Genomic DNA, 72,089 nt, shown 5'->3' on the forward strand with positions numbered 1-72,089 from the left:
TATACCAACAAGAATACTCAATGCCTAAGCTGGATATATAGTCTACAGCAGTCAGCTTCACTAAATGGCCCAAAGCAGCCTTTTAACACGGACATTTAATGGCGCTTTTTCACTGCATGGTACGGCTCACTATGGATGTTTGCTTCAAGTGATAAGCTAGGTGAGTGAAATTATATTTGTATTATATTACTGTATGAGTGTAATTTTCTGTCTAAAAGTGACCAAAAAGCCATTTAAAGTAGTTAGGCAAATAATAATAATAATCATCATCATCGTCATCATCAAACACGGCAGGGGGTCCCCAGACATTACAATTTAATGTGCCTCCTCTATCAGTGTAGTTCAAGCACAGTTAATTGTCTAAATGCTGCACCTTAATAGATATTTTATTATATGTTTATTTATTTGAGAGAAATTTTATTTAGATGTTATGTGACTTGTACTGTTTTATTACTGGCTGCAACAGTGTTGACAGATGTTTAATTATTTTAAAACAGAACTATATTTCCCTTTCGAATCATTTACTCGTATTGCGTTTTTGCTAGACGCAATGGGGTAACTCATTTTCTCTGAATTTTGAAGCCTTTAATTCAAAAATGCAGTGCCACTGCACAGCCATAACAGTGCAGCAATCTGAGCGTGTCTATTGGCTGGTCAGTGGGAACTGCATGAACATATGGAAAAGCAGCATGTTTGCACGAGCCAATCGCAGCGCATCTTGCCAAGAGACAGTTTCACCATAGGAATCAGATTTATTCTCCATCAGCGACGAACTGACCTAATTGATTGAGCCCCATCGAAGGACCCCAGTCGTTATCAGATTGGAGTAAGCATGGGGTTGGTCAGGTGAAGGGAGCTGTGGAGACCTCAGAGCGAGCTCAACCCACTATTTCCTCTCCGGAGGCTCCGACCACAGTCCGAGCCCCCTTTTTTTGCTGGGCATAACTTGCCCTTCCCTAGCCCTATCACCTAGGGACCCTTACCCAAGCACCCCAGGCTAAGGCTAGAACATGTCATTCTGCTCACATAGCATGTGTGATAGGATTGGTTCCCCATAGCATCTAGCAAATACGCAATACATGTAAACGGTTTGAAAACGAACGTCTCGGTTACTTACGTAACCTTGGTTCCCTAAGATAACGGGAACAAGTATTGCGTAGACGGCTGTGCTATGTCGCTACAAGACTGGCATTCGTCGCTTCAGTCGAATTAAACCTGAATCCTATGGCGAAAATGAGCTGTTATTATAGGCAGATGCCCCACCCCTTTCGATGGGCTCTGCACTCTCTCGGCGGGATGCGCCGCGGTTGGCTCGCGCGGACATGCTGCTTCGCCATAGGTTCATGTTGTTCCCATTGACCAGACAATAAGCACACTCAGATCGATGCAGTTATGCGTTAAGGCTTCAAAATTCTGAGAAAATGAGTTTCCCCCATAGCATCTAGCAAAGACGCAATACTCGTTCCCGTTATCTCAGGGAACCGAGGTTATATAAGTAATGGAAACCTTGTTCAATAAACCACTCTTTTATAAAAAAAATTACACTGTTGTACCGAAAAACATTCCAAACGGGGACTTCAAAACCGAAGTATGTACCGAACCATAATTTTCATTTCTCTAGTGCTATGGAGTTAGTAGCCTACCCAGTACCAGTAGCAGTCGTAGTAGTACTTTATTTTACCCCATAGGCATTTTTTTTTTTTCAGCGAGTTTCTTAACATGGGCATTTCTAAAATAAAAAAAATAAAAATTATAACACAAATACATGGGCATACAACACTAAACAAAAACAGCAAAAAATATATATGTATAATTATATATATATATATATATATATATATATATATATATATATATATATATATATATATATATATATATATATATATACACACATCTTCCGTTATAATTCCAATCAGTTCTCATTCAATATCTAGATCACTTGTGGCAGAAATATTTTTTTTGATCAGATGAGTGTCTGATATGGACCACATACACTCACCGGTAGGGTTGCAAGATACGGGACAATCTAAATATTTTGTACTGTATCACACAGTGTATGTCATTTCAGTGTCTGCAGTTAAGAATGCGTATAAAAGGTTCTCAGACATAAACATTTGTTTTGCTTAACCTATTTATGTATAATTTAATAAAAAAAAATATTGTAATGTTATACAAACACACAAACCATCGTTCAAAATAATAGCATTTACTGTATCTGAAAAAGACTATACACTATGGTTACACTAAGTTTGGGGTCAGTAAGACATTTTTATTTTTGGAAAGAAATTTAAGAAAGTAATAGCCTACCTTTATTCAGCAAGGATGCATTAAATTAATCAAAAGTGACAGTAAAGACATTTATAATGTTACAAAAACTTTCTATTTCAGATAAATCTCTTTTGAATTTTCTATTCATCAAAGAATCCTGATAAAAAAAAAACTATTTGGAACATTAATAATAATCAGAAATGTTTCTTGAGCAGCAAATAACAGCAGCATATTATTCCCTCAGGTAGATGCATGTTTTCTTGCGTGGCTGGATGTTGGACTCATGAACAATAGTCATGTTGTTTGCATTCGCCAAAACTGATTTGACGAAATCAAAGTGAAAGGGATTTGCCATTAGCACGAGTCCGGCTCGAACCGGGAGCAACCAGATGGCAGAGGATTCTGCAGTTTGCGAAACAGTTTTCAGATTTGTCCCCAAAAGATTGATTAATTCTCAATTTAGAGTTTGTTATTCGTATGGGCTGATGAGGGATGAGGGGGGGCTGTGACTGAATGATGACAGGTGTTGGTGATCATTCTCAAGTGTCCTGATCAGCACTGCTGCTGTTGTAGGCCTATCAATCAGTGGTTAGATCAGTGTAGCAGTCAATAAACGGGACAAGGGAGGTCACATACGGGACAAATCAATTAAGCCCAATATACGGGACGTCCCGGCTAATACGGGACAGTTGGCAACCCCACCTTGCTATTATGGCATCATGCAGCTGTTGCAGATTTGTTGGCTGCACATCCATCATGCGAATCTCCCGTTCCAACACATCCCAAAGCTGCTCTATTTGTTTGAGATCTGGTGACTGTCAACGCCATTTAATTGCAGTGAACTAATTTTCACGTTCAAGAAACCAGTTTGAAATTATTTGAGCTTTGGGACATGATGCGTTATCCTGCTGGAAGTAGCCATCAGAAGATAGGTACACTGTGGTCATAAAGGGATCGACATGGTCAGCAACAATACTCAGGTAGGCTGTGGCAATTAAAAGATGCTTTATTAGTACTAAGGGGCCCAAAGTATGCCAAGAAAAATATCCCCCATTCCATCACACCACCACCAGCACCCTGAACCATTGATCCAAAATGGATCCTTGCTTTCATGTTGTTAAACGCCAAATTCTGACCCTATCATCGGAATGCCACAGTAGAAATGAGACTCGTTAGACCAGAAAAGTTTGTTGTTCTTAGCTGATAGGAGAGGCACTCTGTGTGATCTTTTGCTGCCGTTGCCCATCTGTTTCAAGTTTCGAAGTGTTGTCTGTACAGAGATACTATTCTGCAGACCTTGGTTGAAATGAGTGGTTAGAGTCAAAGTTGCCTTTCTATCAGCTCCAACCAGTCTAGCCATTCTCCTGACATCAACAGGACATTTTAGCCCACAGATCTGCCGCTAACTGGATATTTTCTCTTTTTCTGAGCACTCTCTGTAAATCCTAGAGATAGTTGTACATGAAAATCCCAGTAGATCAGCAGTTTCTGAAATACTCAGAACAACTGGTCTAGGACCAACAACCATACCACGTTCAAAGTCACTTAAATCAGCTTTCTTTCTCATTCTGATGCATAGTTTTAATTTCAACATGCCTAAATGCACTGAGTTGCTGCCATGTGATTGGAGGATTAGAGATTTGTGTTAGCAAGTAGTAACAGATGAACCTAATATAATGGCCAGTGAGTGTATAAAGGTCATGTGAACAGTCTCACGACAAATAAACAATGAGAAGAAAATCTGATTTGGCCCACATTCATCTACGGCTTGAACGTAGCCTCAATTTCACACAGATACGCATTTTCTGGTGCCATTTTAAATTACTAAACCATTTGAAACTCTTTCCACACAAAGAACACGAATAGTGTCTCAAATCTGTGTGACTTTTCAGGTGTATCTGTAAGTGTAATGGCAAAATAATTTTATTACACTGATCACAATTCAATTTCTTTCCCCCAGAGGGAATTTGCAAATGACGTTTCATGTCTCTTTCAGAGGTGAAACTTTTCTCACGCTGAAGACGTGTGAAAGGCCTTTTTCCATTGTGAAGTCTCGTGTGAGTTTTAAGCTTTCCTTTATTTGTAAAACGCTTTCCACAGTGATTGCACATGAAAGGCTTCTCTCCAGAGTGAGTTATTACATGATTCTTAAGGCGATTCATGTCTCCGAATCTACTTTCGCACTGATGATATTTAAAACAGTTCTCTCTTGAGTGAATCCTCATGTGCTTATTAAGGTTTTGTCTTCCTACGAAACTTTTCCCACACTGACCACATGTGAACGGCTTCTCTCCAGTGTGAACTCTCATGTGGTCCTCAAGGGTCACTTTACGTGCAAAACTCTTTCCACACCTACAACATTTGAATGGCTTTTCTCCCGTGTGAATTTGCATGTGATACCTAAGGCCTAGTTCCCGTGTGAAGCTCTTCCCACAGAGTCTGCAGGTATAAGGCTTCTCTCCGGTGTGAATTCTCATGTGCTTTTTAAGGTTTCCTTTTTGAGTGAAACTCTTTCCACACTGTTGGCAGGTGAATGAGATCTCTCTAGTGTGGATTCTCATGTGAACTTTAAGGTTTCCCTTTTCACTGAAACTCTTTCCACACTGTTGGCAGTTGAAAAGGTTGTCTCCAGTGTGAATTCTCAAGTGGTTTGTAAAGTTTCCTTTTTGAGTGAAACTCTTTCCACATTGCTGGCAGGTGTAAGGCTTCTCTCCAGTGTGAACTCTCATGTGAACATTAAGGTTTCCTTTTTCATTGAAACTCTTTTTACAATGTTTGCAGGTGAAAGGTTTCTCCCCAGTGTGAATTCTCACATGGACTCTAAGGTTTCCACGTTGATCAAAACTCTTTCCGCACTGTTGGCAGGTGAAATTCTTTTTAATTCCTGTCTTTTTAGTTCTTTTCTGTGAGGTATTTTCAATCTGTGTAGATTTTTTTCCAGTCATTAAATCATGACGTTTCTCATAAGTATCTTTCTCTTCCATTTCCTTGGAACTCTGCTCTTTCAGCGCCATCAGGTCTAAGATGAAAAAAAGACAAATACAAGTTGACACCAGTTTAATGGCACACAACAAAATACATCAAAATATTTAGCATCAAAACCAACAACATTTAGGCCAGGGATGGGCAACTTCGGTCCTGGAGGGCCAATGTCCTACAGAGTTTAGCTCCAACCCTAATCAAACACACCTGAACAAGCTAATCAAGGTCCTCAGGATTACTAGAAAGTTACAGGCAGGTGATTTTTTCAGGGTTGGAGCTAAACTCTGTAGGACAGTGGCCCTCCAGGACCGAAGTTGCCCATTCCTGATTTAGGCTATATACCCCATCTTATCCCGGGTTTTCGTTGGTCAGAATGGTCTTCGGTGGTGAAGGACAAACACGGTCATTACACACAGCACAAAATAACCTGCCCATGTAAACTGCAAGTCCAGTACTGACAATAAATGTATAGTTACAGTTTGTAAAATGACCTAATCCTATTTATACAGAAAATAAAAAATATTCATTGTCAGTACAGATCATAAAACAAAGTGCTTAGAACTATTTTGTATTTAAAAAATATGTATATTTATGTGTAAAAAGTCAGTGAGTGAATGATTTGTAAGTTAGGAATAAAATTAACAACAAAGTAACATTACATAGAAAATAGGGAAACACCGAAATTTCAGCTGCCGAAAATGATCGGGTTGATCGAATTGATAGAATTATTAATCTTATGGCTGAAAGAGAAAAAAAGGCAGAAAATATGCCACCCCGCCCCCTCTGTGTTCAGCGATTAGGTTTCACTCTGACTCAGCATGTTCTGTGACTTTGCGAGCAGCTCCGCTTCCGAAAGATGCACAACTTTGAAGCATGTTTTGTGTGTGCGCTGTGCTCTACTCTCCGTGTTCATAGCGCGTTCTGCTCAATGTTCCGCTGCAGCCTCTGTGTGTGTGTTAAGCGCTCTGCTCAGTCACTCACAGCCCAAACGCATGTACCATTCGCGCTCACTCACCGGAAAGGAAAAGTCCGCAAAAACAAAACAAAAACATGCTGACATGAAATTTATCTGGTCTTTTTTCTGTTTGCAATAGCCCTACTGTGCTGTAACATGGTGTGAATAGCCATGCTGGGCAACGCTGTTCAAGTGATGCCATCCTCCATACCTGTCAACATTTGGTTTTCAAAAACCAGGAGATTTGTGAGGGGACTGTTCGCGCGATGTGGGGGAGAGATACACCTCACGTGTGTTAAGTGTATTATTTACATTGCGATAACCATAAATGAAAACATAACTTAATTTATTAATAGACTCAAGGCCCCGGCGTAGTTAGGGGGGTTTGGGGGCAAAATTATAAGAAATAGGCTAGCTTTAAAACCTTGTCATTAGATTATTTGCCAATACCTGCTCTCTCCTCATCTTCATATTTCTGTTTCTTTCAGTCTTCTTATCCTGGCCTATTTCTTCCCCTCCTAAAGCTGAACTTAGTCTTTTAATTTTCGTAGACCTGTGTCAGTGACGAAAGTAAACATAGGTTCAACTCATATTTATACGTTTTATGACTCATTACTCATTACTCAAGGCTACCAGGAAAGCTGTAGCCTAAGTCAGTATTGCCATTAGGAACCTCTGCAAGCTTTGGAATTTGAAAACGTCTGTTTTTAAATGTTAAAAGTAATTTTAAATAATGCAAATTATAGTCTACGTTTACCGCAGCTGATGACGTCCCCTTAAGCATTGTGCACTGTGGAAACGCGTCAAAGCATTCTCAGGTATAATTATGCAGCATTAATGCACGAATGATTTTGAATGAATATTTTAATCATGTCTATATACAATGGTCACACAATGTTAAAACTAATCTTGCTATTGATATCTTTGTTAGACTACCGACCCTATAGAACAAATGTCCAGCTAATATCGAACCTAAAACGAACTTTACCACGCTCAACCAGCGGGAGTGCATTTCACGAATTAGTAATCGCTGGCATTCAGCGGGGAAGGAGGAAAGTCTGCGTGAACCCGCGTAGATGCACTTTATGCAGTGAAGACTGTAAAGTGTTTGATAACTTTATTAAATTTCAGTGTATTTCCTCCTACCCGTCAGGGCCCCTTAGATGTCATGTGCCCCTGGGCAAGTGACCAGTTGCCCTAATGGTTAATCCGGCCCTGCCTTCACCTGCCACGTCTATCGGCTCGCTTTCGGGTAGGGCCCAAACTTTGCATGGCCCAAACTTTCGAGTTTGGGCCATGCAAATTACGGGAGTTTCCCGGGAGAAATAACAAACCGGGAGGGGTCCGGGAGATAGGGCTAAAAAATGGGAGAAACCCGGGAAAAATGGGAGTGTTGACAGGTATGCCATCCTCTTGATCGTCTCCCTGCTATCTGCTCACATGCTCTGATAATAATAGCTTTTTTGGACTACTTTATTTTGATAACAGGTCAAAAAATAAATCTGTTAAATCTAATTCTGCAGCATAGAACTGAATAAAGAATAATATCGTCGCTGTCGGGCGGAATCCTCGTATCTCCAAAACCATTATTTTTCAGGAAATTAAAAAAACTGCATATTTTTTGAGTTATTAAACATTGTATCGTTAAAGTTGGTATTATTCCTTATATTGCTATCATATACTGTTGTATACCAACATTAACACAACATTTCCCCAAAATCATGTTTAATCGGAGATACAAGATTTATGACTTGGGAGCAGGGAGATACGAGATTACGCTGTCATTGATAAGAGTGGAACGGACACAGACGTCGCTGCTGCCGGCAGTGTTCATCAAAGTCTGAGGTCGCGTTGAGCCTTTTGACAAGAGATAAGGCTTTAAGAGCCATTCAAATCTAATGATTGTGGTTACATACATCTTCCTAAAGTCCATTTTAAACGTTTAAGAGATATGAGTGATGCAATACCAAAATACTAGGCTGTCTAAAATAGGCGGAAATAAAATATTTCACAAAACAAGTCTACTCAAATGTATCTAACCTAACTATTTTCACTCTTTATTGTCTAAAAAACAGACAGAGTTATCCAAAGATAGGCTTAATGTTACTTGACGCCAGTAGACAGCCTTTTTTTCTCCCATAAATAAAACCTGCTACTTGGGGTATTTAACATGCACAGTGCCAACTTCGAGTCAGAAAAATAGCATTGATTTGTGAAAAAATATGAAATTGACAAAATTTGGACATACGAGGTTTCCGCCCGACAGCGACGATATATTGATATACCCTACTGATATTATTATAATGATATTTAATAATATTTTAATATAGGCCTATTTTCTGTCCAATTTTTTGTGTTACTTGAAATAAAAGTGTGGTTATTTTATTTTATTGGCTTGATTTTGTTTTTATTCAGAGTCATTAAATTATTAAATTTAATTACAAAGTTTAATAAGAATACATTTAAAATAAGACATACATTTTAGGTTTCGGTTTTCGGCCAAGTGCATCCAGAATTTTCGGTTTCAGCCAATAATTTTCATTTCAGTGCATCCCTAATAGAAAAAGCTGCAAAGTTCTGCTCTTATGTTCTTAAATGATGATTGACAAGACTGTCAAGAATGATTAGACTCAGTTAAAACAGCTCAAACATACATTTTAGTCTGGGACTAGGCTTAAGCCTCGTCTTTGGAACCAGGGGTAAAAGTGTTTTTCTCCCATTTTTGAACACAATTGTTCAATCACAATTGGCACATAATACATTTATGAACTGACTTGCTTGCCACTGTGTAAAAAAATAAAGTGATGATTCCATAACCTCCCCCCTCAACAAAACAGTGAATTACGCAGTAAATATTCATCCATGGCATTTATTATTTTTATTTATGTAGTTCTTCCATGAGAGAGAAAAAAATAAAAAAGTAAAAAATAAAAAATAAATATATATTTTGAAGGGGGTGGATTGGAATCCACTGCTGCTTCAATGTATATGTAATGAGTGACTATAATCAAGGTATTAATCAATATTTTTCCTTCTAAATATCACATGAGTTGAATGACTTCTCTGGAGATTTTATTTTGTTATTGAAGTTACCAGTGTGATAACTGAAATGTTATTTTCATGTATTCTTTTTAATGTCAGTATTTGATATTTGAATGTAGTAACAGTGCTTGCCTATTTATCCCAGCTTCCAGAAATTAAATAGGAACTGGTTTTGTGTTTGAGTTTGTCTTCAACGTTCAAACAAATAGGGGTCATTGAAGTCTATAGTTTAAGGGACCATTTGTCAGTTAAAGCCTATATTTTCCATTTAGACTAAAGTGTCCTATCCTGAGAGAAAGAACTTATCTTGATGTTTTGAGACGAGACTCCTGTTTATAGTTAGAACCTGGCCAAATCAAACCTAGGAAAAGATGTGTGTCGGGTGTGTGTTAGTCTTCTTGCTTACAGGTTAAGGAACCACTGGCATTGTTGGAGATTGACTGAGTTGTTGTTCGAGACATGCTGGCACCCAGCCACCCAAATCTGTGACCTGGAAGGTCACGACGTGCCTGACTTCAGGGTCCGAGTGTCAGCTGCATAATCTATACGTGGAACATTACTATGTATTTTACATATTTTTTACTATGTATCAATTTCTGGTTGAGTTGACACAGAATTACCCATTTATGTTTATCTGTGCATGCATTCACTATAGATGAAAAAAAATAACATTACACTGATTCATTTAGTTTGTCTTTTTATTTATATTTTTTCATTTATGTACCAGCATTGAACTGCAAAACAGAAGTTTAATTAATATTTTGATTTGAAGGTATCAGTGCATGTCAGAGCACAAACCAAGCCATGAAGTCCAATGAATTGTCTGTAGACCTCAGAGACAGGATTAAATAGAGGCACAGATCTGGAGAAGGGCACAGAAAAATTTCTGCAGCATTGAACTTCCCAGTCTCTTGAATATCCTTTACTCTACTTCCCATAAAAAGATCCCAGAGTTAAGCCGCATTTCCACAGCAGGAACTTTCCCCGGTGGGATTTCTTGTTTTATACTCTAAAGAGATTGCGAATTGGCATTGAGGGTCCCAATGAGCACAGTGGCCTCTATCATCCGTAAATGGAAGAAGTTTGGAACCACCAGGACTTTTCCTAGAGCTGGCCACCCAGCCAAACTGAGCACTCGAGGGAAAAGGGCCTTAGTCAGAGAGGTGACCAGGAACCTGATGGTCACTCTGACAGAGCTCCATCGTTTCTCTGTGTAGAGAGAAGAACCTTCCAGAAGAACCATCTCTGCAACACTCCACCTGTCTGGCCACTTAGTAAAAAGCACATAACAGCCCGTCTAGAGTTTGCCAAAAGGCACCTGAAGGACTCTCAGACCATGAGAAACTAAATTCTCTGGTCTGATGAAACAAAGATTGAACTCTTTGGCCTGAATGTCAAACGTCATGTCTGGAGGAAACCAGGCACCGCTCATGCGACAGGAACTGCTAGACGAGTCACGATTGAGGGAAAGATGAATGCAGCAATGTACAGACATCCTTGATGAAAACCTGCTCCACAGTGCTCTGGACCTCCGACTGAGGTGACGGTTCATCTTCCAACAGGACAACGACCCTAAGCACACAGCCAAGATAACAAAGGAGTGGCTAAAGGACAACTCCGTGAATGTCCTTGTGTGGCCCAGCCAGAGCCCAGACTTGAAACCGATTAAACATCTCTGGAGAGATCTGAAATGGCTGTACATCGACGCTCCTCATCCAGCCTGATGGAGCTTGATAGGTTCTGCAAAGAAGAATGGGAGAAACTGCCCAAAAATAGGTGTGCCAAGCTTGTAGCATCATACTCAAAATCCTGAGGCTGTAATTTGGTGCCAAAGATGCTTCAACAAAGTATTGAGCAAAGCCTGTGAATACTTTTGTACTCAGAATACAATATAATTTATTTCATTTTTTAGTTTTAATAAATTTGCAAAGATCTTAAACATCGGTATTGTTTGTAGAATTTTAAGGAAAATAATTAATTTAATGCATTTTGGAATAAGGCTTTAATATAAAATGAAATAAAATAAAATATAATAAAATGTGGAAAAGGGGAAGTGCTGTGAATACTTTCCGGATGCACTGTATCTGTAAGTGTAATGTACAAAAAAATATATATATATGCTTATCACAATTACATTTCTTTCCTCCAGAAGGAATTTGCAAATGACGTTTCATGTCTCTTTCAGAGGTGAAACTTTTCTCACGCTGAAGACGTGTGAAAGGCATCTTTTCAAAGTGAAGTTTCATGCGAGTTTTAAGCTTTCCTTTATTTGTAAAACTTTTTCCACAGTGATTGCACATGAAAGGCTTCTCTCCAGAGTGAGTTATTACATGATTCTTAAAGCGATTCATGTCTCTGAAACTACTTCTGCACTGGTGACATATAAAACAGTTCTATCTTGAGTGAATCCTCATGTGCTGATTAAGATTTTCTTTACATCTGAAACTCTTTCCACACTGACCACATGTGAATGGCTTCTCTCCAGTGTGAATTCTAATGTGGGTCTCAAGGGTCCCTTTACGTGTGAAACTCTTTCCACACTGACCACATGTGAATGGCTTTTTTCCAGTGTGAATGTGCATGTGATACCTAAGGCCTAGTTCCCATGTGAAACTCTTCCCACAGAGTCTGCAGGTATAAGGCTTCTCTCCGGTGTGAATTCTCATGTGCTTTTTAAGGTTTCCATTTTGAGTGAAACTCTTCCCACACTGTTGGCATGTGAATGAGCTCTCTCCAGTGTGAATTATCATGTGCTTTTTAAGGTTTCCCTTTTCACTGAAACTCTTTCCACACTGTTGGCAGTTGAAAAGGTTGTCTCCAGTGTGAATTCTCATGTGCTTTGTAAAGTTTCCTTTTTGAGTGAAACTCTTTCCACATTGTTGACAGGTGTAAGGCTTCTCTCCAGTGTGAATTCTCATGTGAACATTAAGGTTTCCTGTTTCATTAAAACCTTTCCCACATTGTTTGCAGGAGTAAGGTTTCTCTCCTTTGTGAATTCTCATATGGACTTTAAGGTTTCCACACTGATCAAAACTCTTTCCACACAGTTGGCAGGTGAAAAACTTTTTAATTCCTCTCTTTTTAGCTGTGTAGCTTTTTCGTGATGTCTTTTCAATCTGTGTAGACTTTTTTCCAGTCATGAAATCAAGTTTCTCATAATGATCTTTCTCTTCCATTTTATTCAGCACCATCAGGTCTAAGGTGAAAAAAGACAAATACAAGTTAACAACAGTTTAATGGCACAAAGCAAGATATCCAAATAGTTAAAAACATATAAAGCATCAAAACCAACATGTATGCTATTATACTAGGGCTGCCCCTAATTGTCGACTAAACGTTAGAAGACTAGAAGAGGCTAAAGGGGGTCGCACACCGGACGCTCAGCGCCGCGCAGCGCCACGTCTTTTAAATTCGAACACATTATTCTCTATGAGAGTACACACACCGGCGGCGCCTTTCGGCGTCTGTCCGCGGCGCCCAGCAACGGCTCAGGACCGTGTTCAAAATCCTGCCGTGCCACAGAGCGCTATTTACATAGTTTTATATTAAATTTACATTTATGTGTCTCAAATCGTAGTTAATGTATATACGGACTTCACCCTGTGCTGCAATATACATTTAGTTTTATATTTATTTACAGAAATCAGAAAATTGTTGATGTTATCGGATTTTCAGGTGAGAGTTGTCCTAGACGTGGCGCGGCGCGGCGCTGAGCTGCGCGTCCGGTGTGCGACCCGCTTTAGTCGACCATAAAGTTATTATTTGGTTAGTCGCAGAAAAAAAGACCTTATTGCAATGTCACACAGTTCGTGAGGGACGGGTGGTTTAAAGGCGGGTCCATGTGGTAATCACAGAAGCCATCTCATCAAACATGGAAAGTATGGAATGCCACAGGGCTCAATATTAGGCCACAAAACCACCTTGCCCACTAAGCCTTGTCGAGCAACATCACTCTGTGACGCTCCGATTTTGCTTTCCGGTCTGTTTGGCAACGCAGTAAATGCAAATCGACAGATACCAAGAGGCCAAGTGAACTAAGAAGTTAATCCTGGTTAGAGCCGGCAGCCAGCTCAACCAGCTGCAGGAGGAACAAAAAGCGAGTGTGGCTGACTGAGATCCTCCTCAAAGAGATTGAGGGGCTGGGCAGCGAATGCAAGCTCAGCCATCCAAGGTGAAGTTCGATCGAAGGACAGTAATCTCTTCTCTGACGGCAAAGAAACACCCTGACTCCCTTTGGACTGGGCCCCTGGTGGCAAACCTTTTTGTGGAGGGTCTGGCTACACCAAAACGGTGCTCTGCAACAGCTTCAAAGGGTGCTCCTGGTTATCCCGCTACCAGTGATGTTTTGGGAAGTTGAAGTACTCAGCGATTGATCCGCCCAGCTTGTTCAGGGGTTCCCTGCCTATGCGTTGTTTCAGGGCCATGAGCAGATCGATCCTATCTAAAAAATGATCCCTCTGCTAAATTAATAGTACTCATAAAGGACAGGGGGATGTGTCCAATATTATACTTGCCTTATACTCTGAGGACATACAGAATCAAGATGCTAATGCTAATTGTTTGTGACAATAAATCTAAAGGACGCCTGTTTTCACATTGAGATTCAGCCAGAGCACAGGAAGTTTCTCAGGTTCGCTTTCCTGGGTGAAGTTTAATAATATTGAGTTCTTCCTTTTGGTCAAGCCTTGTCCCGAGTTATAATGGGTATGCGCAGAGGTCTTCATTCCATTCAGGTTCAGCTCTAGGGGCTTGTTGTCTTTAAAAATCTCTAATGACAAATGCCTCTCTCAAGGTCTGGGGTGCGGCAGTTGATGGCTGCCCAGTTCAAGGTTTTTTGGAGGGGTCCTCATATCTAATGGCACATAAACTGCCCTTAGATTGAGGACAGCATATCTGGCATTGCATTACTTTCTCGACCAGTTGAGAGGCTACCATATATAACCAAGGTGATTACATCCTCTTTTCAGACAGGTACAGCAGATCCTACTCTGGACATAATACCATATTTTTCTTTTTGACAGCATTCAGGGACATCTTGGGGAAAATATCCCATCGAGGCAGGGGCTGCGTCCCATGGAATGGCAACTCCATCCACAAGTGGTGTAGTTGATGTGGCAGAGTGGAAATCAGGGCTCCCAACTTAGTTGTCAGGTTCCCAACTTAGTTGTCAACTAGGTTTGACCACTAAAATCAAATTTAACCTCTTGACGCTTATTGTACCGACCTCTCTCTTGACATCACTTTGTTTACCATGGATTACATTTACTATATAGAAAACTTTTAATAATGATAAATTCAGGCATCAAATACATAATTTGAAAGTTCTAAGGGTTTAGTCAATTTATGTTGTGTTTTACGATATAGATGCCCCAGCAACAGTAATATTGTAATTTGTGTCAGGAGTGCAAATGACAACATGCAAAATCAAAATGGTACTTCATACCTTTGTTATGAAATAGCAGGATGAATCCAATCAGTCGCACTTGGGAAAAATGTCCATGACAAGCGTCCATTGAAAAACATCCAACAGCACTTTGTCCACAAAAGCGTTAAATTCATAAAATATTCATATAATTTTCCATTGTTACGTCAGATTTCGCCTGAACGATCTGCTCTCCATCATCAGTCTTCAAGACATTATGCAATCTGATAACCGTTTATGTTGTAAAACTGTATACGATCGTATACATTAGACTCTCACAAACAAAAGAGCTCACTTTCAAAGTTTATTTTTCAAAATAGGGTGGTCGAATTATTTAAAACATCCAAGCAGCGCCGTCGGATTATGTGACGTTTTGAGAGGCATTTGGTGACGTGCCGAATGAGAGAGGTATGCCAGATCCCATAAAATATAATTAAGCCATGTGTCGGTTTATTCTGTTTTGCGATTTTCCACAAATTAAACAATAACCTATTCCATAAATTAGCCTGTTCCTCTGGACATGGAATCTCGTGTCTTTTTCCCAAATCGTCACTCACATTTCCTTTCGGAGGGATACTTTATTTTGTTCACTTTTAATCCCTGTATTCACATCCTTTACTATGCCAAAGGAGAAAAATGCCATCTCGTTAGTTTCAATCTTTATCTCACGTCCAATTAAATTTTTACACAGTTTGTGCTTGTTGGACAGGGTATAAGCAGGTCATTTATTTGTATATCAGTTTTGTTTTTTCAGCAGTGCAGCATCAGCTAGCTATTCATATATTGCTTATGTGGAAGCTAAAATTCACTATTCTGACCTTTTACAATCAGTGTTCATTGCTTTGGAACATTGAAAGAAAACAGAGATATTAGACAAGAGGGTGGTTCTGTTCTACTCGTGTCCCACAGTCTTAAAAAAGTGCACAGCGTGATATATGATGAAACATTTGTCTTTGTGGGGAAAATAATTAAACTTGGCTTACTTCCAAAATTTCATGTAATTTCTATTGCTTTCCATGTTCATGACTTTGCCCATTATTTTTTAGCTATTTGAATGCACTTTTAAAGTTTGAATCAAATTTAAAGCTTAATTTCAGCAACACTGTTGGTGGTTGGCCTTTTAACACTGCAGTAGGGTGCATCACCAAAGTGAAAAAGGGGGCCACACACCGAAAAAGTTTGAGAACCATTGATCTAGTGCATCTATGTAAACACAAACCGCAGCACAAGTGAGTGAATATTCTATTGATTCTAGTGATATTCTATTCAAAATATCAAACATTACAGGTTGATTATTTGCACTCCTGACATAAATTAAGAAATAAATGTCACTAGTGCTGGGCGGTTTGACCAAAAATCAACATCACGGTTTTTTTCTAAATTATACCGGTTTCACGGTTTTTACCGTTTTTTTTTTTTTTTTTTTGCAAGCATGATGGGTGTTAACCACATTTTCTACTGAGTGAGAGAGGAAATACTGCAGTAGATTTACTTATAATGCCCTATTTTATTGTCATGAGTGAATATTATAGAAAAAATCCACACTAATATTAATAATACAGGTTTGCAAGGCTGTTTACAAAGAGGTGCCAGCAGGACGCGCTTTAGGAGCGGCAGAAACAGTGGTTTCCCCGGTAACGGCTGTACACAAAGCAGCAACGCTCATAAACACTGCTTTATCAGGAAAGATAAAGAAAGATTCAATCGTAATAACAAAGAAACTTTTCTAAAGACCGTCAGTTCACTTCAGATACGTTAATACAGTATAAAAACACGCGCGCCGCGAGAAAAAAGACACTCTCACCCCCACACGTCTCGTGCCCATTCTAGTCAATGATTGTGTTTCAGATCGAAGCTTCCCAGAAGCGGCTCTCCGCGCCGCTTCGCTAAATATAGGCGCCTAGTCTATTTTGACGCACCGCGTGGAGGACGGAATAAAACCTTGTCGCAGCTGTAATGCGCCGCAGACGTGTGTTGTAAATGAGGGGTGAGACTGTGTCGCGCAGCGCCGCGTTCCGATTAAAGCGACATACACCGGTATTGCGGTATATTAAAAATTCATATCGTAACAAAAATAAACACCGGTATTCGGTATGAACCGGTAAACCGCCCAGCACTAAATGTCACTGCAACCCAGTTCACAAACAGTGGTCAAATATCAAAGCTGGAGTCTTTAATCTTTATCATGATACGAACAAGAAAGAGTGTGATGTTTTAAAGTGCAGTGAATGTTGAACAACAATAATCTGGGGCCATCTGCGATCTTTGAACAAAGGGGTTAAGATCGATTAGGGTCGATAGGGTCGATTGGATCGATCGGGTCGATTGGATCACAAGTAGACGAGGAAGACACATACTTGTTTTACACCTGGTGTCTTAATTCATCTCTTTTGTCCACTTTCAACCACTTCTGTCGGAATTTCTTCAAGGGGAGGGTCTATGTATGTTTTTTTTTTTCAGATTTTTCGATCTAATGGACAAAATAAGTTTGCACAATTTACATATAAACATGCCAAGAGACGACGGAAAAACATACAGAGAGCATCAGCTTTCAATTCTGCTCTGATAGCCACAAGACCACGGCAAACACTGTGACTGCGTGTTAGAAATCAGGAATGGTATGAGAACATTGTGCTTGGTTTGTTTGTTGGGTCTTCAGACGTCAAAGTTTAAATCTTGTCTGGTTAGCCCGTTTCTCACAATGTTTATGCATTAGGTCAGTAGGCGGAGAGAATGTGTTATTTTGTGGCTGTTTGTACGCTTATGATATGAGCGTCTAGACAATGAAAGCAATCCGGTCTAATTTGTTTTCAACTACCTCTGGAAGTGGTCAAAAGTGGACAAGCTCAAAACATTTTAGACCCTGTTTACACCTGTTTATCGCCGTCCACTTGTGATCTGATCGACCAAAATGCATCTTAATACCAGGTGGAAACAGAGCCTTACAACCCCCTATAAACACCTTGGCAATAGAATCGCCATTGGTTAGTAACTAATAAATAAAATAATAATAATAAATAAAAATGTATTTTTATATATATATATATATATACACACAGGTGCTGGTCATATAATTAGAATATCATCAAAAAGTTGATTTCAATTATTCCATTCAAAAAGTGAAACTTGTATATTATATAGACTCATTACATGCAAAGTGAGATATCTCAAGCCTTTAATTGTTATAATTTTGATGATTATGGCTTACAGCTTGTGAAAACCACAAAATCAAAATCTCAGAAAATTAGAATATTACATGAAATCACACAGTAATTACACAGTGATACCATGGTCATTGAACCAGGTTTTGGTTATTTTGGCAGTGTGGGCAGGTGCAAATCCTGCTGGAAAATGAAGTCAGCATCTCCATAAAGCTTGTCTGCTGAAGGAAGCATGAAGTGCTCTGGAAATGTCCTGGTGGACGGCTGCGTTGAGTGGACAGCACAGTGGACCAACACCAGCCGATGACATGGCTCCCCAAACCAACACAGACTGTGGAAACTTCACACTGGACTTCAAGCATCTTGGATTGTGTGCCTCTCCATTCTTCCTCCAGACTCTGGGACCTTGGTTTCCAAATGAGATGCAAAATTTGCTCTCATCAGAAAAGAGGACTTTGGTCCACTGTGCTTTATTAAATCCAGAGTCAACGCAGCTGTCTACCTGGACATTTCCAGAGCACTTCATGCTTCCTTCATTTTCCAGCAGGATTTGCACCTGCCCACACTACCAAAAGAACCAAAACATGGTTCAATGACCATGGGATTACTGTGTAATTACTGTGTGATTTCATGTAATAGGCCTTTTGTGTACATAGTTCAGCTCATGAAAAATGGGGGCAAAAACAAAAGTGTTGCATTTATAATTTTGTATATATATTAGTGCTGTCAATCGATAAAAAAAAAATTACTCGATTAATCCTTTTTTTTCTGATTAATCGCAATTAAAAACACTTACTTTTTATAGGTTTATATTAAGTTTATTTCACATTTAAGTTTAATTTTATTTCACATTTAATCTCCAAATTAATGTAGAGAAAACAAAGACTGTATTTTAAATACTTTTACGTCTAATGGCATCTTTTTTATGAATGAAGGCCAGTATCTCTGATACTAATACAGCTATTGATGTCAAGATAAAAACAGTTCTGTCGTTGGCTGCATAGAACACTATGATACATTAAAAAAGTTCCCTGAGGTCTTTATAAGACAACTGTGACAGTGTCAACTTGTGTTAAAAGTTAAACATGATGGTACATGCAAGTCGATGACATGAATCAATGTAACTCCACAACAACTACATAAATGTATCCACTAACCATTCAGAAACGTCCAGTTTCAGTCTAAAATTTGCAACCTCTTCCTGAGTCTCTCTGTAAGGCTGCACTCCACTACTGGTTATTTCTGAGATTTTAGATGAGTGAAATTTGTATTTGTTATTGCTGGAGTATCCGAAGCTCATGTAAAGGATTGACTAGGGCTGTCACTTTTGTGAAAAAATCCTGTTCGATTTTTGAGACATAAGTGTTTATTGAATCGATTGTAAAATCGATTTTCCATGTCTAAAGACGTTTCCATTTTAAAGGCCAAATATGGGCAAATCCACGGACAACTAACAGGTATTAGGACGAACGTAAAGAGGGCGCTTGAGACGCGCACAAGTCAGCAATATTCCTGTTGATTTATTGGCGTGAAGTTTCGTGCACAATGACAAACAGGAGTGCAACATTCTCGAAAAGCAATAAGCAGAGTGGACTGCCATAACATCAATGAAAAACATTACTGCAGTCTTCAACATGCCTGTGTTTACGATTAGAAAAGTCAAACAAATGTTGCCTACGTAGGCGATTAATGACCGTAGCCCGAATCTGTATCTGTATGCATGAGACTGTCTGAATACCGGCAGAATTCACATTTTTGTAGTAAAAATAGAAACAGTATGCAGAAGTATAATGTGTGTTTGTCAGAGTTGCTGTGTGACGCGCGTTCGCTGCGGGCGTATCGTGACGAGCTGGACGCGTTCCGGGAAAAGGCCGTTAAAATCGATTCCCTATTTTCGTTTTCGAAACTTGTGTTGGTTGGTCCGATCGATTGTGCAATCGATTTTCGAACGTAAAGTGACAGCCCTAGGATCGACCATCTTCTAAACAAGGGCGGGAAAGAACAGCTCATTTGCATTTAAAGGGACACACAAAACAGCAATTTTCTGTATCATTTCTTATTAACTGTTATATTTTATGAGATGAAGGGGGGGAAAAGGAAAATCGGCCAAACAAATCGGCATCATAAATTGGCCATCGGCTGCCTCGATTTCTAAATATCAGCATTGGCCAGAGAAAAACCCATATCGGTTGACCTCTAGATAGAACTTTAATAATTAGAACAAAAACTTGAAAGCATGTATGAATGCATATTTGTCATTTAAACTGAACTTAAACTAAACTGGTTCTTAAGATATTGTTGGTCATTCTATTATGAATCTAATAGTAATCATTATTAAAAGATACTACGACAAATTTTTCTACCACTAACGATATACAGCACACTAAGGATTGATAAGCTGCTGGGTTCATGAATATTAATCACGTTGTCAGCATTCGCTCAAACTGATTCGCTGAAATCAAAACTGGGATGAGCTCCAGACAATGAGATTGCCATTTGCGCATTAGTTCCCCCGACTCCCAGAGAAACCTGCATATCTTCTGCTTGTACTTAAAAGCAGAATGATTTCAAATGAACTTATTTTGACAGGAAAATCCAACAACGAATATCATTTGCATGTAGTGTGCCGATTCTACGTGGAATGCAAGACTCTTGATCTCTCTCTTTGCGTGTGTGTGTTAGAGAAAAGCGAGGAGTCTTCACACCAGACTTTACGGTACGTCAAATACCCTGTGCAGCCATTGAGCTGAACTGAAATAGTACAGATCGCATGACGGAGAGTTAAACCCTGAAGCGCTCAGTCAGAGTTCAGTGAGTGAAAATATGTCTATGCTTATACTTGCCATCTAACACACACACTGGCGAGTAAAATCTAAGAATTTATTAGACAATGGGTAATGATAGACATTATTAAGTTGCCCAGAGTGAAAATTTAGTCGCATATGCGAGCGATTTACTTGCATTGTAGAGAGTTGCCTTAGATATTGAAAGAACTCTTCGTTTATTGCTTGTAATGTTTTTTTGTTCCTCTTTATTATTTACTTGCTTGTATGTCATGTTTGCTTGCATGTTTTGAAGCTATATTGTTAGCTGAAAATTCTTACACAATTTGATTAAAACTTAATTAAATTATCTTAAAAAGTAGGCCCATTTATAGGGGTGTAACGATATTCAAACCGAACCGAAAAACCACGATACACCACCCATGATATGTATTGCGATACTCTCATGGCGTACCGAGGACGCCCCGCCCCCTGCTGCCCCGGCCCAGCCCCGGCTCAATGGACCTCATGTCTTATGTGTACACAACGAATACAGCGTTATAGCCTAACCACCATTAACACCCTATAATAGCAAGCTCCATATTTTGGTGTAGGTGTAATCTTTCAAATTCTGTCTATTTCATCACGAAATTCAAACAATAAATGCCGTTTTGGCACTCTTTGATGTGGCGTGACAGATCACTGTACTAGCTCCTCATTTAAAGCGGCAATGCGGAGCGCGAGTAAACGCGATTCTCTTCCTCAGTTACAGAATAAACATGAATGGACACCTGAAGGTTAGGGCTGTCACTTTTGTGAAAAAATCCTGTTCGATTTTTGAAACATAAGTGTTCATTGAATCGATTGTAAAATCGATTTTCCATGTCTAAAGACGTTTCCATTTTAAACGCCAAATATGGGCAAATCCACAGACAACTTACAGGCATTAGGACGAACGTAAAGAGTGCGCTTGAGACGCGCACAAGTCAGCAAATATTCCTGATGATTTACTGGCGTGAAGTTTCGTGCACAATCACAAACAGGAGTGCAACATTCTCGAAAAACAATAAGCCATAACGCTTCAACATGGCTGTGTTTACGAATAGAAATGTCAAACAAATTTCGCCTACGCAGGCGATTGTAGACGCGTAACCCGAATCTGTATGCATGAGACAGTCTGAATACCGGCAGAATTCACAGTTTTGTTGTAAAAAGAGACACATTATGCAGAAGTATAATTTGCTGTTATTTGTGTTTGTCAGAGCCTGCAGTTGCTGTGTGACGCGCGTTCGCTGCGGGCGTATCGTGACGAGCTGGACGCGCTCCGAGAAAAGACCGTTAAAATCGATTCCCTATTTTCGTTTTCGAAACTTGCGTTGGTTGGTCCGATCGATTGTGCAATCGATTTTCGAACGTAAAGTGACAGCCCGACTGAAGGTATGTTAAAAGATACAGTATACTTACTGAAAGGCATCATAACTTGTGTAATGAATTGATCAGTGTTTCAGCAACGGAAAGACGCCAATAAAACGTCTTAGTTTGTCACATAGCCTTATATTTATCTCAGGCAAGTCATTCAGTGCCCACAGCTTGTTGGTTCCTAAATGAACTCTTGCACTAAATAAATGCACTATATTAGCCTATATAATATATTTTACTTAACATGTTAATGATTGATATCTTGATTATTTAATGTAGCCTATGATTTAAATATCTGTCATGAAAATGACAGCAACTGTGTAAATATTTAGATTTCAATAACAAATTAGAGTAGAAAACATAAGTTAATGAGAAAACTGCCTTATGTGCAGTTTACATGTTTTCATACAATGTGTTGTTGAGTGTTGATTATTATATCTAAAAATAATTAGTATCTGAAATTAGGATAAAAGTCTAGGCTCTATTGTTAACCTTTAAGGTTATAGTAATGTGTGGGCTCCCTATATAGCCTAGTTTACAGAATTAGCAGATCTTTTTTTTTATATCCTTGTGAAAAGTTTAATTGTAATTGAATTAATTTAAAGACAAAGACAGAAATTGTTCATTAAACCACTGTAAAAAAAAGAACCCCCACCCCACCGAACCGAACCGAGAACCGTGGGGCGTACCGAACCGTCAGTTTTGTGTATCGTTACACCCCTACCCATTTATAATTAGACAAGTAATTAAATTGTCACTAAAATTATTATGTACAAATAATTGTTATTTAAAAAAAAAGTACAAATAAATTTAAGATTTAAAGTCGGTAACCTAATCAATAATAAAAAATATGTAGATCAAGAATCATTTTGGAATCAGATCATGACTCACTGAATCGAATCGGATTGTGAGGTTATTAAAGAAAGATTCACCCTAACGTCACAGTCAGAAAAGAAGAAATCCTGTATAGAAAAAAAATATGTATCAATAATCATTTTATCATCGCACCATTCTGAATCGTAATCGAATCCTGAAGTGCCAAGAGATTCCCACCCCTACTGCCCAAGAGCGACCCACTACACGTCAAATAAAACTGCTTTAAATAGGACATTCTTTGAAAAATATCATTCATTTCTGTAGACATCGACATTTTAAATTACTGAGTTCAGTTTTGAGAATGAAACCAACCTATTTGCTCCTCAGTATCTTCTTGTTTCAAACTGAATACTTCTTCAATCTTCATTTCTTCACTCTCCTCTTTAATTAACGCCATCTTGTGTCACGTGGATCTCCGTTGCTTCACCGGGAGTTTTTCTGTGTGTTTGGACACTCTGTCCTGTTAAAGATAATAGAATAATGAGGATAATTAACAAAAAAAAATGAATCCAAACTAAATCTCTGGGTGCGTCTGCACTGGTAAGGGAGTGTCAGAGTGAGAGTTAAAGTTAGGGTAAGCAATTTTTTCAATAAACACTTACTTGTTATTATGATTGAAACTCTCTTCACATCCTAATAGCAATCAATAAATTTTGATTGTGTAAATTTTAAAACATGTACATCTTCAGTTAAAGTCTAATGTTAAGTGCTTTGAGACACTAAGCCGCGTTCACACCACCAGCGACACGAGAGACAGTGACTGTTGGCATCAGAATGTGGGTGTGTCAAGTGATGCGAAATACGCGACAAAAGTTCAGACATTTAAACTTTAAGCAAATGAGAAGCGAATTTCACTAGATATTCACGATGCCAGCACAACATCATGATGTCTGTCAGCCATCGCGATGGACAATGGTATCGTCTATCGGCCCAACCCTAATGTCAAGTTAGCAATGCTAGAACGTGTGCGCGTGTGAGGCGTCGGTGCGATCACAGGAATTGTTATCCTTCTAAGGAACCTGTTACTCCATAATTTATGGTCATATGGATAGAAGCTAAAAATGATAAAAAAAACTGTAAAGCTTTTGTAAAAAACAGAAATCAAGCACGATGCGGTTTTCTGCCGTCTCGGTTTACTTTCCGTGAACTTTGGACCCCGTCGCATGAACCGAGGTCAGCTAAATTTTTTAGGGCTGTACTCAACCAAAGAAAATCTTGGTCGACTGAAGTCCTGAAATTTTCGACTAAAAATCGACTAAAAATGACGTTAGAAAAAAAAAACGTTAAATTAATTAGATGTGCACTGTGCGCAGGACTTGGTAGCCTTGTTGTCCGCCTAAATGAATTATAAATAAACAAACAACTAGTAGGCTATTTGCAGTATATTAAATCCTTTTTGACCTAATTATTTTGCACTGAAATGAGTCTGACACTCGAGTTTGTCAGCTCTGACAGCGCTGCATCACGTGCACCTGCGCAATATCATAGATAGCTTATGATTTCCGAAAATAGTACTGTTGTCAACTAGTGATATCATCACAAGAACTGTTGAGGAATATGCAACATAATTTAGACAATTATTTTTGTCATAAGTTATAATAATAAGTTAACTGTCAGACACTATCATTTCACCGTGCATGTCCTCGCACCGAGCGAGGCTGAACATGAGCTCAGCTTCGCAGCTGAGACACGAATAGACTATTAACTTAAAGCTTTTACTCTTAATAAACACAAAAGGCACGTCCACTTTAATAAAAAAAATAATATTTATTAAACCAGATCAAGAGCAGAAACGAAATAAAGTGCATAACTGAAAAATAAAGCATCCTAGGCTCAAAACTAAAGCCTGTTTTATACTTCTGCGTCGAACTAACGCCGTAGCTACGTCGTAGGCTCTGTGTAGCGCGTGTACCCTTTGGCGTACCCTGACGTGCACCTCTCCAAAAATGTAACAACGCGTCAATTCTACGCGGACACAAGCGCGGTGATTGGTCTGACAGAACCCCTCCCTCGGGGTTTCACATGCTCCCTCTGCGCGCGTCAACGCGGACAACGACGCAGAAGTATAAATGAAAACCCACGCGTTGCCTACAGTGTGTAGAGGCTCCGGCATAGGTCCGATGCAGAAGTATAAAACAGGCTTAAAACAAAACAACAGCACAGCGCAATTGTGCATTAGGCTCCAAATAAAAAATAAAAAAAAATTAGGTTATCACACTAAAACATTGAAATATGCAAATTCTGTTCATATAGCCTAAGTTACTCAAAACAGACAGGGCAAGCTAACGCAGACAAGTGAGCTTACCACTTTTAGATGATATGTCATGTTTGTCGTCAAGCTGTGGAAAACCGTTGCTTGCAAACTTTGCATTCGACCTTTTTCCTGTTATCAATTTTAACAAAATGCTGCCACACTGTCGATTTCTTTCTTGTTGACATGTTAGAAGAGGACTGACTATTAAACGCTCTCACAATTAAATAAATAATATTCAGCATCAAACCTTCTAGTTATCGCTCGACGCTCTCTCTTGGGTTGGGCTAATCCAAAAAAGGTGAAAACAAGGGGGGTGTTTTGAAAACAGACTGTTACAGTGAAACAAGGGTACTCTAAAAACACCCCCATTAGCAGTTAGTGCTTTCCACCGCGCCTCAGCGCGGCAAAACTGATGAAATAAACGCGGCAGAAAATCGACCAATCAGAATTTTGGTCGAACCAGAACGTATCGATCAATTAATCGACTAGGACAGTACAGCCCTAAAATTTTTCCTTTCGTTTTGTTAATTTGTAGTTATTTAAGTGAAATAGCCTATATTTTGCATATAGGCCTATATATTAGTTTGATATATTTAGTTTTATTATGTTTCCTGTAAGTGCGTGATGTGACATTGTGTGAATCAATGTTCTACACTATCCTGCAATTTTCACTGGTTTCAACAAACAAAAAGTTGTATATTACCTGCTATTCATTTTCACTTTTGACATTTAGTGACCGCAGGCATTTCACTCACATTGATATTGGCTATGCGTCAATATCACATTTGCACAGTATGTACTATTTGAATTCATAATTGGTTGACTGCCAAATTAAAATATTTAACAATAACATAATATTTAAGATAAAATAACGTTAATAGTCATTTTAAAGTGTGTCTGTTCAGAACGATTAAATTTGATTTTGTTTCCGTTTCTGGTTATGTTCCTGTCAAAATTTATTTAGTATGTTTTCATTCATTGAACAGGTTCGGAGCCCTGATAGCGGCTTTATACTTGAAAGTACAATGTTTACATTTGGTATTTTATATATCAAAATTTTATGTTGGGCCTGTAATCATTTGTTTTTGAAAACTGTTTTACATATCATTCATGTTTTATATTTCTACATTCTTAATCAAACATTTGCCCAGAAGTTCTAAATAAAGGGAGGAAAATATTCACATATGAATTTTTGAGTATATACTTAATATATACTCAATATATATATCAACTATTCTTTTAGTTTACATATACTAAAAGAAAGTATTTTCCATGTGGTAAATATATATAATCTATTAATTGATTGAATTTAAAGAAAATGTACTATATTGTGATATATATCGTTACTGGGATATGAGATGACTTATTTCGTGATATGAGATTTTGGTCATATCACCCAGCCCTAATTGCTAGCATCTCTGAAATTGCCTACCCTGCCTTTAATAGACTTAAATGACCTGTTTAGCCAAAAAAATAAAAAATAACACTAGAACACAAATTATACAAATTTAGGGCTGGGTATCGATACAGGTGTCCCAATTCAATTAGATTCACAAGATTTCAATTTGATTAAGTTCTCGATTTGACTCAATGAATTCAATTATTATTATTTTTCTGGCACCACCACAAAAAAAGCAATAAATGAATAAAAGAGTTATTGTTTTTGTCGTTGTTGTTTTTGACCCATGTAATAAGGTTACGACACCCACAATTTTAGATAACAGTGAAATTGAACAATTCTCGATTCCAATTTCGATACCACAGCTAAAATAATAACTAATATAGCCTAAATTTGATTAGAATCCTAAGATTATTAAAGATAAGTTAACAGTCATTAATAAAAAAGAACAAATAATTTAGGCTAACTAAGCAATAACACAAATAAATACAATAGAACAAATACACAAATATAATATTCAGTGGTTTTAAGGTTTTTCAGGTAGTTCAACAGTAGTTCTCAGGTTCAGAAATTGAATAAAGTAATCAAATGTAAAATAGCCTAACACAGCAAATAATCTTCACTGAAGTTACAAAAATTGTATTAATTGAAAAGAAAGGAGATATTTCTTTGTATTTTGTAGTTTGATTAAGATTAAAAATATTAGGAATATTAGGCTGCTGTCACTTTAACAGTAATGCATGAATCCAATATGATGATACAAATGTTCTTTCTCTACAGTGGAGCAGAGAGAACAAGCAAGAGGGAGATTTGAAGAAAGACTGCAGAAATAGACCAGAGACAATACAACAGAGAAAAGGGTTCCGGACCGACTCAGAGCAGGGCTCTTAAGATTGAAGTGTGATTATTGGAGGTGGAGCAATAAAGAGAGGGGTGTGTTGATTTTAAAGATCAACATTGTCCAACAGTGTTTTAGAAATCCTACCGCTTTGAAAAACTAATGCAAAATGCAGAAGCTGCTCACTGCAGAGCAAATGTGGGTGGAGCTTACCTCTTGCTCCTCCTCACTAGAGCTCCAGCAAGGAGTGAATGTAGGGCTGGGTGATTTAAATCGTGATATTGTTATGCGCATCTCGTCAGTAAAGCCGGTTCCTTGATTAGTAGTAAATCGCCTTCACCTGCTTTCAGATGGAGCGGCATTTACTACAAAGAGCCGTAAATAACTGACAAGCTGAGCCATATCGCATTAATTAACGCTGGCGATACGTCCGCGATTTTAATGCGATATGGCTCAGCTTGTCAGTTAACTACAACTCTATGTAGTAAATGCCGCTCCATCTGAAAGCAGGTGAAGGCGATTTACTACTAATCAAGGAACCGGCTTTACTGACGAGATGCGCATAACAATATCACGATTTAAATCGCCCAGCCGTAAGTGAATGTAATTTTGGGTCTAATGGGTGGAGCTAGAATATCTAACCACACCATAACCCTGCCCACAACTCTATCCCTCCACCCTCTTAGAAGACTAGTAATTGAGATTAACGTCAATCAGATATTATGTGTAATGTTAAATAAATAAATTAAATAAATACACAAAAAAAGATTGAATCGTGATTTTTGAGAACTTATATCGAATTGACCACATAAAAAAAAAAAAAAAAAAGAAGAATTGGAAAATCTTCTGGGGGGAATTTTGAATGGCTCCATTTCTCCCATTATAACTTGTCAGCAGTGGCGTTTTCTTGCGGAGGCCAAGGGAAGCCAGGCTTCCTCACTTTTTCAGAATATAATCGTCATTTAATAAACACTTTTGTTTTCACAGTTTACGTAATCCTTCTGTCATCTCCTCATCGTCTCTCTTCATTCATTACTGAGCGTTTTATGATGTGTAAAACAGCGCCCCTATAAAAGTGACATGGTGAATGAGCGTTGAAAACATGGTACTGCACCCTGTGTCTGTGAGGAGGCCAGGCTGAGTTGGCGTCCCTTGATAAAAAAAAAAGGATAGGATAGTGTCAAGGGAAGCCATGAACTTGTTGGCATCAGGCCAATCACATCACGTTATCATCGTCAATGAATGAATGAATGAAATAGCGGAAGATTTGTGGATTTGTGTTGACATCTTGTTTAGCTAGTTAGCTAAAATTATTAATTGTAATTATGGAGGGTGGAGATTTGGAGTATTTGATAAAAAAAATCTTTTACTAAACTGCCTCTACAGCAGCAGTGTGTGAGAGAGAGCGAGAGAGAGCGAGAGAGAGAGAGAGAGAGAGAGAGAGAGAGAGAGAGAGAGCTAGAGAGAGAGAGCGCGTCTGGTCTGAACTGCCCATTTAGCGATGTGTTATTTTTTTTATGTGATTATAGTTCTTCTTACTGTTTATTGCGTTCTTTGATTACGCAGCATGTGAGTGCACTTTGTTGTTTATTGTTGTGATTGTTTGTGAATAACCACTTTTGTATATCCTTACATGAGCGTCACACCGATTTAAGGGTGTATTAAATGAAAAAGGTTATGTTCTTGTTGCTTACCGTTGGCGTTTCCTATCTGCGAATGTTTTAATAAAAAAACACCATGAAAGATGTTTAAGAGGACTGACTGTGTGTGTGAGTGAGTGAGTGAGTGAGTGAGTGAGTGAGTGAGTGAGAGAGAGAGAGAGAGAGAGAGAGAGAGAGAGCGTGCTCAAAGTGTTGGATTGTAACAAGCGTAAGTCCCGGTAAGATGATGCTGGGCGCTCTAATAGTTCATTCAAATAGCAACATATAAATGGTAACGTATGATTTTCTGCCCCCACCCCTTAAAACACAATCAATCAAACTTATGCCTGCATTATTGTCGATGGAAGATCGCCAATTTTGACAAGAAAATTAAACTTCATTAAACTTGACAAAGTAGTTACCTCACATTTCATTGTTACCCACTTTAATGTGCGATAATGTCACAGCGTTGCTGGTGTTTTCACAGTCCTGAGATAAATGAAGATCTGCAAGTTATTGTTTTTATTGTTGTGGCATATTTATTATGATTTATCTCCAATCTTGTCTAAAACATAATCATATCCAGTCCAAGCCAGAGGATGGGACACTTTGGGCATTGGAACGGGAATTTGGGCTGGAAATAATCACTAATTTGAACAACTTTAATTTTGTTCTAATACTTGACTATATCATAAAGTGAAATTAATGTATGAAAAAAAAATTGCACACATTATTAATGTATAATTTGTACAGTCTTTACTCATAATTAATATTTTATGGGATGTATAACCTTGTCTACTTCTAATGCTCTTTAATGTGATGTTTGTATGAATATGAACATTCATTTCTTGCTTTCTTTAATAAAAAAGGTGATCAGACTGAAGTATTGCACATATACATACAGTAGGCTTGTGCGCTCCACTTTAAATCATGAAATATGCACAAGGAATAAAGACACTTTTTCTTAGTTTTACCTTTTGTTTTTGTTTTTTCTTTGTAAACTGTGGTTGATGGGTTTAGATAATGGGGCAAAACTCAGTAATCTATAAAACTATCAATAATTAATACAATAATTGCCAGTGTAATTCGTATTTGCTGATTTTCTTCTGTTTTCCTCAATGATGATCAATAATTAAAGCACTATTTTGCTTTTCGGTATTTTAAAGTGAACGAGCAGTTTGTGACCCGGATGTGCGAAATAATAAAAAGCTAACGTTACAATGTTTGAAGAGAGAAAAAGTCATTTCCACGACGAAAACCTTTAAGCACATTCAAAGTAAATTAAATTATATTGAGGACATCTCCAGTTATTAACCAAGAAAATGAGACACATCTTTTCTATTACTTTTGTGTGCACTTTACTCACAAAAAATAAGACTAATAAATGTTAGATACAGGATTACAATGTCACGTTGAATAATAATGCATTCATTCTACAGCGCTTGCAACAACTATACCATTGAATCAGCGGTCTTTATCAACTTAAACACTTAAAAACACTAATAAATGTTAGATACAGCATTACAATGTCACGTTGAATAATAATCCATTACAGCGCTTGCAAAAAATACACCATTGAATCAACTGTTCTTATTAACTTAAACACTTAAAATGCTTCAAAACACAAACCTTTCTTCAGTCGATTCACCTCAGACACGAAAGTGCGGCGCAGCCTTATGACGTGTGATTCTTCTTCTGTGCATTCACTGGCGAGTTGCAAACCGATAAAAGGGAGCAAAGCGCCACCTAATGTGCTGGAGGGTGACAAAGAGGAAGATGTTCCGTTTCAAACCATCGTTTCTTGACCTGTGAATTTTACAAAGAATTTAAATAAGATATCTTAGAATTTTGGAAAATTAAGTATTGTTGCCAACTATGTTACAGGGATTGATTACACTGATTCCTAAGCCGGTTGAAGATTTATAGAGAATTGGAGGCCTAGGGGAGAGTGGGGTGATTTGTGCCAGGGGGGAAGTGGTTCCACCCTTGTTTCTGGAAAACCATAGAAGAAATTGGTCATGTGACCACATCATTTTGAAATGCAATCACTTTTACTCGTCCTCCAAAGAAGAGAGACACATGGCATGAGAGTTAAGCATATTTTAGTGCAAAAAAACTGTTTTTTTCCTTTTCAAAGTAAAATTTCTATGATTAAGGTTTTTTGATTGTAGTGTCTGAACAATTATAGACAAGTTTGAAAACATTTCACACATGTTTTAGTGCTTTAGTAGGCTACACAATGAGTCTATACAGTTAGCATGATGTTAGCTCTTAACTGCTGGATCATGCTAGTTTTTCAAACTTGTGGGTCTGGGGTGATTTGTGCCAAAGGGCATGGGTTAAGCTGTGCCAGATCCAGACCACCTAGACCAGTGGTTCTCAATCCTGGTCCTGGGGACCCACAGCTCTGCACAGTTTATATGTCTCCTTTATCTGACACTCCCAGTTCAGTTCATTGAGCTCTTTCCTAACGAGATGATGATCTGAATCAGGTGTGTTAAATGAGGGAGACATACAAACTGTGCAGAGCTGTGGGTCCCCAGCACCAGGATTGAGAACCACTGACCTAGACCTACATATTCACAGGGGATAATCTTGAGAAGTGAGGAGATGGGCATGCCTCATCATTGTTTGACTTAGGCCTGCCTGTTATTTGTTTAATTTAGCTAACACTGATTTCAGTTTTGAGTTTGCACTATGTTATTATAGTCCACATGAAATCAAAATTGACCATATTTACTTTGTTTGCCTAAATTGATCGTTTTGTGGTGAACAATTCATCCATGCAAGTCAATCCACACAAAAAAAATGTTTTGGCTTCATAATCTTTAATCAAAGTCTGAAAATGCCCCTCCCCTCTACATTGGAGGACCTTCCCTGATGACGTAGGTTTGAGGACTTGGGTTGGGAAACGCTTAACCACTCCCCTCAAACCGTTAGTCTGTTATGAGCGAGCGATAGAGAGGAGGAGCGCTAGAGTAAAACCCTGCCCTCTGTTCAATATTCCTTTTCACTGGGAAATACGTCACAACACTGGAGAAAAGTCGTTTGCAACTTCCGGTTCTGGCGGACTTTAAAGAGAAGTTTTATTCCGTTTTAATCCTATGTCACAATAGGATGTTTAGAAATTAGCCTAGTCACTTTATTCTTATACGATACATAATTGACAGACAGCGCTATGTCAACAGGCATCTATTGCCAAAGCCTTTTTGCCTGAAATGATTCACAAATATCATATATTGTGTTGCTATGGTGCTCTAAATGGTTGCTAGGGCGTAGCTTGATAGCTTCACAATGATCCTGAGAGACTGATTGGTCGTCTGAGTAAAATGAGCCCGCCCCCTTGTCTCTATGACACTGTGATCCAGAGTTATGTTCAATACAAAATCCCTATGCAATTGACCATAGTAGGAAAAACGCATGCTATGGTATTCCAGGGTGACAATATCTAAATAAACCTTAAATTAGTAATTTTGTATTGAATTTATCTTGCTTTCAGATAGCATTACGGTTCATAACATTAAAATGTTCTGTTTTACTTCAGAAATCACTGGCACAATTTACCCCCAATGTATTCCCCCAAAGGCACAACTTCCCCCGCACCAGGGGCAAGTTGTGCCATGAGACCACTTTTATCCCAAGAGCTATATTTCTGAAACAATTTATTTCAGATCCAAAGTTATTGTTCTCAGGGATGCACCACATCCTGAAATATATGTACATCCTTAGGTTGAAGGCATTACTGCCATGGCCTCACTTTAAAGTCACTTTGAGTAAAAACTGGCACAACTCACACCACTTTTCCTAACTTTAATCAATAATGGTTCTAAATTATTCTCACATATCTTTGCAAATCGACTAAAGTTAGTCATGTTTAAATTAAATCATAGATTATTGTCAATCTGGCTTCATATGTGGATGATAATTGCAATAGTTCTGTTAAACTACCTTTTGGGACCACAATTCAATATAGGTAGAGGTGTCAGAAAAGGAGATCCATTATCTCCTCTGTTATTTCTTTTGGTGATTCAAGTAATGTTATTTTCATATTAAAATCAATATGTTTCAAGGTATTCAGTAGGCCAGTAATGTTAAATATTCCCAATTAGCAGATATACATACAATAATTCAAATTGGCTTTTGAGTGTCTTAATGAGTTATATATTTTAATGATTTGCTTTAAAGAAAGACTCAGTAACTTGTCAGAATTATGTGGCATATATATATTCCAATAAACTCTATGCGCTTCCGCGTTTTTGTCTCAGCCAGATTAGTTACATCGGGTGCTGCGCCACAAGCCGTTTTGAAAATTGGCGAATGAGCTGGAGAAGATGGCAAATTACACTCGCTGTTTACTACAGCTTCCCACGATTACCATGAATGATGTTACTCGTATTGTGAGGTAGTCAGCCGTCACACCCAACAGCAAAAAAAGAGAAGAGCTTCAAATTATATATTTTGAGTTACATCTGCAACTTTAAGGGTGAGTTTTCTCATCTCATGCTAAATACAACTAGAGAAGTCAGAGAAACCCCAAAGATTGAGAGTAGGAGAAATCAAAAGCAGAAGTGAAGTTGTTTGTTTTACTACATTTGTACATAGTCAAATGGGTTCATTATAGGTTCTTCAATTTAATGATAGTAGTAATAACAATATGTACTGTATGTTTAGAATCTATTTATAGTCTAGATGGAAATAGGGGTCCACGCGCACCCCCCGGCTTTTTTTATGCCACCTGATATTTTTAAATCCTTAAATTGTCTATTTTCAGAATCTGCCAGGTACCAAGCTGAAATAATGTCCCAAAGGCTTCATTTGTAGAGGATCAACTATATTTTCGTTTTCTCAAGCGCATAGGGTGATTTTTTTTCACAACCTGTTATTTCTTTATCATTCAAGTGTCTATTTTAAGATTAAATTGGGTACCAAGCTGAAATAATGTCCAAAATGCTTTATTTTTAATCCTTTGCACCAAACCCGAAAAATCTAATGTGATATAAAGTGCCATAACTTCTGATGTAAACAACTCACAGAGACAAATGGACACATTTTTCCATACAATTCTGACCCAGGGAAATTGTTAGTTGTTATATTTTACAACATCTTGACCATCTATGGTCAAAAACAGCATAAAAGCTCATTTGACAACGTTTCTATTATACTAATAGCAGCCTGAAATGGGGTTTATTTTAACCTTTTACTGCACCTATCCCGAACCTGAAGAAACTGAAAATAGCTTTACTTTTGAAGTAAACAAAACAAAGCAAATTAACTTTGTAAAACTACAGAAAAAATTCCAAAAAGGTCCAAAAAGTTGGCTAACTGCCAGTTTGGGAATGTTGGGGCTTTGCAGTTGGTGGCCCTTGGTTGGTACATGCAGATCGCCATCTCCCACTGCTCTCTCTTTTGGAACAATTTCAGTAAGTATTTGAAACTATAATTAAGAAACACCTTTGTAGTCATAACTAAGTCATAAGTAATTTTTCAACAGTTTTTACTATAATCACAGGCTTTTGGAAAGCGAGAAGCTATCATATCTGCACAGTATCCGAGATATGAGACTCTGTGAAGCAGCCAGTTCACCATACCGCATGATGGATATTTGTGAACAGATTTACATTAGATATACATTAACATTAGAAGACTTGCATTTGGATACAATTGGCTATCACCAATACTGCTATAAAAGCTTTACAGGGAAAATAGATTGTTTGCAAGTGTCAAAGGCTTCTACATCTGGTGAATTATCATCATTGAAAAAGTACTCTCTGCGCCATGTCAAATCTCTGTCAATTCAATCTGAAGGAGCTCCAAGAAGGTGTTCATTCTTGTTTCCCAATCAGTGCATTTTCTGTGACAAAGCAAAATCCAAGTTCAAGGGCAAGACTGAAGAGCTTACAAAGTTTCAGAGCTGGAAACACAATGAACCAGCCTGGGCTGTGTTTCTCAAAAGCATCGTAAGCCTAAGAAGTTCGTAGAAATGATCGTACAAATGATCTTAATATTAGGTCTGTTTCCCAAAAGCATCGTAACTTAAGTTGCACTTGAAAATCTTCGTAGATCTACGAGTGCTCTGGAGTAATCGTAAAGCCTGAAGTGCATCGTAAGGAGACAGAGTTATGAGGGCACCTGCTAGACAACCGGCAAATTGCACCTAAAATGTACTCTTCAAAGTCATTTCTCTTTTTTTTTTTTTTACATATATTTTTATTCATTTATATTTTCTACTCATTACACAATTCAATATAGAAATAAAGTAATAAAATAAAAATGACATAACTGAACATGAATAATTGTTAGAATGAAAAAAAAAAAGTACACTGTTGTATATGGACATTTCAAGGGTACTACAAATGTTGTATTTAACAAAAAATATTTAATGTGCTTTAAAGATGACACAAATAAAGGAGGAACTCAAAAAAATGTGTCAGTGACTTGCTGGCGTGCATGAAACCCAGCCATGTATTGAACATGTCTTGGTTGATCATCATGAAGTTGCATCTAAACTTCATTCTCTTCCTCCATCTCTTCATCTTCCTCCCTGATGTCCAAGGGCACTCTTGCCCGCACTGCAATGTTGTGCAACATAGCTGTTACTGTTATTACAGCACAGCACTTTTGTGGCACAAAAAGAAGACCACCACTGGACTTGTGAATGGCCCGAAAGCGTAGCTTCCACCTCCCTAAAGTGCGCTCCACAATACTTCGGGCAACACGGTGAGCCTCATTGAAATCTGCCTCACTGTTACGGACAGGATTAGCAACAGGGGTGAACAGATATGGCCTCAATGGATATCCGCTGTCACCAAGCAGCCTCCACTGTCCTTTCAAGTTTTGGGCCTCTTGACCCACAGATGAGTTGGTAAAGATATAGGAGTCATGTGTGCTCCCAGGCCACCTTGCAACAATAGCCGCTTTCCGACCAAGTAGTTCTAGTAACTTAGTTCTAGGAACTGTCCACTTCTAAACAGTTCTAAGAACTACTCTCCCCCAAACTCGGTTTTGCTGTTTGCGTTCGCACTGGCCAAGTGGCCATAGGAACTGGTAGGAGGGGTAAGGGAGTGACGCAAGCACGGTGACTTTTATTTTGACGGCGCGACGGACCTTTATTTTGGCGGCGCTGAGAACGCCAGAGCAAACAATGCTCGCATTCTCTGTGTTTATTAGTTAGCGATCTGTCTAACACAGTACTGTTTAATATCTTATTAGATAGAACTGTTATAGAAAGTAGACAGTATATGAAAAAAGGTTAGTAGCCTACATAATCATGTTTGGCTTGGTCCCCTCAAAGTTGCGTTGGATTTTCTCTTCAGCATTTAAGGTTTAGAGACCCATCTATCACTGTTTTCCATGTTTGTATAGTTAGTTTATGGAGTAAATATATAGGCTATAATGTGTTTACATTATAGCTGTTTTAAAAATGGCGGGTGCTGGTGTTCCGCGTGCGTTCGGTCAATCAGCGTACACTAACGTCACGGATAGTTCCTATTCGCCTTATTCACCTCGAACGTTCCACCGAGCCTGAGGGGTACACTGACCACTTCCGGGAGTTCTCACAACGCGATTTATCTCAGTGCAATGGCGCCTCACGGCTGTGTTCCCCAATGTAAAAAAAATATATTGCATTACAATAAGTGTGTTGGGATTGTCAAAACATTTTTAGTAACTAAACTGAATTTTATTAGGTTTAGTGACAACATGTTACAATGTTTACATGGTAGCCTACAATTTCTGGTAAGCTACGCTTTTTTATTATTTCAATTCAATTAGTGTGATTTGATTTAATATTGACTCATTTGGATCAATATTAGGTATTCAAGATAGGCATTACATTTTCTAAAGAAAAAAACAACTCCCCTAATGCTGTAAACATACAGCTGGCAGTATTATTTAAGGTTAAAATAACTCAAATTAAATATAATGCGTTTTTTTATTATAATAACAACTTTATTTAATGATATAAGTACAAATATAATAAATATGTAATATAGTAGGCCTACACATATTTAGCAAAATACTCTCTATAGCTCTTTTTTTCTAGCCAACTAACGTGCTATAGCCTCGACAATGGATAATACACATCAGAAGGCATCCTGGTCGTAATTTTAAGGTTAGTTTTATTATATGTCTGGAGCTGCTGAATCTTCCATAGAAGATCGTATGCGTCGGAGTCAAACTTCCGGGTTTGTGTACCCCTCAACGGCGTTCGAGTTTTCAAAATGGCCGCCAGGTGAATAAGGCGAATAGTGCTGGTTTAGACCCTACTCTGAAGTAGGACCTAAATTAGTTCCTACAAATGGAGTTCCTAGAACTAAAATCGTTCCTAGTTCCTGCGGTGCGAACACGCCGACATCCGGGTACTATAGCCAATAGTTCTAGGAACCAGGCTTGTGCACAATTCAGAATTGAATTGAGAATGACTCCTTAATTCCAATTCAATTCTTGAATTTGAATTGAATTTGAATTGATGTCAAAAACAGGATCTAGAATTACAATTCGAATTTGAATTAAATGAAGCAGAATTGCAATTCAATAAAAATTCAAAGAAATTAATATACATATTTTAAGTGAAGTGTTTAACAATGAAGCTTTACAGTATATGTCAGATATGATTGCATTATAAATGATATTAGTTTGAACTACTTGTACAGATTACATTAAAAGGATATGTTTTGCCCCAGCAATGAATGTTAAAAGCTCTAGTCACAGAAGAAATAATTAAGTTTGATTTATTGTAATTGTAATTTTGTGGAACATGATGGAACATGACTCCATTTCCCAGAATGCTTTACTTTAACCAAGTATTTAAAATGGTTGCTAAATAATTTCAGGTGGACATTTGTTTGAAAGCACAATTTGATGGACTTTTTAAGTTTCAAAGTCCCTTACAACTTCAGATTACAAAGGTTGATAGATTTGAAACCTGTAACAACAGCGACATGGAAAATAATAGCAGGCATAAAAGGTCATCTGTACTAGTTCATTTTGAAGAACCAATTCCATCAAGAACCTCTGGAAACCACAGAGCCATATGCAAGCACTGCAGTGCTCCAGTCTGTGGCTCTGTCAAGGCTACTTCAAATTTCAAAAGGCATCTACAAGTTAACAGACAGACAGTCTTCTATTTTGAAAACCATCTCTTGATGGTATTTATGCAACTGATATTTGATATAACTAGTGTTGGGGTCACTACTCAAGAACGTGTAATACACATTATTCACTTTTAAAAATACCATGATGCATTACCTTACTTGTTATTCTCTATGGATAGTAACTCATTACTCTACTCATTACATTACTGTGCAACACAGCAAGAGCCTGGCATATAGCTCATAAAGGGTTACACACACCTTTAACTCACAACACAACAGTAACAGTAATATTAATGTGCTACATTACTCAGTTACAGCCAAATATGATTATATTATTATGGCATTACTTTGTAAGGAGTTACCCCCAACACTGGATATCATATGTGTTTAAAAGCATGCAAGCACAATTTTTACTTATTACTTATTGTAAATCAAGAAAACAATTATTGTCAATTGTGGAATTAATAGAAATATTTGTTCTCTTAAAGAGTAATATACATTGAGGTACTTTTTTCCCTACAGAAAAAACATCAGGAAATCTTGATGTACTGTGAAACCAGCGATTACACAATACAGCCAAACCGGAATGAAGATCATGGTAATCCTTCTGAAACAGCCAGTTCCAGCTCTAAGTGGTCATCAACTAATAGACAACAAGTTGCTCTTACTGATAGTGTTGTTACATATATTGCAAATGGTCTCCTCCCTCTCTGTACTGTTGAAAATAAGGATTTCATTAATATGTTGCATTTGGCCCAACCCTCCTTCACAATGCCCTCCCGAAGAGCTCTCAGCCAGGACCTTATCCCTCAGCGCTCAGCTACTGTAAAATCACATCTGATTAATCTGATGGAAAAAACTGAGCATATTTGCCTGACAGTAGATCTTTGGTCAAACCGATCAATGAAGTCATTTTTTGGAATGACTGGCCATTTCATTATAGATTTCATGTTGCAGAGTGTAATGCTGAGCTGTCAGCGTTTTAAAGGGAGGCATACAGCTGAAAACATTTGTAGAATTTATGAAGATGTTCTTCAAAATTACAATATTCAGAACAAAGTGTCATTCATTGTGACTGATAATGCCTCCAACATGATAAAGGCATTCACCCTCTTCCCACCAATGCATGTTGTTGAAAGTGAAGAGGAAGAGCAGGATGAGACATCTGATTTTGAAGTGGTGAATGTTGAAGAGGAGATGGTCTACTTCCCACCAGAGAGAAGCTCATGCTTTGTCCACACTCTTCAGCTTGTGGTTCGTGATGCAATGGATGATGCTGGCTCCATAAAAAACTTACTAGGAAAGGTCCAAAAACTTGTTTCTTTTTGTCACAAGTCCACACTGGCTACTGATGCCCTAGACGGAGGGCACAAACTTCAGCCTGCGAATGCCACTCGCTGGAATAGCCAGTTAAAGATGCTGAGGTCTGTTCTCAATGCCCCAAGTGATGTACTTGCTGAGCTCCATTGCCCCATCCAGCTGACATCATATGAGCTGAAAATAATCCAGGAGCTTTGTGAGGTATTGGAACCCTTTGAGGAAGCTACAGACAGATGCCAGGCTGAGAAAATAGTAACCTCCAGCTTCATCATCCCTTGTGTCAGGGGCTTAAGGCATGCTATCAAAAACATGAAGATGACCGGTAATAAAAAGTTTGTCTCAACTCTACAATCCTCACTTGAAAGACGTTTCACGAGTTCACACTTACATATAATTTGAATGGGTAAGTTTAATGCGTATATGGCGTGCTGTCCGGAGGGAGGGCTCCGAGCTCGGAGTTTAGCCCGAACCCAGAGTACTCCCCCCCGTATGTAAGTGTTTAGTACTAGAAGTGTGGAGAAGGGGTGGTGGAGGGATGCTGCAAAACTGTCAATGGAATGAGGTGAGACTGCTGAGTATTTATACCTCTCACCATTGATTGCTGAGTGCTTTCCACTTGTGTTAATTATCTGAACGTGCTCCTCCCGAACCTTGTTAATAAAACATCATTTCACGAGTTCACACTTACATATAATTTGAATGGGTAAGTTTAATGCGTATATGGCGTGCTGTCCGGAGGGAGGGCTCCGAGCTCGGAGTTTAGCCCGAACCCAGAGTACTCCCCCCAAAGCTAAAGCAGAGGACAGCCGCCGGACTAAAAATCCCCCAAATGAGTGCCGAGTTGGCGGGCTGGTATCTCAAGAAGGCCTGGATGCTTGACCGGGAAGGCCCGTAATGGTGGCTCTCTGCCCGGCTGACGTCCCCTGTTGGTCTGTAAACGGGAGCGGTTGTAGTTTACGGAAACAGGGAGGTGGGTGCTTGCCTCTGAGATTTCCTCGCACTGCGTAGCTGGAAGAAAAGAGAAAACATTAGTACTCTACTGGGAAAGTTCTCACTCCGTCCACTGTGAGACCAATGCTCGCTGGACGGAAAGGAAACAGGAAAGTGAGTGCTTGCCCAGGAGATTTTCTCACATTGCATCATTGGATGAAAAGAGAAAACATTATTACTCTACTGGGAAAGTTCTCACTCCGTCCACTGTGAGACCAATGCTCGCTGGACGGAAAGGAAACAGGAAAGTGAGTGCTTGCCCAGGAGATTTTCTCACGTTGCATCATTGGATGAAAAGAGAAAACGTAAGTGCTCTGCTGGGAAAGTTCTCGCTCCGTCCACTGTGAGACCAATGCTCGCTGGACGGAAAGGAAACGGGAAAGTGAGTGCTTGCCCAGGAGATTTTCTCACACTGCATCATTGGATGAAAGAGAAAATGTAAGTGCTCCACTGGGAAAGTTCTCACTCCGTCCGCTGTGAGACCAGTGCTCGCTGGACGGAAAGGAAACAGGAAAATGAGTGCTTGCCCAGGAGATTTTCTCACACTGCATCATTGGATGAAAAGAGAAAACGTAAGTGCTCCACTGGGAAAGTTCTCACTCCGTCCATTGTGAGACCAATGCTCGCTGGACGGAAAGGAAACAGGAAAATGAGTGCTTGCCCAGGAGATTTTCTCACACTGCATCATTGGATGAAAGAGAAAACGTAAGTGCTCCACTGGGAAAGTTCTCACTCCGTCCATTGTGAGACCAATGCTCGCTGGACGGAAAGGAAACAGGAAGGTGAGTGCTTGCCCAGGAGTTTCTCATACTGCATCGCTGGATGAAAGAGAAAATGTAAGTGCTCCACTGGGAAGTTCTCACTCCGTCCGCTGTGAGACCAATGCTCGCTGGACAGAAAGAGGAGACAGTAAAGAAGAGACAGTAAAGAAGAAATTTTTTTTTTATTTTTTTTTTTATTTTTTTATTTTTTTTTACTCGATGAGGGTTTGGTGAGCTTTTTTAATATGGAACCGGTTGGTCCTGATGTAGCTTTGGAAAGCATCGGAGGACCATCTCCCAAGGGCTTGAATCTGCTGTTGGGAGAGGCCTTTTTGGGCTGCTGAAGTTGCTGCCCCGATGCGGAATGAGTGACTTGAAAAATTCTTTGCTGGAACGCCTGACTGTTGGAGAACGGATTTGAGGTGTTTCTGGAACCAAAAACGTGTCACGGGTTTTTTGGATTCATCTAAGAACAGGGGTTCCAGAGGAGATTTAGCCTGAGAACTTCTCCATTGCAGATATGCCAGAATTGACTGGTATGGTTGGATTTACGAAGCGAGGTTAAAAATGTAGATGAAGTGACCTTTTTTGGTTTGGTCAGTCTTACTTTGTTTGATCAAATATGAAATGGTTTCGCCATCTAGTACTGATAAGTCTGAGATGGTGGGATGGATTTTTGGGTCAAATTTGGAAGTGATGGCGAGTTCTGAGCATCTAAGAAAACCGAAAAAGGCTAAGATAAACATGGCGTCGAGTGTGCGAGCGATATCAAGAGTTTGGTAGCCTGTGCGAAGGGCGCGAATACAAATGGTGAGAATGTCTAGCGTTATAGGTTGCCTGGCGTCGGGACGGGTAGGCTGGGATCTTTGAATCCCTTTAATCAGGAGTGAGGTTTGTGAATTGTTTATCTCAGAGGAGGGAGCGCCGTACATCAATTTATGAAAAAACTGGATGCCGCTTAAATAACCTTTGATGGACCCAACTTGCAGGCCCTTAGAGATATTAAGGTAAGAGATAAAAGAGGTGATTGAGAGAAGAGAAAAATCAGGGAAAGGCAAGTTATAAGAGACATGGAACGTTTTAAAACATCTCCAAGCAGAAACATAGGATTGAAGGGTCCTGGGAGATACTGCTTGGAGGATAGTGTCGAGTGATGCGTCGAGCAGAGGTTTTAACGGATGGGTTACGGGAATATTAGTTCTGAATAGCGAGGAACTGGAGTTGGGAATTGATCCGCCTCTGGAGCCAGCATCCTGAATTTCTGAAACAGAAAACGAGACAGAGAGTCAGCAATTTGGTTTTTTGACCCAGGGATGTGTTTAGCAATGATAATGAATTGGTCGCAAGCCGAAATCCAGATGAGACGTCTTAAAAGTGGCATCAGAGCGGGTGAATGAGAACGGCCTTTGTTAATGCAATGCACTGTTGCGTCGTTGTCGCAATGCACTAAAACGCTACTAGCGGCCCATTCTTTTCCCCACAGGAAAGCTGCTACCACGAGAGGGTAAAGCTCGAATAGAGCTGAGGATTGAGATATGTCCTGGAGCTGAGGTGGCCACGGAGCCGCGAACCAACGACCTTGATAAAAACCCCCGAACCCTATAGAGGGGGCAGCGTCTGTAAACAACTGGATGTCGGTGGGGGATGAAACGAGGTTGTTGTAGAAAAAAGAGAGGCCGTTCCACTGTTTAAGAAAAGTTATCCATAACCCAAGTTCGTCACGACATGCTTGGGTTATAGAAATGCGGTCTTCTAGTGAGTGGACGGAGGACGCGAGTGAGAGGAGATGCGCGATGAAGGGGCGGCCCTGCGGGATGATGCGCATTGCGAAGTTTAGATGTCTGAGCAGGGACAGGAGTTCGCGTTTTGAAAAATTAGATTCTTCGAGGAAAGTAGAAGAGACGAGGATTATTCGATCGATTTTTTCTTTGGGGAGGGATGCTTGGAGTTTATCTGAATCCAAATGAATTCCTAGGAACTCGATAGATGTTGCAGGGCCCATGGTTTTTTCCTGTGCGATAGGAATTCCTAGCTCTGAGAAAACGTTTTGTACCGTGAGGAGGTGCGCAGCTGGGATAGCATCGGGAGGCGAGATTATTAGAAAATCATCTAACAGATGAATAAGGTAAGGAATTGCGTAGTTGTTCGACAAGATCCAGCAAACAGCTTCTGATAGCATATCAAATATTTTCGGGCTGCTTTTGCATCCGAATGTTAAACGTACTGCGAAATAATATTTCCCATGCCAGCGCACTCCAAAAAGATGCCATGAACCTGGATGGATGGGCATTACTTTGAAAGCAGATGTGACGTCGAGTTTTGCGAGCCAAGCACCCTGACCTGCGATTTTGATCATATCGATAGCTTGATCTATGTCGTGGTATTTGAGCGAAAATTCGTCGAGAGGGATCAAGCTGTTTATGCTTGGGAACGGGGAATTATGTGGGGCTGATAAGTCGATTATTAGACGTTTTTTACCCGAGAATTTCCTTGTAGCCACTCCGATGGGGCTGATACGAAACAGATTAAATGGCGGTTTGTCGAATGGACCGATCATAAAGCCAGACTCGACTTCTTTTTTGATCAGTTTGTCTACGACTTCAGGTTCGATAAGGGCGGATTGGAGATTTTTACATATGATGTTTTGGGAAAGCGGACATTCTAAGCCGGGCTTAAAACCATTTTTCAAACCTGACAGCAGATAATCAGTAAATTCGGCATCCGGGTGATGAGCTAGTTCGAAGTGCATGCGCAAAATATTTACAGGAGTCTCCCAATAATTTTTAGATTTTTTATTCACAGACTTGAAAACTGGACATACAATGCGAGCATGAGCGCCGCCACAGAAGCTGCAGATGTGCATAAACCTGCAGCGCGATCTTTGGCATTTGCCTGCATTGAAAAAATTACAAGGCTGCCTGCTTTCGTCAAAAGCAGAGTCCTGCCTTGCGCTGGTGGTTGCAGCACGCGGCACATAGCTGGTGGATCTAGCGTTGCTTTTTTCTGGGTAGGGAAGAGAGGAAGAATTAACCTTCGGGCACGACGTGGTCGTGTGTGTTACTGACCTGCAAACTGCGCAAGTGATGTTTTTACAGCCCAGAAACACCCTGCTGTGAAGATCCTGGTCGAGTGCGCCCCAGTATGTGCACTGGTTCCACTGTGCGACTCGCACGGCACTTTTGGCTGAAAAAAGTCGGTGGTAAGTATAAAAATGCCCACCCCCATAGGACAGCGCGAGTTCGGCTATGATAGATTGGTAGTCATTCAGTTCGCGCCGCCTGTGGGGGAAAGCTGAACAGATTATTTCAGTGTAGCGGGAAAAGGCAATTGAAAACTCAGAAAATGAAACAATGCGAGATGAGTGGGTGTTTGTGTTTTTCAGGGTGACCGAGAAATCCCCGCAATCTATTTGATGGTCAGGTTCGGCTGAGGGGAGTAGAGAGAGAAGAGAGGAAAGATCTACATCCGCACCTGAAAGGATCTGTGCACGAATGTTTTGGGATACTGGTGGTGGTTCCATGGCGACTGCGTTGGACGGCACGGGCATCGGTGTTGCTGTGAACAGAGAATAAGGTGATTTTTGTAACATAGAGCTGGGAAGGGCGTGAGCCGGGTCTGCGAATGTCGGCGGCGGCCTCACGCTTGGATGACCTGTTGTGGCTTGAAAAGGAAAGTTAGTTATAGGATACGAAGGGTTGTGTGAATGAGCTGTAAACGGAGGCGGGCCAGTGCTTGATTGAGCTGCTGGAGCTGCAGGCCACTGAAAGTGGGCGGGGTTGTAACCTGTTGGATGAGACTGTTGAAATGGATGTGCCTGTGCTGCTATCGGTGATAGCCCCGTGCTAATGTCTGCGACGGGAGCTGGAGGCCACTGAAAAGAAAAAGGGTTAGAAACAGCAGGAGTAAAAAACTGAGTGGTTGTGGGGAGGCCGCTGGGCCCGGCTACTTGCTGCGCTGTGGCAGCAGAAGCCATGGTGGAGGGCTGGGCCTCATCGAGAGGTGGGAATGCCATAGCGGAATCTGGTGCGCGGCCCAGGCTCGCTGAAGGCCTGTTGCTGCGTCTTGGTGGACGAAGCGATCCGGATCCTGTGCGGGAAGACGATAGTGGTGACTGGGCAGGCGATTTTTGGGCCCTACGGGCTTTGCTCTGCCTGTGGGTCGTCTTGGGAGTTGACTGTAAGGAAACGTACAGATCATACAGCTCCGCCTTGTTCATTTTCCGCGAAGCTTGTATGTCTGAATTCCCCAGTGCTTGTCTTAATCCGGCTACGGTCCATTTCCCGATAGGTGGGATCGTCGGGACGGCCGAGCGGTAGGAGGAAGCTGGAGAAGTAGATGGAAGTCTTGCCGGGGGCGGTGAAGACTGGCCACGGCGCCTTGGTGAGCGCAGGGCTGTTCGGGCCGGTGTGCGGCCGCGAGAAGAAGCCTGGCGCTCAGGTGCAACATCCGGCGTAGGAGGTATGGTCGTGGGACCGGTGGAATGTGCAGGTGCATCCTTGGCAAAGTTTGCTTCTTCGTCGGAGGAAGAGCTTGAGCGTTGAGACATGGCTGCAGAGCTGAGAAGAAGCTACTAAACTGCTGCAAAACTGTCAATGGAATGAGGTGAGACTGCTGAGTATTTATACCTCTCACCATTGATTGCTGAGTGCTTTCCACTTGTGTTAATTATCTGAACGTGCTCCTCCCGAACCTTGTTAATAAAACATCATTTAACAAAATTTGAAGACATGGAATGCTTCCAGGTGGCTGCCACACTCGACCCAAGGTTTAAGTTGGACTGGTGTTTTGGTGAAGAGCAGGTAATAATCAAAAACCTTCTCACAGAAAAAGTTGAGTCTGCCTCCCCAAAAGGGAGTGCAACCATGAATGGCAGTGATCCACCAAAGAAACGCCCAAAACTGTTTTCCTACATGGAAAGTCAATCTGCTATGCCATTTGACACAGCCCCACATGAGGTCCCTGTGTACTTGAGTACCCCTTGTCTTACAGAGGATACTGATCCTTTGGTCTATTGGAGAGAAAACCAAAGCTGTTTTCCTGCCCTAGCTCAACTTGCATGTAAATATCTTGCCATACCAGCTTCCTCTGCACCTGTTGAGAGAATTTTTAGTGTTGCAGGAAAGATATTCAGACCAGAAAGGTGCAGACTCAATGAAAAAACATTTGAGGAGCTATTGAGAATTAGATGCAACAGTGTTGCTCAGTAATTTTTTGCATTGGAATAAATGATAACTGCATTTACAACAACTTTGTGTTTGTATGATTACTTTGAAATGAAAATTACATTGGAACAAAACTAATTAAACAACATTTGATCAATATCTATTTTAGAACAAAATGTATGCAGGGTTGAGGAGTAAACAGTTACATGAAATGAAATTTCTGTGAAATTTCTGTAAGTTACAAAATTAATGTAAATGTATTTAGTTGTATTACTGATGTAAAATGTTTAATTCAATTAGTTACTAATCAACTTAAAACGAAATTGCTTTGCATTTATAAAGTTATCCAAATAAAGTAATCCAAACCACATTTATAATGGGTAACTAATAACAGTAAGCAATAACATTTCCAGAGTAACCTTCCTAACACTGAATGCATTTGAGACTCAACCCATTCTTTCTGTTGTGTGACTGTGTGGAATTTCTTTGAATTGCCATGAATTTAATTCCACTTCCTGTCATTCCAATTCAAATTCAATTCAACGTCCTGTGGGGCGGAGTAAATTCAATTCAAATTCCAATTCATGAATTGAATGGAGGCCAATTCTGAAATTCTGAATTTTGCACAAGCCTGCTAGGAACTGTGAAAAGGTTCCTTTGGTCGGAAAAGCGGCTAATGTCTGTGATTAAACACTTATGATCACAGATTACTTGGCAGTTGATTGCTGAATAACCTTTGCGGCATATATATGTATGGCCATCCACAGAAGGCGTACTAATGGGAATTAAAGTACCATCAATCACTCCAATGACTTGAGGTATATGGTACTGTGTTAAAAAATACTCCTGTATGTCTGACATGGCCTGTCTTGATGCTGGAAATTGTATGTGTTCAGCCGCAAGTGGAAGCAGTGCATAGGTGACTGCTTGTACAGCTCTGGACACAGATGCTTTACTTAGTCCAACTCCATCTCCAAGTACCTGAAGAAAACTGCCTGTTGCATAATATCTCAGAGCAGCTAAGAGTTGCACATCAGGGGACAAGGCAAAATTCCTCTTTGTAGCACGCATCAGCTGAGGCCCAATGACATTGAGCAGCTGGACTATTTCTCCTCGTGGCAGACGGTATCTGTCAATGACAGCCATATCATCAAGCATATCCAGAGGATTTTGATGCTGCCTGATGAAGGCATTTATAGTACATAGTGTACTCCGTGGTCGTCTCTGTCTTTGTCTTCGCCTTGCTCTTTGCCTCACTCTCAGCTGGAAAACTCGCTGTAGTGCAGCCATGATTTTCTCTGCAAGACTACTGAAGTGTGAACTTTATATACTGTCCTAAAATTGCTCACAGGAACCATATGTTTAAAGTTTTTCAGGCTGTGATAATATTGACATGTCACACACTGATTGTCATCTATTTCACTAAATGCAGAAGGCCCCACTTGAAGAAACTGAATCACTGATTTTACAAATTACATTAATTACCTCTTCCCTGAATTTATTCTCTTATTATGTTCATCATGGTCAAAGGTTGTGCTTTTATAAATATATATGGAGAGTCCATTTATATACAGCAGTGCTGATAAAGAAGGTGCACATTGAACATTTTTAACATCTGCACCTATATGGATAGGCTAATAGATAGGCCCTAATACTATATTGCCACACACACCCTCAAGACTCAAGCTGTAGTAAAATATATACCCCTCTTTTCACAGACCAGGCTTAAGCCTAGTCCAGACTAAAATGTAAGTCTGAGCTTTTTCAAATGAAGAACACTTGCACTGACTGATCTTAAAATATATCAGTGCCTTTGTTTCATCTCAAGATGGACACCAGTAATGTTTTTTTCTACGGCACATTTATGAAAAAAAATTACTTAAATCTAATTGAAGTATGGCCTAATCCTGGCCCTGTCTGTGAAACTAGCCCATAGGGCTTGCATGCATATATATATATATATATATATATATATATATATATATATATTTTTTTTTTTTTTTTTTTTTAAGGTACTACAAGTAGCCATTTAAATTTGAAACGCTTATAATCAGAGTTCTTCTGCTTTATAGTATTTCATTGAGCCTTAGGCTTTGAGTGGATTAACAAACATCAAAACATTGAATGTAAACAGTTTTTATTGATTCAAGTTTGTAGTTTGTTCCCCAGGATCTGCAAAAGACACTGCAAAATGTGATGAGTGTACATATGGAAAAGAATATTTCATGTTGCACAACATATTATATTAAAACATATAATTATTCATGATTAAACAACATTGAACAATGTTACCTGACGCATCTGGCAAGATAATGGGCACTGAAATGGAGGGCCTTGCAAATCTTATCTCCTCCAGTGAAAATCTCCTCTCTTCCAAAGCCAGCTTGGCCTTCTTGAGTTCAATGATTTGCTTCTGAAAGTTGTTGCTCATCTCATTGGCCTCTTTAAGACATTGTCTGGTGTCTTTTAGAACATGTAGTTTCTTTCGCTCCAGCTGTACTAAGTCCTGACTACAAGCACAGACATTCTCAAATCGCTGAGGTGTTGTGGCTGTAGCCTGAACAATTGAAGATAGAGGCTGGGGCATGGATGGACTGTTGGGAGGACTGGGAGATGGTAGGTGTCTGTCAATAGGAGGTGAACCTGATTGCTCTTGTGAACATGATGGACCTTGCTCAGGTTCAGGTTGACGCAACCCTTCTCCTCCACGGAGGTCAATACCACCACAAATCCCATCTGAGGTAGTTGTTCCAAGAATTGACAGTGCCTTTTCTTCTTCTGCTGTAAGAAGGGGGGCGTCATTAGGCCCACCACCTGTTTTATTAATTGTTGTCCTATGCAGTGCCCTTTTTCTTTTAGCTAGGCTTGAATAGTCCTGCCACTTCTTCCTGACCTCCTTCCCTGATCTTTTAATGCCCCTTGTTGCAGTAAGTTTTTTAGCAATATCGTCCCAGATTTATGTTTTTCTTTATTTGTATGACTGCCCTTAAACCTGCTGAAAATTATATGTTTTTGTAGCTCCACCTCCTCTAAAATAATATTAATTTCCTCTTTTTGAAAGATGTCTTTTCTTTGTTTTTTGTTTTCAGCCATTTTGCTAGTGTCTCCACCCCTAGGTATGTGCTTATTTACATTTCGTGAGCTTAGAATTATAAGGTTCTATCTCCACTTTTGGTCGAAATTGAGTTTTTGACATAATCTGATCCATTAGGTGTTTATTAATGCCTGTGTGGTGTTATTTTTGTAAAAAAATATTTTGTTAGTAGTTATTAATAAAATAAAAAGGTTCCATCTCAGTTTTGCCAGCTGGGACGTAAAAACTTTGATGCTCAATATCTCGGAACTACCCTAAACGGAGATAGAACCTTATAATTCTAAGCTCACGATTTTTCTCCTAATAGCAAATGCACATCAGGTGAAGACAATTAGGCTAAACTTTTTCAAAAATAAATGTAAGAGCTTATTTATTTACTTATTTATTTTGATGTGAGATAAGCAATTGTTGATAAAGAAATTGATAAGTAATTCTACTTAAATAATTAAGGTTTCATATAAATATCGAAAATTATGCTGATGTCATTTCCGCCAAGGACCGTTAGAATTTGTTTTATGCAAGATTGGAGCAAGATTTTTACAGTGCAACATTTCCAGTTAATTTTTGTTTTTAAACTTGCTCAAGAAGAAATTAAAGGACTTTTTATGTTATTCGAGTTGAATATACATTCACACAAGTAGAAGAAGAAACGGAAATAAAAAAATAGATAGATTGCGATAACAGCATGTGCAACAATGATGAGCCAATCTGCAGCGTGACATTTCAGCACTTGACCAAATAAGTAGCACTTAAAGCACGGCTACGTGCGACTGTGTTAAGTGCATTTTTGGGAAATGCACATGGAACAATAACGAATGTTAGTAAAATGAGTCGTAGAAAACGCTCTTAAGCGCTAAGATCAATCGTTATCGGGAAACGCAGCCCTGGAAAGTTATTGTAAAAATGAAAATGCTATATCTACTCAATAAAATTGTGGCAAAAGATTACAAGCAATATTATTAATTAAATGTAACAAATTAGAATTGAGTGATAATTAATCAAATTATTTCCTTAAAAGTTAACCATTTAAAATGAGTAAATTTACAAAAAAAATTTTTTAAACAAAAATATCTGAATAACAGACAGATGTCAAAGATGAATTAAGAACTCTTTTTTTTTATTGCTAACATTGAAGACACCTGATGTTAACATTCTAAGCAGGAAGTCCCATATCTTTGTAGAGGGGTTGAGACTACAAACACTCGTTCCTCATCTTTTCCAGGGGGTGGGACCCGCTCACGCTACAGACCTATTATAGATCAGTGGATGATAGCCAGTTTCTGAAACTAAAAGTAATATCCTCCCCATCTTGTTTGGAAGCTAAGCTAACAGGCGCTGTGGAGCTAGATGTGAAGTTACGACAATAGCGGAGGGTACTCAATATGATATAGAAATAGAGGATTTAGGAAGTCTGATGCTCGAATTAATTTGAAATCTCCCCATCAAATTCAGTCTGGTCAAAGACAGTACAAGTCATTTTATGATGGGAGTAATTACGAAGAAAATTTTCAATTGTCAAATAAGTGTGCTATTTCACTTTTTTTGTACATAGATGACTTTGAAATCTGTAATCCCCTCGGTACCTCCAGAAAAAAAAAAATAAGGTCTGTGGGGTATATTGGACATTGGGTAAGTTACCTGCTAGCTGTCACTCCTCACAGTCTAATATATATTTAGCTGCACTTATTCATAGCGACGATGTTAAATGTTATGGTTATGAAAATGTATTGAAGCCCTTAGTACAGGATCTTATTATATTAGAACAAGAAGGACTGTTTATTGCCAAATTGGGGAAAAATGTGAAAGGCTTTGTTCATTGTGGTCTAGCAGACAATCTTGGAGCACACAGTATTGCAGGATTTGTGGAAAACTTTTCTGGCAGATACTCTTACAGATTTTGTACTGCAGAAAGATTGGATATTCAAACAAAAGAAGTGAATCCGGGAGCATTTTGCATGAGAAGCAAGTAAATTCATGCTTCTCATCTTAAAGCAAATGAAGAAAAAATATTGGCTAATTATTTTGGTGTAAAAAGGAAGTGTGTGCTGTCAGAAAATCTGTCATTCATATTTCAATTTGACACAAAGCTTTTCCCCTGATATTGTTCATGATTTGTTTGAAGGGATTATACCGGTTGAGATTGCTCTTTGTCTTAATGTATTAATTTCCAAAAAATATTTTGCATTATCCAATTTGAATGAAGCAATAACATCGTTTCAATTTAAATGGACTGACAAGACAAACCGTCCCCATCTTGTGCCCCAAACCTACACAACAAAGAGAACAATAGGAGGAAACGCGCACGAGAATTGGAACCTTTTAAGAGTTCTCCCTCTCTTAATCGGACACAAAGTTCCTGCCAATGAACCAGTGTGGCAAGTACTCTGAACTGAAGGACATTGTAGAACTTGCTGTTGCACCTTTTCACACATGAGGACTCAATTTGTTATCTAGACTTTAAGATATCAGAACACAGGACAGTATTTCAAGAAGTATTCCCTCATGAAAGAATTCTACCTAAACATCATTACTTGGAGCATTATCCACGACTGATCCATCAGTTTGGCCCGCTTGTTGCACTATGGACTATGAGATTTGAAGCTAAACATAGTTTCTTCAAAAGAGTAATACGCCATACAAATTGTTACAAAAATGTTTTGTATTCATTAGCACAAAGACACCAATTTCAGTCTGTACATAATCTGCACATCTGTAGGTTTCCTAAACCATCCTTAGAGGTCAGTGAGGTATCAACACTACCCACTGATGTTATTAACGAAGATATACCATGGGCAGTGAAACAGAAGTACCCACAAATGGAGACTGTGAACCTTGCAAAAAAAACGTTTTCTACAATGGTTTAAACTACAGGATTGGAATGGTGTTATCCCATGGATCGCTGGCTGGACTTCCAGAGTTTTGTGAAATTGTTCATATGATTGTTGAACAAGAGACCCTGCTTTTCATTGTAAAAAACTTGGATGCCTGGTACCTGGAACATTATCGAGCTTATGACTTGGTCATGTCTACTACTAGAATGCTAAAGCTTGTTGGCCTGCATGAACTGACAGATCACTACCCTCTAAATTACTACATGGTTGGTGGATGGCGCCTCATCTCACTGAAGAGATACATCCATGCATAAGGTTGTATAGAGTATATAGGTGTGTGAATGTAATATATATTTTTACTGATTATCTTTTATTATGTCAGTGTAGCACTTAAACCTGACACACAAGTTTGTAAAGCATAACATGAGTGTAATCCATTATTTGTAATAATATTCGCCTTTTGTTCTTGTTGTTTTTAGATTGTTCTGAATTGGGTGACACAGCAGTGAAGATGCCAGTCAAGTTGCGAATTATTCTGAAGCCAGACGACACCAGGAAGCTTATTCTGCCAGATGGAATACCAAAAAACAATGGAGCAACTCACGGATGAAGTCAGGAAAGTGTGTGGCTTGAATGGGGAATTCAGACTACAGAACCAAGACAAAGACTTTGGAGATGCACTTGTAAATTTGACATCTACAGCTGAACTAGAGGATTTGACAACTATCAGGGTCATCCCAATAACTGATGATTGCAGCCAAAGATTCAATGTCACTGTCTTGGAGGATGCTCAATCTTCAAGCTTCCATTCAGATCACACGGAGATCCTTTCCTCACCATCAAGCTCAGTGTCTACAAGACGTGAAATGTGGCCTAGAGAGTTTTCAATCCCCAAGTTTTCGTATGACACTGAACTGCAGTTAAAAAAAGGAAATGCAGAGTATAGGTCAAACAAGACAAGGTTTAAGCACAGTACAAAAACAAAGTCCAATATTCTGGAAAAGGTAGCTGAAGAAATATTCAAGTTCAAAGCTTACCCATCAGATGCTGACTTCAGTGAAGTTGCAGAAGCTCTAATCAAGAAGCATCCATGCCTTTCCAAACCTGGTTCGTACAATGGCTGCTATGGTTGGAAGCAGCGGTTTAAGACAAAAATGGGTAACTACCGAACTCAGCTAAAGGGCACTGGGTGTTCTGAGTTACTTGTAAATTCATTGAAGTCCAAAGCCCCAGAGGATGCCTTGCCAGCAAAAAAAGTAAAGAGACCAAAGAGAGGAGAAGCTAACCACATACCCAACATTCCAACTGGAGAGACTCGAGAAAAACTGGAAAATGAGAGACACTCACTTTTAACAGAAGTAAAGAAACGAGACAATCGTGCAGTGGTAAAGGACAAAATGGCCAAAACTTTTTCACTGCGAAGATAAGAAATTGTGGAAAAGGAATTGGGAGTTGATAGAAAGATGGCCTGCATTGTTCACAGAGGATGAGGCATGTAATATTTTGAACTATAAGTAATGGCCTGTAAAGTAGAGGATACTAATTGTCTATTATAAGAAATCTGCTACGAAATATTACAATTTTGTTCAAAATGACATGCATTTTAAAAAAAAAATTGTAATTTTGTATTTCAGAATGTATCTCACATGTAGCTGTCATGTACAGGTAATCATTCTTCTGTGTTTTGTTTTATTTCATATTTTTAAGATCATGCTGAATTTCTCAGGATTACAACTGTTCCACTTCAGACAAGACAAGTTCAGACAAGTTATCAGAGAGAAGACCCAGAAGATACTTAAAGTTCTTGATCTGGTATGTACTCGGGTATGTTGTGTATAGATAGATCTAGATACATTTGTATGCCTATCCTTTGATTCTTTGTTTGCCTTGTAACTTGTATTCTGAATTAGAAAGTTACAATTGTGGGTTGAAATTAGTTTTAAAAATTAAAATTAAGTGCCATTTTACTGGATATGGTAAATGCACTCCAATCGAGTGACGCTCTCATGGTTTTATTTCCCTCGTAAAAGTTATCATATGTTGGTTATGTGTCCAATTTTGTCACTTAAAGGAGCTATATCACGCAAACTTTTTTTTAACTTGATTCATGCATGTTTGAGTAATCTTCGTGGATCCTGTTTGCTGAGCAGCAGCCCCTCCAAATATCTTTAAGAAAACTCTAGATAGGACATGGTAACCATTAACGTGGCAAAAAACTGTAGAGCGGTGTATCCCCTCCCCCCCCCCCCCCCCGACTCGAGGTTGCCAGATAAGCTGCAGGATTCAGCAGAAGCGTAGGCTGCTTCAATGAGCTTCCAATGGCAAGTGACGACGAGACGTACACAGTTAGTTTTTCTTCTGTTAATTATGTTTATGCTTCATGAGAGATATTTTGATAAGTAACTATGTATTTAAAAAATGTACTAATTGTCATTAGTTAAATATAATCGTAAAGATTGCTGGGGCCATAATAGCTGAAGAGATAAGCGTTTTTGATTTGATATTTAATTTGATTTGATTTCTTTATTTTGAACATATAAATACAATTACAATTGAAAAAAATCTGAGAAAAAAGGATAATAGTAAAACAAAGAAAAAAAACATATAAACAACAAAATAAAACTTCCTTATTTTTCAATACGAAAAAAAAAAAAAAAATCTCGATTTAAGTACTAAAGTTTTTGTCATAAGTAGGCTAACAAATAACCAAAACATTTGCCACAGCAATTATAACGCGGGACAAATTCAGTATCACCAATGGCTATCACAGGGTTGTTTTCAGTCCCATTAGAAAATATTGTTAGAGTAACTAAATTACATTAGCAATGGTCATACAGGTCAACTTGCAGCAGGTGTAACTTAGTCCACGATATACTGTACGAGAAGAACGAATGACGAATAATTTTTTCTGAGGTAAAGTTAGGCTTCTGTCTCAATTACGTTTCAAATTGCCATAATGGGCGTGCTAATGTTGTTTTCATCAGCGTCTCAGCATAATGACAGAGAAACGGCTCCTATAATCAGGGTTCGAAATGACTTAAGACTCTTGGGGGGTCCCCTAAAATTTAATTATTAAATTATAAAAAATTCTGAAGAATACCTAGCTTCACTATATACTGTAGGCAAAATTATTTGGACCAATGTTGAAGGTGGGATAATGGTCTTGGGATGTTTTTCATGGTTTGGGCTAGGCCCAGTATTGTAGTGGTGTCTGGAGAAGTGGCTATAATCTAACACGAAAACCTCTAACTCTGGAGCAACAAAGTTACAGCACCTTAAATAAATCTAATCCCTGACATGACAAAGTCAATAACAGGTCATTCTGTCCTTGAGCAAGGAAGTTAACTCTAAATCCACCAGGTGTACTCATTATGGAAGCACCATGCACCTTAAAGAGGTTTGATCAAATACAAATGGCATTTCTCATCCCTTATGTTACATTAAATGTAATTTGTAAAACAACTGGCTGCTGGATTGAAAAATGAGGATGTCTGAAAAGACTGTACCTACATTAGATGGTTTACTTTGTTTCAAAGTAGTCAATCCATAACCTGATCTAAAATATTTAGGGACACAAAAAAAACGTAATATATTCTAACATGACTAAAAGCCATTAAAATGACAATAATCCAATAGTAACCACATTATTCAAAATCAACATGTCCAGGCACATATTTTATTTATTTGTCTTAACTAGTTCTCAAAATTAAAATGAAGAAAAATATTACTTAATAAATACAATTGATTATTATAATATGAGTGTTAAAGGGATACTTTAAAATAAAAATTCTGTCATCATATACTAACCCTCATGTGGTTTTAAACCTGTATGAATTTCTTTCTTCTGCTGAACAGAAAGGAAGATATTTAGAAGAATGTCAGTAACCAGACAGTTTTTGGTCTCATTGACTTCCATAGTATATATTTTTTCCCACTATGGAAGTCAATGAGACCAGAAACTGTCTGGTTACTGACATTCTTCTAAATATCTTCCTTTCTGTTCAGCAGAAGAAAGAAATTCATACAGGTTTGAAACAACATGAGGGTGAGTATATGATGACAGAATTTTCATTTTAAAGTGGAGTATCCCTTTAAAAACACCCCTTCAAGTTATCATTTTCAACACCAAACATGTTGTTTAAATCCTTTCTTGCAGTCTTTTCAGTTCAGAACAGTATCTCTACAGTTTTATTAACACAACAGACTAAAGTATGTACTAAAGTCCAGGTACTGTAGACCAGGTGTGCTCACTCCTGCTCCTGGAGAGCTACCATCCTATAGGTTTTCATTCCAACCCTAATGCACACCTGATTCTATTAATTAGTTGGATGAACAGCTTGATCAGGTTAGTGTCAACTGGGGTTGGAGAGAAGACCTACAGGACAGTAGCTCTCCAGGAGCAGGACTGGGCACCCCTGCTCTAGACCTTTAAAGGAGTATTGTCTAACATCAACACATAATGGACCACAGTGGTCTGTCTTCTCTCTTATTATTTGCTTCCTTTCCTGCCTTCTTTGCAGTAGACAGACAGTGCCCCTCTTTAAGCCAGAACAGCACAAAAGGCTTAGGGTCGAACATCTCCAATGGGGGTGCATTAATGTTGACGAACAAGACAGCTGAGAGACTTCTGACCCTTAGGCGATTTCTTGTCTTACTGGCTGTATCATTCATGGCAGAAAAACCTCGTTCACACTCTGCTGAAGTTGCTAGATATGTTTGGCTTGCAACTATCAATCTTCTTAAGGTCTTCCCACTTTGATCCTCTTGCAGTTTCCAGGAACGGAAATCTTCAACAGCCTCTCTGGTTGGTTCACCCAGATCCTTTGCAAGTTCATGTATCTCCTTCTCCCCATACAAGATCAGTTCATCCCTTGTTTTGGGCCAGTTGTGAGGGTCTAATGGTTTTAATGACTTTGTGAGTTCAGAATCTGGAAGACGACTTGACAGGTTGTCGATCACTGCCTGAAAGAACTGAAGCTGATTGACCTTCTCTGTGCTTTCCTTCAGGGCTACTCCCTTAAAGGATCCCTCCATCAAAGATTCTTTTGCTTCTCTCATTGACATTCCCCCATGTGTCTTCATGGCATCCAAAACCTCCATTGTCAGTCTAATGTCCCGGCTGGCATCTGTTAGGGAGGTACTCCTCTTCTGAAATGTATATATAAAGGAGATTGATAGATTTGTGTGACATGAAGTATCAATCTAACCATACAGTAAATGCACGCTACAATCTATAGCTTTGTTAAACCACCATAGAACCCATGTTATACTGTACAAAATATGACTAGGTACTCACTTGCAGTTTCAGTGAAAGGCTTTTAAGTTCCTGAAGCACATCTCTCATGGTGGCTAGGTCTGTAACAAAGCCTGTGCTGGTCAGTCTGTTCAGCATCCCTGTGTACTTCTTTCGCTCAGCGTCAGTGTACGTGCGATCTTCGGATGCTCCTCTCATCTGCTGTGCAAGAGCTGGGAAATCCTTCCAGACTGCCTGCACTGTGCTGTAACTGCTGGCAACCCAGCGGATGGTAAATATTTTCCCAATTTTTAGCAGGCTGATATGAACCGCAGAGGCAGCTTCAGACAGGAGCCGTGCATTCTTGGTAGATTGGTGATACATTGTGTACAACTTTGATATAAAATGTTCAAAGTGGTTACATCCTGTCACACATTTTAGGGAATCATGAACTGCCAGCTCTAGTTTATGTGCAAGGCAATGCACACTCTTAAGTGAAGGGAAATCTTTCTTTAACCTTACAATGAGGCCACTGTCTTTTCCTGTCATTACTGCTGCCCCATCTGTGGCAATGCTGATGAGATGATTCTTTAAGTACTCATCATCCAGGTGTGCCATCATCAGACTGTTCTTAAGTGCCTTATATACATTTTCTGCTGTTGTTCCCTCATCAAGTGCAACAAGGTCAAGGAATATGTTCTCCACATCCCCTCTACCTGTGACATCTGCTCTTATATAAATGACCAGATAATTAATGCCATATGTGCTGCTTTCATCTACTGTAATACTAAGGAGAGACCCGTTGTTCTTTATTTTAGATATCACAGTTTTTTTCATCTTAACAGCCACATGTTCTATCATGTTAATGCATGCATGATCTGACCTGTGCAATTGGCCCATTTTTGCACCATTTGTTTCCTGCAAAGAAACCAAGCAGCTCATTTTTGTAAATGCCAGCCTCTCCTTCGCCACAAAATATGCAGTTCTTAAAGCATTGGCAGTTTCTTCAAATAGAGAAGCAGAAACTGTTGCAGCCATGTTCGGAAGGACTTCTTTCTCTCTCTGTTTCTCTATACCTAAAGCCTTTTGATGGGCTAAACTGTCTCTATGTTTATAGATCTTCTTGCGCATAGCCCGAATATTAGATCCTCCCACACCACCACTAATCCATTCCTCTGCCACCTGAACACCCTTCTGTGTTGTAAATAGCCGCTTTGCCTCCTTGCAGGCTGTGCATCCTAATTTGTTTTCTTTCACAAATAACCAAGGATACTGATCCATCCATTGTTTACACTGGGTTCTGCTGGGCTGTGCTTGACTTGGCTGGGCAATGCAGGGCTGTGCTGGCTGCACTGAGCTGAGCTGGTCTTGGCTGCACTGTGCTGAGCTGGTCTTGGCTGCACTGAGCTGAGCTGGTCTTGGCTGCACTGTGCTGAGCTGGTCTTGGCTGCACTGCGCTGAGCTGGTCTTGGCTGCACTGCATTGCACTGCACTGAGCTGGTCTTGGCTGCACTGCACTGAGCTGGTCTTGGCTGCGCTGCGCTGAGCTGGTCTTGGCTGCGCTGCGCTGAGCTGGTCTTGGCTGCACTGAGCTGAGCTGGTCTTGGCTGCACTGAGCTGAGCTGGTCTTGGCTGCAATCCACTGCGATGCTGGGCTGTGCTGGCTGCACTCCACTGCGCTGAGCTGGTCTTGGCTGCACTCCACTGCGATGCTGGGCTGTGCTGGCTGCATTGCACTGCACTGAGCTGGTCTTGGCTGCACTGCACTGAGCTGGTCTTGGCTGCACTGCGCTGAGCTGGTCTTGGCTGCCCTGCGCTGAGCTGGTCTTGGCTGCACTGAGCTGAGCTGGTCTTGGCTGCACTCCACTGCGATGCTGGGCTGTGCTGGCTGCACTGCACTGCGCTGAGCTGGTCTTGGCTGCACTGCATTGCACTGCACTGAGCTGGTCTTGGCTGCACTCCACTGCGATGCTGGGCTATGCTGCACTGCGCTGAGCTGGTCTTGGCTGCACTGTGCTGAGCTGGTCTTGGCTGCACTGCGCTGAGCTGGTCTTGGCTGCACTGCGCTGAGCTGGTCTTGGCTGCACTGCGCTGAGCTGGTCTTGGCTGCACTCCACTGCGATGCTGGGCTGTGCTGCACTGCGCTGAGCTGGTCTTGGCTGCGCTGAGCTGGTCTTGGCTGCACTGCGTTGAGCTGGTCTTGGCTGCACTGCACTGCGCTGAGCTGGTCTTGGCTGCACTGCACTGCATTGAGCTGGTCTTGTCTGCATTGCACTGCGCTGAGCTGGTCTTGGCTGCACTGCGCTGAGCTGGTCTTGGCTGCACTGCGCTGAGCTGGTCTTGGCTGCACTGCACTGAGCTGGTCTTGGCTGCACTTAGCTGAGCTGGTCTTGGCTGCACTGCGTTGAGCTGGTCTTGGCTGCACTGCACTGCGCTGAGCTGGTCTTGGCTGCACTGCATTGCATTGAGCTGGTCTTGTCTGCATTGCACTGCGCTGAGCTGGTCTTGGCTGCACTGCGCTGAGCTGGTCTTGGCTGCACTGCGCTGAGCTGGTCTTGGCTGCACTGCGTTGAGCTGGTCTTGGCTGCACTCCACTGCGATGCTGGGCTGTGCTGGCTGCATTGCACTGCACTGAGCTGGTCTTGGCTGCACTGCACTGAGCTGGTCTTGGCTGCACTGCGCTGAGCTGGTCTTGGCTGCACTGCGCTGAGCTGGTCTTGGCTGCACTGCGTTGAGCTGGTCTTGGCTGCACTGCACTGCGCTGAGCTGGTCTTGGCTGCACTGCATTGCATTGAGCTGGTCTTGTCTGCATTGCACTGCGCTGAGCTGGTCTTGGCTGCACTGCGCTGAGCTGGTCTTGGCTGCACTGCGCTGAGCTGGTCTTGGCTGCACTGCGCTGAGCTGGTCTTGGCTGCACTGCGTTGAGCTGGTCTTGGCTGCACTCCACTGCGATGCTGGGCTGTGCTGGCTGCATTGCACTGCACTGAGCTGGTCTTGGCTGCACTGCACTGAGCTGGTCTTGGCTGCACTGCGCTGAGCTGGTCTTGGCTGCACTGCGCTGAGCTGGTCTTGGCTGCACTGAGCTGAGCTGGTCTTGGCTGCACTCCACTGCGATGCTGGGCTGTGCTGCACTGCGCTGAGCTGGTCTTGGCTGCACTGCGCTGAGCTGGTCTTGGCTGCACTGCATTGCACTGCACTGAGCTGGTCTTGGCTGCACTCCACTGCGATGCTGGGCTGTGCTGCACTGCGCTGAGCTGAGCTGGTCTTGGCTGCACTGCATTGCACTGCACTGAGCTGGTCTTGGCTGCACTCCACTGCGATGCTGGGCTGTGCTGCACTGCGCTGAGCTGGTCTTGGCTGCACTGCGCTGAGCTGGTCTTGGCTGCACTGCATTGCATTGCACTGAGCTGGTCTTGGCTGCACTGCGCTGAGCTGGTCTTGGCTGCACTGCGCTGAGCTGGTCTTGGCTGCACTCCACTGCGATGCTGGGCTGTGCTGCACTGCGCTGAGCTGGTCTTGGCTGCGCTGAGCTGGTCTTGGCTGCACTGCGTTGAGCTGGTCTTGGCTGCACTGCACTGCGCTGAGCTGGTCTTGGCTGCACTGCACTGCATTGAGCTGGTCTTGTCTGCATTGCACTGCGCTGAGCTGGTCTTGGCTGCACTGCGCTGAGCTGGTCTTGGCTGCACTGCACTGAGCTGGTCTTGGCTGCACTGCACTGAGCTGGTCTTGGCTGCACTTAGCTGAGCTGGTCTTGGCTGCACTCCACTGCGCTGAGCTGGTCTTGGCTGCACTGCGCTGAGCTGGTCTTGGCTGCTGTGAGCTGGCCTTTTTAACTGTATTCTATAGTGCAAAATATATTAAATTCATTTTAATGAAGACAACTGTGAATAATAAGTGTTGACCAATATATCTACAATTTCCCCCAACAACAGCCATGTTATGACATTGACATAAGCACAATTTACCCTTGAAAAAAGTCGGTGATCTTTCTTTTTCTCTCCATGATGCAGGATTCTAAATCAAGAAAATAATATTAGCTTCCTAGATAGCTTACCATCTCTCTCTCTCACACACACACACACACACACACACACACACACACGCGCACACACACACACAATATCCCAGCATTGCAAACTTACATCGCAGCCTGCTTCAGGGCTAAGGCGGGGTCCCTAAAGAACCCGCGTATCTAATGTTAACAGTAGTTCTGCTCCGCATTACATTAATTACTTAATTTGCACGCGAGTTTTATTTATTTTTATACCGTGTATTCTCCGTGTAAATTTATGCACCGAACCGTGACGACCGTACCGTTTCTTTCGGTTCAATATACGACTACACATTCCATTCTACTTAACTTCATACACATGACTTACAGCTAGCAATAAACAAACGTACTCTTCTAATCATTACACTGGCTATCTAGTTAATGCAACTCGAACTCTTAATATTTTACTATAAGCAATTATAGAGATATAACCATAATCAAAGCACTTACAGGATTTTCATTTAGGATTTCACTCTTTTCCCACGTTCAGCTGCGGGAGCACCACAACAACAATCTGTGACTGTAAAAAAAAAAGATGGACGATGACGCCTCTTCGCGTCTCGTCTGTGACGCTGCTAATAGCTGCCCTGATTGCTGCCTTATGCTAGAAAATAAATTAATTACTGTTATAAATATAAAACGTCACTAAAGACCTATAATTTTCACAATCATTTTTAATGTTAAAATATACTTGTCGGGGACCCCCCAAAATCCAAAAATAAATTCTTATGGGGGGTCCCTAATGACTTATGGAGGTTCCGGGACCCCCCCCCCCCAGACCCCCCTCATTTCGAACCCTGCCTATAATGCATTGCAAATGTTAGGATACGTCCATGTGAGCTAATGTTACGTTACTTTGCACGAACATGCATAACTTTGTTCGACTGTCATGAATATATGAAATGTCCATTGACATCAAGTACAAGTTAGCCAAGCATAGATTAATCTTACCTGTCCAGGAGAAAATTAGCAACGTTGCGTCTGTGTTCAAATTCTTCTCCGTTTTCAGCCGTCTCCATCTTTCAAAAGCATCTCCTATACAAATTCTGGTTTTATTTCGGACTTTGTCACAACGAATTTCTGAATTATAACGAGGTCTTTTTGATTTAGTAACGTTAGACATTTTTATCCGACTAGAGTAGGTTAGAGCAAAGCTGGCAACCCGGATGCCGAAACACTACTGACTTCGTGATTGGTCGATAGGTGGAGGGTGGCGCGTCAGGCCAAAACACAAGATGACAACATCAACAATCAACATCAGTTGAGGGCTGCAAGTCCACTTTTTAAATGACAATATCCTGGCCGGACTACTGTTGTCAGTGATATAAGTATTTGAAATGAACATGATTTCTTAATGTCTAGTGACACATCAGGGCCATTTTATGATTAATTGAAATAGATTTCTTACATACAGCTCCTTTAAGAAGAGGGAAAGAAATGTCAATGAATGAAGGTCAAAGAAGAGATCCAGTAGTAATGCTGGAGTCCTAACAACACAGGGAAGGGCATCTGTCTTTATCAGGACATAATTCTACTGAACATAATTCTACAAAATTACACTGAACAGGAATATTAACCTCCAAAAACACTGCACTGGGCTCTGCATTCAACAGTATCTTTCTATGTCAAACTTCAAAATATTTTCCTATTAGTATTATTAGATCGTTACCTTGCCAGCAAGCTGAATTCTTGCTATATTTGTGAGTTTACAAACACACGAGAATCCATCTTGAACCGCTCCCACCTTCACCGTTCGGACAGAACCAAAATTGGTTCTGGCGAAAAAGACACTATTGAACAACACATAACACAAACACACATAACTTTTTTCAAAACTAAACATTGAATGGATTTGCAGTGTTTTTGATCCAATCAGCAGCAAATGCTGCTCCAAACATACGACCTCTCCCCGAACGATTCAAGCCGGCGCGGTCCCAGATTGATGTCAGGGCAAATGTTCTTGCCACTGTAATATCAATCTGGCTCTTGCCAGGTTAGTTAGATCAGGCACATACACATAAAGTCAAATAATCAATAATTCCAAGAAAAGAAATAAAAAAAATAAGAAGTTTCCTATTAGTCTATATGAGTTGGGAGAGACAGTCCAACTAAGATTTCAAACAGGAGAACAGCCACTCACAACATGGCTGCCAGAGCTTGCCATTTTCTCCAATGGATTACTGTGGGGATGTCCTATCTATAGTTTTATTAAAGATCTTTGAGCCCCTCCCTTTCTGAGAAAATGAGTAGCCATGACAAGTTGACGTAGAGCTGTTGGTGTGGAGCAAAACATAAAGACCTATTTCTCCATGATGTCAGTTAGAGTGCAATTATTTTGCTCAAAGATGATACAAGAGTGGCTCTTCTAGCATCTAATATGCACAGTGACAACAAATGTTATTTTTGAGCCAGATAATGTCTGTCGCAAAAATGTGATTTCTCCTGTGACACTGTTCATCCTTTCTAAAAAATAAGCTTTTATCATATTTATAATTTACACTTTGCACTCTAACCTCTTACCTCCCACCTGAACCAAGAGCATTTTCTCCAGTTCAGCTTTACCTAAATCGAAAAGCTAAAATGCCTCATTTGAAAGCTAAGATCTACAAAAGTGATCATAACTTTTTTGTCACGTCGTCACCGCGTTTTTTTCACGTTTCATCACATTTTTGTCACTTTTTTGTCGTATTTTTGTTGCGTTTTGGTCGCTTTTCCGACCCGTTTTTGTTGCTTTTTTGTCACTTTTTTGTGGCATTTTTGTCGTGTTTTTGTCTCGTTTTTGTGGCTTTTTCATCGCTCTTTTTTCATTGCTTTATTGTCGTGTTTTTTGTCACGTTTTTTGTCTCTCTTTTGTTGCTTTTCCAGTATGTTTTTATCCCTTTTTTGTCATGTTTTACTCGCTTTTTTTGTCACATTTTTGTTGCGTTTTCATCCTCGTTTTTTGTCGCCATTTTGATGCTTTTTTTTAAGCTTTTAGATTTGGATGATGCCAAACTGGAGAAAATGTGCTCGGTTTAGGTGGGGCTTAAGAGGTTAAATTTATGATTTGAAGCTGGGTCAAAATGCAAGGCTATTAATAAAATGTTTAATGTCAAGTTTGCTTGATACAAACTTCCTGAAATGGGCAGCACTTCCATGAAGCCATAGCGCCAGAAATTAAGTAATATTTCAGTGCAAATGCGAACTATGTTGTGCCAAAGGTAACATTTTATCATTTGTATATGTACCTATAGTTGACTGTGAAAGACTTAAAAAAGCAGGATAAAGCTCCTTTTATATTGTTCCTGCAAAACATCACAGTTATGTCTTTTCATGCTACCAATATACTTTAAGACCTCAGGTAAAGACCTAAATGTGATCACAATTACTGTAACTCTGTCCCCATTTTAGTCTTGTGTTGTTTCCATTTTTTTAAATGTTAAAAAAATGTTTATAATATTTTTCATGTTTCCATTTTAAAATGTAAAAATATATATTTGTATGTGTGTGTACTCATCTAGAGCCTTGAAGTCAATATAAAAAGAGAGTGTCTGCTGAAGTGTCTAATTCTCTACTTCGGAGAAGACCTGGACCAACTCATTAAGGAGTATCTGGTGAGTAGTTTAGCATGAATCCATAAGCTTTTATAACATTTTTCCATCTTAAAAATTTATCTAAATTACGTCATATGCTCTCATTGACAAATGCGGAACAATTAGTTCATGCGTTCATGACCTCAAGGCTAGATTATTGTAATGCTCTACTGGGTGGTTGCCCTGCACGCTTAATAAACAAACTACAGCTAGTTCAAAACGCAGCAGCTCCAGTTCTTACCAGAACCAGGAAGTATGACCATATTAGCCCGGTTCTGTCAACACTGCACTGGCTCCCTATTAAACATCGCATCAATTTTAAAATATTGCTAATCACTTACAAAGCACTAAATGGTTTAGCTCCGCAGTACTTGAGCGAGCTCTTAACGCATTATAGTCCTTCACGTTTATTGCGATCTCAAAATTCCGGCCAGTTGATAATACCTAGAATATCAAAATCGACTGCTGGCGGTAGATCCTACTCCTATTTAGCACCACAACTTTGGAACAGCCTTCCTACCATTGTCCGGGAAGCAGACACACTCTGTCAGTTCAAAGCTAGACTAAAAACACATCTCTTTGACCTAGCTTTCACATAATACATTATAGACTTCTATAATTCAATGTTAGGCTGCATAGATTAGGTCAGCTGGAACCGGGAACACTTACCATAAATCCTGATGTACTCGTTACATCATAAGAAGAATGGCATCTACGCTAATTTTAGTGTCTTTGTTTATCCCGAGGTTTTCCCGCAGCCTGATAGATCCAGGCCGTATCCAGATCTGATGAAGGACCTGCGCCTGGACCCGATCCAACGCAGTGCTGAAGTGCCAACTAGTCTCTCCCTATGGAGGATCCCTTTACCATTCTACAGATAAAGCATTGTCGGGAAACTCAATTCGCGTATCTACCCCGAATTGATAAAATAAAATAAAATTCTGTATCAAAACTTTGTTTAGGCTTGGTTTGTAGGGAATTACAAACCTGCGTACATATATTCAAACGCACATAACTATAGAACCAATTCTTAATGCGCATGTGAACGCCATCAGCGTTTCTCACAGGATCACGTTTAAAGTCTGTGTAGAGAGAATGGAGTCATCTTAGCGGCCCCTAATTTAATAACAAATGAAAGCGAATCAATCATTACTAACCTTAGCTGGAAAATGACTTTACTAAAGAACCGCTATAAAGCCAAAACAATCTCTGTTACCATAAATTATACGTTTATCTCTGTAAAGCTGCTTTGAAACAATCTACATTGTTAAAAGCGCTATATAAATGAAGATGACTTGACTTGACTTGACTATAATGATAAAGCACATACACACAGATAAACTTTAAACTTGCTTGCCACGTGCTGATGCTCTTTTTCTGCCACATGCCACATGGCAGGATAGATGCTTAGCAGTGTTTTATTCCAATTGTTAAATCACTTACTCGGCTAGCCCACAGAAACTCAAGGACAATTCTGATTTGACACTTTGTGGACTGGTTGGTACAAAATGTATCCATTATATCTACTGTATCAGAGCAGCAGCAGTCAGGCACTGAAAGCCTGGATGTAACATTAATATTATACCAACATATTATGGAACTTGTGTTGGTTATGTCCAAATTAAGTAGTATATAAAAAAGAAGTTGTGTCATTTGATGTGGAAGTAAATAATTTTACTATTGTAAAAATGTCAGTCCACAAAACATGTTGGTCCTATTTTTGAAATAACATGCTCAGTGCCCTATCATTATCACCAGTCAGGTATAAACATTTTTATCTGATTTTGCAGCAGTTAAATTGTTGTAATAAAAAGCTACGTGTTTATTATTTTTTTTGTAAATATCTGCAACAAGTAACAGGATACATACAATTTTTATTTTTTTTTGCACATTTCAATCCCATCTAGATGTGGTGGGACGTACAGAGTTTTATTAATTTAATGCGTGTGGGTAATGTAGTGTCCAATTATTCCGCAAGGGAGTGTATAAAAAGGATTCGAATGCACCGTGTGTGTGTGTGTGGTCACCGCCTGTGCGTCATTGCTGGGGACCGCCCATTCCGGTTTGTTTCATCCCTTCCGCTTTGAGCATTATGACCGATTGTTCGTTGTTGGCGGCGGCTATTCATATGCCCCTCCTGCATTCCCGTGCTTTGTGGCATGGTGGTATCCTTCTGTGTGTGCATGACGTGGATGTGTGACTGGTTATGAAATGAAGGAGGAATAGACTGTTCAGCGGGGAAACCCTCCCGGATACAAAACGCTGCTGTTTTGTATCCGGATTCTCTCCTGTGACAAGCTTTTTCATCAACACGTGTGCGTTCGACCTGTGTGTTTGGTGTGACGCCTGCTCTCCAGCATTTGTCCTTGTGATCGCTGTTTTTTCTTTCTTTTCTTTAACTAGTCTTCCAATTTGTTTGTAATTTGCTTTTGGTATATTTATATATATGGGGGGGATGACAATTTATAATCATCCTACCCGAAAACTTGCTTGTCTCTAACAATCAGACGACTGTGAATCCTGAGTCTTGTGTATATAATATAAACCAGCTTAATCTCATCATCAACATTTTTTTATTTGATTTTGGGAACTGTCTGTGTCCTTTATGTCGGTACATTGGAAACTGGTTTCATAAGAATAACTTGTAGCTCGTCTTTTATCAGGTTGTCCAGAGGGATGAAGCTGAAACAGATCTTGCAAGTTCCACAATGGCTGTGTTCGTCATCAGGGAAGAAGGTGATTCTCTCCAACCACCACATGACATTGGTATAGTCATTGAAGGTGTGAAAGTCCTGAACAGGTTGCCGTCAGTCGCACATGCATGTGCCATGTTATTTGGCCTAATTTATGTGCTGAACTTGAGCTATCCAGGTGAGCTGGAACACACCTTTGAAGCACTACAAAAGTTATTTATGGAGATTGAACCAAAGAAAATGATGCGCAAAGTTCTCAGCCTCAGTGTTAAGCTGTGAAAGTAAAGTTGCCAAGAGAAATACGTTGTATTTGGTTCTGTTTTAGAGCTTGTACTCAAATACATTGCAGGTTAATGAAAAACACTTTAAACTGATGTTTAACTCAATTTATTGTGAAGTTGTTTTGTGGTATAGATATTTGGGCACATCGTTAACATATTAAAACGTTTAAACAGTTTTACAGTTATTAAAGGCTATTGCATTACATTTCTCAAGTTTAACATATTTTACTGCTTCATGTGGTAATTTGCTCAATATTGATGTGGGACTCTTAAGCACTTTATTTTTTTTGTTAATCTAGCCAAAGTTTGTACAGTATAGAAACTGGGAGAAACTGTATTGCACTTAATTGCTGTTACAAAAAAAGGTCAAACCATATTTACTGTCAAAGCTGTGGATGTTACATGGTCTGCGAACATGTTTTAAAAGATATGTAATGCTTGCAGAATTAAATGTCAGTCCTTTTGAAGTAAATTTTTGTGTCTTTATTTAAGGAAAGTGAGCTACAGACCGAAACAAGGTATTTTCAGTTTTATCTTAAGTACAACAAAACTTGAATATGGGAGCAACTTTGGCTTTTTTATTGACGCATTATAATATTGACCTAAATATACTGACTTTGTTATAATTAAAATTGATATTTTGTTCTGAGTAAAAAATTCAACTTGAAAAATTACATCAATTTTATAAAAATTCAATTTATTTTATTGAAACTGAAAATATTAGTTTTTCCAAAATGAAAAAAATAATTTGAACCAAAGAAAAAGTAAAAATGTATAGTTTCAGCCAAATCAAAAAAATAATTTGAGAGAAACTAACTACATCTAATTAATTAGTTTATTTCAAAGTCAAACTTCACTTGGATGTAATTGTAAATGTTACGTTTTTCTAAAATAAAAACACTAGGTTGTATCAAAGCAAAACAATTACACACGTTCTTTGTAACAAACAATATTATTACTTTGGGTTAAGGTAAAAGGTTGTGTTGGAAAAAAAAATAATTTTGGTTTTAACTAAATCATAAATACAATTTGAGAAAATAAAAAAAAAATTACATAAATTTTTTTAAGTTAATCCAAAGTATAATTTTTTTCAGTGTACCTTTACAAGCCGCAAAAGCAAAGAGCAGCCGAGGCAGAAGACCTGCCTGTTGCGGACGAGGAGCCCGGACTGGCTTGAGCTGGGGCGGACTGGTGGTGCCTGTGCTCTCACTGTGCGCCTATGGACACAGAGATAGAGTCCGTCTGCTGCAAAGAATTTCAACGATGCCAATTTCTCCTGGACGAAATCTCTGAATCAGACGAGGACAAGGACGTTTGTGTTGTGAACCATCCTAGTTTTGCACCGCATATGTTCTGACTGAACATCCCGGGACCATGCAATAATTCACCATTTCGAAAGAAATACAAAGGAGGAGTAATTCACAAATGAGTTCGCCAACTAACTAGACATTTTGTGTGAAATGAATTTCAAGCTTTGGTGGTAGCTAGCCTTGTAGACGGAAGAGTGATTTCTCTTATAGGCGGATACCTCATATGTGCTGTTCTGGATTAGTGGGAGTGGCTTGCGGAGCTGTGCAATGTGGTGCATTGTGGGAGTTGTTGTCTTTCATACAAATGCGTACTGAAGTTACTTTCTGTCTTTCCTCGGTCAAGAAGGCACCAAATTCGAAATGTATTTTACATTTCGACTACATATATGAACCACTATCAATAAAGATCAATGTTCCGATGGGTGAAATGCTCCTTTAATGAGCTACAATGAGCTGAGATGAGAACGGCTGACATCTCTCTCTTTTCATACAGATTACATGAACTGAGAATATTTGTTTTTTATATAAATTACTTCATTTAAAATAAGATAATTCAATCTTCATGCCTGTGTGCCTGTTTGACTGAGTATTCGCTGAGTTATAGTTCATTTTCGGACGCATTTCAGATTGGACTTCACTGACAGAGAGAAGGCAGAACTCACATCATGTTTATTTTTCTTTTTTTGGCAAAAGGCACAACACTTTGTTTTTATTGTGAATATACACAAAAATAATAGACACTTAATGATGATCCAATGATGTATAACACTTGTATGTAAGATCAAAAACGACAGAGTATTTTGAATCTCTTTTGCACTGATAAGAAAAAAAGCGAGCAGATCATGCCGGCGTGATTGCCGACCCCAGGGGGTTAAGAGTAAAGAAATTAGGTGAGAAACGTAAATCAGAAAAAGACCACGTGCAAGATCGCAGTAAATTCCCCTGGATGCATGAAGGCATGAAACACTGTTAAAAACACAGCTACAATCTGAAAATGAATATTTGGAGAATAGACCATTGCGGAGGTGATTAAAGGGGGGTTGATTAAGATTTCACTTTTCTAACTTTAGTTAGTGTGTAATGTTGCTGGTTAAGCATAAACAACATCTGCAAAGTTACGATGCTCAAAATTCAAAGCAAAGGGAGATACTAGAGTTGGGGTACTCGAACTTGGACTCCAATTTTGAATGAACTCGGACTTGTCACGCACTCGGGTGAATTTGTACTCGGACTTGACACGGACTTGAACATTTTGGATTCGGAAAATATCCGGAGTACAGTTGAGTCCGCGTCATGTGTAACAATAAAACCAGCATAAAATTGAGATGAGAAATTAATTAATGTCTCCCCGTCTGTCATTTTACTGCACCACACCGGCAGGCAGCAGTAGCATCATCTTATACTTGCAGACGAAACACACACATCACTCACTGGATATCAATGTGTGGCTAGTACGATGTCTTCAAAGTCAGCAATAATTTGTTTTGCTTACGAAAATCATAAAGAATTTATTTGCAAGATACATTTGAATACAAGATATCTGGTAAAAAGAAGCACTCGGCGGATTGCAAATTTTGCAAAACAACTCTTACTGATGTTTCTGGCACGACTTCAAATTTCTACCGACATGTTCAGAGAAAACATAAAGAAAGGCAAGTTGCTTATTATAACTTTTATACCAATTTAAATCCAAATAACATTGTTAGGGCTAGGCGATATGACGCTAAATATATCTCGGGTCTGTGTGTGCGCGCGCGCATGCAAACTTAAATCATGCAGTCAGAAATGAGGCCGCTTCTGTGTGCATCATCAGTGATGAATTATCTAATAGTTTTACACTTGCACGGTCAAATAAATTCACACAAATCATGTCAAAATGTTAGTTTGGCCGAGTATTCATGTAAACAGTCGGTTATGTACATTGGTAAGATGTCTTAAGTGAATGTAAACAAACAGTTGGGAAAAATCGTCAATATCAGTCAAATAAATCTGTTGCCGTAATGTTAATCAAACAATATCACTCACTCACTCTACTGATAACTAACTTTATTAAATGTAATGAGAATCAATGTGCATGTCATACAGTGCAGTCTGTTTTATTTTACATTTAATTGCTTTATTTAATTTCTGTAGTATTTATTCTTACTTGAATACTATTTGGACCTACTTGAGAAAACAATTATAGTGAAATAAGATTTTAGTATCGCCCACCCCTAAACATTAGTATTTGGTGATTCCGGTCTTTAATTTTACAAAATGTTAAATGTAATTTTTAATGTGGGAAATAATATAAATCCTGCTGATTGAGATTTGTTTTTTACATCTTAGTAAGGAAATTAACATATCACCACAGAAATGCAGGGACTGTAAATATAGTCCTTTTAAATTTAAAATTATTTGCTCTTAATGTAATATAATTATTTTCTATCCATTACTTAATGTGATCTGAATTGCAATAACTAGTAAAATAGCTTAAACAAAACTTTGCAAAAAAATGTTTTAGGCACATTAGACAAATACCTTGTTTTACATGTCTCTTCTCTTTTTGAATTAGCAAGTATTGCTAAAATTTTCTCTTTTTTTGACCCAGAATAAGAGAGTACCAAAGACAGCAGCAGCAACCAACAGATGCTGCACAGCCCAGCATTGCAGGATTTGCAAGACCAGAATTGACCAAA

General features: G+C 39.6%; 3 protein-coding genes across 3 annotated transcripts; 1 reads left to right on the forward strand and 2 right to left on the reverse strand.

The window, feature by feature from the left end:
* Window positions 1–2,130: 2,130 nt before the first annotated feature.
* On the reverse strand, window positions 2,131–30,723 carry LOC308689519 (uncharacterized protein). The gene is made up of 3 exons (XM_081363264.1): window positions 30,651–30,723; window positions 23,203–23,350; window positions 2,131–5,290 (listed from the first exon to the last, which is right to left on the reverse strand). Exons 2-3 carry the CDS (start codon window positions 23,285–23,287, stop codon window positions 4,029–4,031), a joined length of 1,347 nt encoding a protein of 448 aa, XP_081219390.1. The 5' UTR covers window positions 23,288–23,350; window positions 30,651–30,723; the 3' UTR covers window positions 2,131–4,028.
* Window positions 30,724–38,656: 7,933 nt separating this feature from the next.
* Window positions 38,657–46,391, forward strand: LOC308689272 (zinc finger BED domain-containing protein 4-like; the record flags this gene model as incomplete). Its single annotated transcript, XM_081362926.1, has 2 exons — window positions 38,657–39,800; window positions 45,889–46,391. The coding sequence occupies 2 exons, from the start codon at window positions 38,657–38,659 to the stop codon at window positions 46,389–46,391; spliced, it is 1,647 nt and encodes a 548-aa protein (XP_081219052.1).
* LOC308689522 (uncharacterized protein) lies at window positions 41,398–45,874 on the reverse strand. The gene is made up of 3 exons (XM_081363267.1): window positions 44,656–45,874; window positions 44,250–44,367; window positions 41,398–42,445 (listed from the first exon to the last, which is right to left on the reverse strand). Exons 1-3 carry the CDS (start codon window positions 45,728–45,730, stop codon window positions 42,379–42,381), a joined length of 1,260 nt encoding a protein of 419 aa, XP_081219393.1. The 5' UTR covers window positions 45,731–45,874; the 3' UTR covers window positions 41,398–42,378.
* Window positions 46,392–72,089: the final 25,698 nt, after the last annotated feature.

Source organism: Scardinius erythrophthalmus (genome assembly GCF_964197995.2).
Source record: "Scardinius erythrophthalmus genome assembly, chromosome: 4".
Taxonomy (NCBI): Eukaryota; Metazoa; Chordata; class Actinopteri; order Cypriniformes; family Leuciscidae; genus Scardinius; species Scardinius erythrophthalmus.

What these genes read in the sequence shown, in the direction of transcription:
- LOC308689519 (XM_081363264.1), bottom strand. Translation starts at nt 23,287, where the DNA reads ATGGCGTTAATTAAAGAGGAGAGTGAAGAAATGAAGATTGAAGAAGTA. An exon ending in AGATACTGAGGAGCAAATAG is followed by an intron (nt 5,291 to 23,202) that starts GTTGGTTTCATT and finishes TTTTCATCTTAG; the next exon opens with ACCTGATGGCGCTGAAAGAG.
- LOC308689522 (XM_081363267.1), bottom strand. Translation starts at nt 45,730, where the DNA reads ATGTCTCAACGCTCAAGCTCTTCCTCCGACGAAGAAGCAAACTTTGCC. An exon ending in TCGTGCACAGATCCTTTCAG is followed by an intron (nt 44,368 to 44,655) that starts GTGCGGATGTAG and finishes GACTTTTTTCAG; the next exon opens with CCAAAAGTGCCGTGCGAGTC. An exon ending in ATCACTTGCGCAGTTTGCAG is followed by an intron (nt 42,446 to 44,249) that starts GTCAGTAACACA and finishes TTTCTGTTTCAG; the next exon opens with AAATTCAGGATGCTGGCTCC.